Consider the following 72,089-nt stretch of genomic DNA (forward strand, 5'->3'; position numbering starts at 1 on the left):
GAACATGCTGGCACTGCCTTGCATCCACAAGCAACAAGCTGTATACCTGTTTTGGGTGCAATGTCAGTGTTGCCATGAACAGGCACAGGAATTCCATCCTCTATTTTCACACTGGAGGTGTTTTTTTTGTCAGCAGCTCTCCACAGAAGGACTCGCAGCCGTGCACGCTTGATGTGTTCCGCTGCATATTCTCTTGTTGGAGGAAGACTTTAGCAGGGTCTTTTTTTTTTGGTGAATAGCATGTATCAAGTTACTGAGGCTTTCAACAGTCTTTCCATAGTAGAGGCAAGAAAGGAAATCGATTCCTGCCTTCATGCTCATCAGCTTCTACAGTACATATGTACAATTATTCAAATCAAGATTCCTCTTGAGCATCAAATTGATTGCTGAGGTTTTCCCTTTGCCATATGGATATGACACACTGTCACAACCAAACAATGCATGAACAGCCAACAAATCATAACATTTGTCTAATTTTGCAGCCATAGCATTAATGTCAATTACTTTGGGCAATGGGCATCCATGGCCTACTGGTTAGGGAATCAGACTTGTGACTAAAGGGTGGCCAGTTCGATCTCCGACTGGTAGGAAAAATGTAAGTGGGGGGAGTGACTCCGCGCTCTCCCACATCCATGTGAGGTACCCACATCTGGATGAGGTGCCCTTGAGCCCTGCTCCCCGGGCGCTGGATCAAGGGCTGCCCACTGCTCCGGGTGTGTATGTATACTCCTAGTGTGCTCACTGCTCAAGGTTGTGTGTGTGTGTTTGAATGGGTGTACAGTACACTGTTTGTGTGGGTGTGTTGTACACTACCCCCGAATGGGTAAAATGCAGAGCACAAATTCCTTGTATCGGTGGGGTCAGCCCTATGTTCCCACATTTCTAGGGTTAGGGTTAGGGTTAGGCCTGAGGTGTGGGTTAGGGTTAGGGGACATAGGGCTGTGGGAACATAGGCATGCTCCCGTACTGGTATATGTAAGTATACTTGGGCAGCCGTGGCCTACTGATTAGGGCTTCGGGCTGCCGGTTTGATCCCCGACCAGTAGGAGAAATGTGGGGGGGAGTGGTTGAAGAGCACTGCTCTCCCATGCCCACAGCCACGGTTGAAGTGCCCTTGAGCAAGGCACCTGACCCCTCACTTCTCCCGAGGGCCACTGTAGTCAAGCCACAAGTCAACTCACTGCTCCGGGTTAGTGTGCGCTTCACCTCATATGTGCTCGTTGTGTGCTTCATCTCACTGTGTGTTCACTAGTTCACGGGTGGGATAAATGCAGAGACCAAATTCCTTGTATATGCAAGTATAGACCCTTTCAGGAGAGTTCCATTATCATTTTATTTTATTGTTGAAAGGGTCTTGGGCTATAAACCTGATTTACATTTGTTGTTGTATTTCCAAATTCGTGTCATTCCTTGCAATACTGGAAGAAATCATTTTCTTGATTCTGTCCTCTCCTCCTGTAATCAACTTTGCCGTTTTCTCTGTAATTAAGGGGGCAAATTCAAGGACTTCATAGTTAATGTGCTGACTAACTGGCAAGTACCTCATAACTCAGACTAGTTTGTATAAATCCTGGATTGTGTTGTCTGTTTTTAAAGCATTAAAAAAAATGTTAGAATGAAAAATATTGTTGTCTGTAATTCTGGGGGGGAAATCCAAGGACAGTTATAATTAATGTGCTAACTACCTGGGAAGTACCTCACAACATTGCTGTCTGAAATTCAGCGACTGATTCAAGGGAAATTAAAGCTAACGTGCTAGCTAACCAGCAAGTTGATGAACTAGGGTACATCAGACTTGCTATAATTCATATTAAAATTAATTACTATTAAATGATTGTATTCCTGTATGTATTAAGCTACATGGCAGTTCCATAATGTGTTTAATTTAATACCAAACATGACACGAGGTATAAGCTATTATGCAGCAAAAAGAAACCTAATTTGACCTTAAAGGTCACTTTGCACTTTGTTCTCTGGAGGGACCTAAACTATGTGTAATGTCGGGTATAATAGTTGTCGTTGCTTTTACCATGTAAAAATACTATTTTGATCCTGTGAGGGAAATTTGGTCTCTGCATTTATCCCAATCCGTGAATTAGTCACACACACTCAGCACACAGTGAGGTGAAGCACACACTAATCCCGGCGCAGTGAGCTGCCTGCAACAACAGCGGCGCTCGGGGAGCAGTGAGGGGTTAGGTGCCTTGCTCAAGGGCACTTCAGCCATGCCTACTGGTCGGGGTTCGAACCGGCAACCCTCCGGTTACAAGTCCGAAGCCCTAACCAGTAGGCCACGGCTGTCCCAGGGGTACAACACGGGTGTCAGCTGGCAGCTAGGTTGCCTTGACCATGGAAGTAAACATAACCATTGACACCTTCACAAACATGAATTCAGCACACATTTTGCATTGTGTCTTTAGCTAAAGAATTAAACTGGAATTACCATAATCAGCAGTGGCAACTTACAACAATCAAAACAGTGTGACCATTAGCCTATAGCATACCTGCATTAGGCCTACTCATCACTGTCATTGAAGTCCACTCTGCCATGTTTTTGGTTCACGATAAAAAAACACATCGATGTGGCAGAGATGGAGACTTGACCGCTGTCGGGTGACTGTGTTACAGCTTCACTGCCAGGGAAAAAAGCGCTCGCTTGGAGTAGGCGTACTGGTGGCTGGAATAGCCAGACAAGTTTCTCGATAAGTGGTTGTAATAGTCGACTAGTCAACTAGTTGGTGAAGCTACTGCGCGGCGGTCATAATGATGAAATGCTCACATGCTGACACATTTACACAAACAAGCCAATTAGGTTCCACCTTACTGACGGTCACAAATTCTGTTGTCCATGTGGATTTGCTGATTGGAAACTGCCAATCCCCAGATAATTTACAGTTGTGTCCACCAGTAATATTGCAGCTAATTGGCTTATTTGTGAAAATGTGTGGAAGTGTTGTTGGACTATTAAAGAAGGTGAATATCATTCAGCTGGCCAGGACTATGCTGAATACAGGAGAGCAGCATTCTTTTAAAGATGACACAGAATGTTATTATAGAAGGCACACAACTTTGGTCTGATGTACAATACACCTGTACAATATAACTGTATGCACTAACACAAAATGTTCACAATACGTACAGTAGTTAAAAACTAAGTTGTATGAAAAAGTGTGTGTATGTGTGTGTGTACATATGTGTGTGTGTTACTGATATTTGTGTGGTCCAATAACAGGCTCATGGCTGCTCAGTGTTAGTTAGTTCTGCCCCATACATGATCCTGATAACAATTAGTGAGGCCTGTGTATGGCACTGGAACATGAATAACAGCATATCGATGAACATGTTCACTTTAGCGTAAATTGTTGACTAGGTAAAGTTACACGTCTACACATTTTTACTGGACAATTTCAAAGGAGGAGCTATTCATTTACTTACACATTATCAAACCTTCAGCCCTTTAAACATATTTTATACAGTGACATCCATACAACATATTATCAAAACCTGACAATTTAAAAAAGTCAGTGTGTCTGATGCTGGTGTATTCTCTCGATTCTCAGAGTCTCCTCTAACTGATTCATCTCCTCATGCTGATCAGTTCTGCTCCACACAGAGACACTATCAGCTCTAACTGGGCTGCTCTGCTCCTACTGAGACCTTCACAGGTAAGATCCTCAGAGGAGACACCCTACAGCCATTCAAGTATGGAAACACTCTCTCAGTGAACGTGTGTGTGAAAGTGTGTAGGTGTACGTTATTATCAGGGTCAGAGAATGACAGCTCTCCTCTGTCCCAGTCCAGCTGCACTCTGATCCTCTGGAGTTTCTGCTCCACTGTGAGGGGAGTAGATGCAAGAGGTGGAGCACATGCTCCATATCCAGCACCATTATAATACACATAACACAGTCCACTCATGGAGGTGTAGTCTCCCTTCCTCTGGAGAGACTCTGTCATCACACCCACATTCCACTGTGTGTTCTCTCCAACCTCCACATCCCAGCAGTGAGTCCCTGAGTTAAAGCCCTCAGAGCCCAGGACACTGGCATACCTATCAACTCTCTCTGGGTTATCAGGAAGCTGCTGTCTCTCATCACCAAATTTCACACTGGTCAGATCCTCAGACAGAATGAGACATGGGTGTGCAGTGTTGGGATCCAGAGTCACAGAAGCTGCAGAGAGGAACGAGAATGGTCTGAGTGAAACGAGAACACAACACACACACACACACACACACAGTGACTAAAAAAAAGTAAGTAAGTGTGTGTGTGTGTGTGTGAGCGCGAGAGAGTATACGTGAAGTGAAGTGACTAAGGGCCTGTCCACACGGAGACGCTTTTTAGGTTAAACGCAGAGGTTTTGCTTCGTCTTGGCCGAGCGTCCAAACGAATCCTGTAAACGCACTGCCCGAAACCGCAGTTTTCTGAAACCTGGTCCCAGAGTGGAGAAATCTGAAACCGTAGCCCGTTTGAGTTCGTTTAGACAGCTAAAACCGCGACATCCTGCTTGCGTGATCGATGATGTCATTGCTACACCTCAGCTGCCCTGGACTTGCACTTATAGTATTGCCTAACAATACTAGTATTCATACATGACATTACCTACGATTACACTCCGTTAAGATAAATATCACAACTGATGCTGCTGCCAAGCGCCGATAGCTTATGACTTGGTGGACTGAACACTGTTTTTCCCGTGTTTTTATGCATTCTAGCTACTGTCAGTGACGCGAGAGAACTTAAGTTATTAGGAAAGTGCGGTGTAAGTTTAGGCTACATTAATTTGTGCGTAGTGCCAGTGTCATTCATTTATTTTACATGTCTTACAACATATATACATGCATTCACAGTCGAAAGAAATCAGATATAAGCATACAAAGGCGGCTTAGAACTCACGTTAAGCCGATGGTAGCACACTGAATCGCGAATGCACGATTTGATGCAGGCAAAAGTATTGACTGTTACTAAAGGTTTTATAGCAATATTATAAATGTGGCGACAGAATAGCCTAGAACTTGGGTAAGCCTTGCGTTTAGTAGCCTAATTGCGGTGATAGCCAAAACTAATGTGAATCACGGACTATCCTACAACCAAAGAAAGTAAAGGTGATTAGTAGGCCTACCTGCGTTAGCCAAATAAAGGACGGGACTGCACCCTTCACAAACCGTAAAATAAAGTTTATTAGTTTTACAGTTGGCTACAGTTGACAGTTCACCATCAGTCCACACAAACAATTCTGGTTTCCTTGCACTAGCCATTTTGCCGTAGCCTATTCTGTCTGTTTTTAAAGCGCACGTTTTGCAAGTTTTGGTGAATTTCTGTAAAGACACAGTGCCACCTATAGGCCTGGGGTTTGAAGTAACGTGTTGAGTCGTGTTGAGATGGATCCGTTTGGATGCAAATATTCTTGATACGGTTCCAGGGAAGACGGAGGAAAAAAAGATCGGTTTGGTACGTGTGGACTAGGCCTAAGTTTTATGCAATATCCTGCACGGTGGTGAAATACTCAAACAGTCGAGGAAAAGAGAGGAGCTGACCGGCTGTGTGTGTGTGCGGTCAGTCCAGCCTGAAGCTAATTACTCTGACGTTTAAATGATAAACCCACATTGGCATCCGTGTGAATGCCACTGCCCTTAACAACGCTTAACCCTTAACCACTGACCTGCTTTGAGTATGGGCATGTAGCTTTAGTTAAAGCCGGTCCATGTGTGTGTTTGTGTTTTGCAGTGTGTCTCTGTTTGTCTTTGAGAGTGTATACGATTATGATTGTGAGTGTACATGTACGAGTATGATTGTGACTAACTATTTGTGAGTGTGTGTGAGTTGAGTGTGTGTGAGTGGAGAGTGTGTGTGTGTGTGTGTGTACGAGAATGATTGTGAGTGTACGTGTATGATTGTGAGTGTAACTGTATGTGAATTTGTGTGAGTTGATTGTGTGTGAGTCGATTGTGTGTGTCTGTGTGTGTATGTGTGTGTGTGAGTGGAGTGTGAGTGTGTGAGAGTGAAGAGTGTGTGTGTGTGTGAGTGGAGTGTGTGTGTGTGTGTACGAGAATGATTGTGAGTGTACATGTACGAGTATGATTGTGACTGTAACTATATGTGAGTGTGTGTGTGTGTGTGTGTACGAGAATGATGGGAGCAAAACGGGACAGTTCCGGTCTGCATGAGTGGGAATGTCACCTTATGTCACTAAATAAACTTTCTCTCTTAACAAGCAGTAAAAGGAAATAAACATAATTGTGTTTACAGTATTATTGCCTATTAGGGCAGTTCCAGCATTATAGATGTGACAATTGGACTCATATTGGTAAACAAAATGCCTTAGAGTGGGGGCAAAATTAGTATCAGTGAATTCATTTGCATAACTTTTAATGTAACCTCTCTCCTCTGAATACTGAGAAATCCTCAAATTTCATATAATCAATTTCATCCTAAGAATACAAGGCATTTTATCAGCGTTATGGATGTGACATGAAATGGACACACTTTTGTGAGAGATTACAGGTTTTCTACAAACTCTTTGAATTTTGAAGGAAACTGCCGAAACTATGATATATGTAGCATGAAGGAGACTTGAATGAACACAAAAAGTGTGTTTTTGAAACTATGCGTCATTTTCGTAATGCATTATGTAGGAAAAACTGGCGTTATGGATGTGTGCCCATTAAGATCCACAGGAAGAATCAGGACAAGTCATTTAAAATATAAAAATGACATTTATTTTTTCCTTTTACCATCATCAATTTTGGTAAATAACTATCCCTACCTCAACCGTTGCACCCAAGATAACAAAATATTTATGGTATGTTAGTCTCAAGAACCCGCATCAACCTAACCCATACCCACTCATTTGTGATTTGCACACATAAAGTACATGCACGCGCACGCACACACACACACACACTCGCACACATAGACAGGCAAGCACACACATATACACATACAGACAGGCAAGCACACACCCACCCACATGCACAAACACCCACCCACATGAATGCAGACACATAAACACACACATGCACAAACACCCACCCACATGAATGCAGACACATAAACACACACACACAGGCACACATACGCACATGCACACACACAGACACACACTCTTATAAACAAAAGCAAACTCACAGCACACACTCATTTACATGCACATGAGTTGCAGGAGTAGGAGATGGAGACAAATTGACAAGCGTGATTTATTTTTGCGAAGAGAATATGCAGTTCACTAGTTCACATTCCTGAATTTGCATAAAGACATAAAAGCATAATACATAAAAGCATAATAGAAAAGCATGTTTGGCGAGGTCTCTGGCCATGGTCCTGAAGGGCTTCGCGGAATCGTGCCGGAGTCGACTGCGCAGGCAGGAGTCGGGCAGGATTCCGCCATACACCCCCTTATCCTTTAACTATGGAAGACGGGAGGCGTAAGGGGAGGTGGTGGGTTGCGAGCGGAGTAACACCGATGCTGCAACTTCGGCAGGTAGACTGCGAATAAATAACCTGACTGATTGAAGAAGGAGGCGTGGCAAATTCCGTCACGCTCCTCCCGAACTTCCGTTTGTAAAACGCCATTTCACTAGTTCACATTCCTGAATTTGCATAAAGACATAAAAGCATAATACATAAAAGCATAATAGAAAAGCATGTTTGGCGAGGTCTCTGGCCATGGTCCTGAAGGGCTTCGCGGGATCGTGCCGTGCATTTGAAGATGAAGGACCCTATGGCAAGAACCACGCTGAGCAAATTCAATGGAAGGGCGCGAGGTGCGTTTTCCTCAGATCAGAGATTTGATCTGATATATGAGTGATAGGCGTCGGTGGACCACCGGCCGAGAGTTTTGAGGGCTTGATCGGACAGACCGTTATTTGCCGCAGTGGTGGCTGCACCAATCTTAAAAAATGATAGGTAACGGTCTGCTGGGATTCCGACTTGCGTTAGAACAGCTTTGAGCTGCATTTGAAACCAGAAGCAAGTGACGGAGCGTCCGTTGTCTGTAGCAAATGGGGGATCTAATGGGGATGCGATAGAGGAACGACTTGAATTAAGACAGCCAGGGGCGCCTGTTGTCTATGGCAGATGGAGATCTAATGATGCAAATGCCAATCTATGAGCTGACATTCAAAACAGCAAACTTGATTGGCAAGATCCCTAACCAGGGTGAAGGAGTGCTTAGCGGATTGGTCAGACCACCAGCCGCGGTGGTGGCTGTACCAATCCTGAAGTAATGGGAAGCTTGAGAGCTAACTTAACAGGCATGCACTTGCACACATAACATGCACTTAACATGACATGCAGGGCAATGAGCTAGCAGTTGCAGAGCTCGGAGTCAGTGCAGGGGAGTACAGCTTGCAGTTGCAGAGCTCGGGGTCAGTGCAGGGGAGTACAGCTTGCAGTAGCAGAGCTCGGGATCAGTGCAGGGGAGTACAGCTTGCAGTAGCAGAGCTCGGGACCAGTGCAGTGGGAATAGAGGACTGATGTAGTTGCTGATGCTCATGGCATGTGATTCGAAGATTTGTGAGTGATTCATAAAGTTAACATTCCAAATTACGATCTACAATTCTGCTGTTTGGCAAGATCCCTAGCCAGGGTCATGGAGTGTTTTGCAGGGATCTTTCAGGAGTGTACTGCGCTGGCAGGAATCAAGCAGGATCCATGTCATGTGATCCCCCCAAAAAATGCAACCCAATTGAAAAGACCCTGGCTAGGACCATGTAGGCTATAGATAAGGTGATCTGAAAGGTATCTAAGGCGCCTAGAGTATTTGAGCAAGTGCTCGGGTAGACCGTTATTTGCCTGAATGAAACCTAAACGGTCTGTGCCAATACCAATATGCGTTGGTAGATATCAGAGTTGCCCTTAAAACCAATGAGGGTTACATGTGCAAAAATGTCAAATATATGCTATAAGGGGAACTTAGACATTACATAGCATACACATGGTCTGAATATAATGATTGTTACTGAAAGGTGATAAATGGGTGTTACAGGTTTCTACTTTGCTGCATTAAGTTTGTAGAGACCACTGAGCTACCTAGCATTATGGTAGCCGATCTAGAGAATAAATATGAACCTGTAGCAAACAGCAATAGAGGCAGTTTGCATTCAAGAGCATGAGAAGAAATTTAGAGAATGAGAGCAAGCGGCTAGGCTGGAGTAGGTTAGGCATTGACATGAAGATTAGTACAAGTGAAGAGCCATCTTAAAGCTAAAACTGATTAATGGATGTTAAGAAATCCCATGCTTGGCAGAGTCTATGGCTCAGCCAAATTGCTCTGGGGGGGATCGTGCAGGAGTCACTGTGCAGGCAGGAGTCAGCAGGATCCGTGTATACAGCCCAAAGATGAGGGCAACTAAGGCACTTTCAAAAATGAAGCAAAAGGGTTTGTAAAGAGCAAAACATCAAGAGCGGAAAGAGAAGATTGACCTGGGTGTGATCTGAAAAACATTGTTAGAAGGATGCAGTGACCAGTGTTTCCCACAGAATTGAATTCCAATTGTGGTGGTTGGTTTGCAGAATTAACATGAATGGAACAGTTTTTATCAAATTAGCACAGCGTGGTTATGATGCTAACCAGATTTAAGCACAATTTAATACAACCTGGAAAATCATTGTGTGGTGGTCAATGTTGATATTGTGGTAGGCCGCTACAAATAAGTCAATGTATGGGAAACACTGGGTGACACCATGGGTGGTGGCACCAATCCAGGGAAAGAGGGGTGAGGGAGAACCAGGGACGCGGTCCCTGGCTGGGGAAGAGACACGGGCACGAACGTGGTTCACGCCGGTGGGAGATGATGGGGAAAGGGGAAAGGTAGCGATGCGGTCGCTACAGGGGAGGGGGAGGAGGTTGCACAGCACCCTGGGTCTGCAAAGAGAAGAGGCTTGATTAGCTGGAATAGAGAAAAGAGACCGCAGTAGTGGAAGGCAAGGTAGAGGGCTGCACGTGGGCACCCATAACTTGCTGGGTTGACAAAGCATGTTGCATGGACAAAGGGAGAGACGCCGGAGGAACGGAGCTCCACACTACGCGCAGGTGCTTGGCTGATTGGCTAGCAGGAGGGAAAGAGAAAAGGATTGAGCTTAACACTCTGACTGAGGACAAGTTTCAGGAGAAAATCGGGAAAGTGTTGGCCTTGATTTGAAATTGTTTAAGAATGTATGTTTCATTTTAGCCAACACCCATCAAGCAATTCAAAATGAGCGAATTACATTTAGCCAAAGTACAATGGAGACGATAGTAGTCTAGTAGTTGTAGGCTGTTGCTTACAACATGCTTTGATGATACAGGCCTAACACCCCAGGATAGTGCATATAATTACATAGAGTTGTGATAATTGAATTTGAGTAATCCAGGGATAGCAATAGCGCCAATTTAGCAATATGAGGTGCTATGGAAACCAGGAAGTAATTAAAATACTGTAGCTAACGGCAAGAGAAGTGGTGAGCAGCACATTATTAGAGAGGATTCCAAGGAACAGCAGAGCTACACGCTGGTGTACCTGTGCTCCCATGGTCAGCTAGGGAAGGCTTTAATATGATGGCACTCAACACAGAGGAAGGCGAAAAAAACTCCCAAACACTTTAAAGGAGAAAAAATTCCTTCCTTGCACTCTTAGCAATGAGCGACAGAGCAACAGCTCCTGTGTATCAGCTGCCTTACGGCCAAAGCCGGCATTGAGGTGGGGGTAAAAGCAGCAAAACTGACCTCAACTCCGCATCTCACACACATTGGGACGATATTTGCGCATGTCTGGATCAGAATGATACCAGATTGTTGCGGCACAAAATCTGGCCGAATGACAATTCAGCTTGGTGTTCATTAAAGGTTAGCATCATGAACACCGCAGCGCAATGCGTCCAATACTAATGCATATTCAACTGTTCTTATCACGAATCAAACGCCGAGATAAGACTCTTTAAACAGGCAAAGTGGTAGCAGTCAGCAACATGTAGATGCGTTAGCTGTAGAACGCAACGGAGTTGGTTAGCTGTTTGTTATGTAGGTCTACTACTTATCTTTAATGAGATAGAAACTCGTCACAGCAATTGAGACTTTAAATATATTATTGAAATCATGTAGCAGGAAATAGCCTACAAGCTAAGCTAGAACCCACTGCATAGCCCACAGTGACACACACACTGACTAGCAGGAGTAGGCTAGTCAGTAGCCTACTAAAATCAAAACAGTAGGCTAGGTCATTTTAGCTAATGTTATACAATTACCCTTGGCAAACGGCAGCAGTTTGTAGCCTAGTACCAACTTCATGTGTAGGCTAACCATTAGCCATCTGCAATGAGGGAAAGCTAGTTGCTTGCTAAAACAAACAAAGTGGCAAGAGATGTAACGTGTTAGAAGTTACAAGCTGGGACCCACGCAAATCACGGAATACAGGCACATTGGCTACCGAAACAAATTTGAGTGACAAACAACTTAGGATAGACAACACGTTGGTTAACACAATTCCAAGCAAACTTTACCAAAAAACCACGAAGGACTGGAAACCTGATTTATCAGAAATGTCACGTCTGTATAACATGGCCGCTTGCAATGTTCAAGTGTGATTCACGGGATATTTAGCCTACACTGACTTCAGTTCATCCTATGCCTCCAGACAAGCAGTAGTGGCTACTCCGTGAGCCTAACTATTAACACAGCCAATGTGACCGAAAAGTTGTTAGCTAAAAACGGGCAAATAGCAAAACAAGTGCCTTCATCTAGTAGGCTATCCGTGTTTGTGACATGTATATCAACATTCAGCAGGAACGAGTGGGCTTTACAAACAGCTCTAATACAAAGCAACAAGATAAGAACTACCTCCCTCCATAGTTTCCCACGCAACCTAGACCATGAAAGTCTGTAACAGATAATGGGCAGCAAGTTCTGCTTGAGACAAGCGAGCAAACCGGTAGTCACTGCGAGCGGAGTAACACCGATGCTGCAACTTCGGCAGGTAGACTGCAAATAAATAACCTGACTGATTGAAGAAGGAGGCGTGGCAAATTCCGTCACGCTCCTCCCGAACTTCCGTTTGTAAAACGCCATGACTGAGAGGCGGTCATATTTTGTACCGCTATGTGGTACATCTAGTTTATTGCTGCCCTTACTCATGTTACTCTGTGGGTATTAGCTACAGAGAACCTGACACTTATGCTGTCATATCGTGTCACATTTAAAATTAAACTGTGTTAAGCAGACGTGAACGGCAGGCTGAACAGATCTGCAACAGAAGGAGGTTGCTATGTTAACTCCAGCTGCAAAGTCAGCCATCTTCACCAGCTAACACGATAATCCAGTTACTGTACAACAACAGTATGACAGTTACAGGAAGATAATCGCTCAGATTTTCGTTATTAGGCCACTTGAAAATAGGCTATGGCTAGGCTAATCACTGGAGGTATTTTAATATTATTGTAACAAACTGCAAGGTTGTCTCAAAATGGTCTTTATTGGTTACGCACCAAAACACATGAACACATAATTCCGGGCCAGACCTGACCCTTATGCTCCAGCACTAAGCATCTATATGAGGCTGTATCTAAAACACACACCACTCAACCCTAATTATGAACACTGTAACTAGCTGCAAACATAAACACAACATACAGGACATACAACGTTGTCAACCCACATGGTTTAGACAGTTTAGAACATTACACATACTGCACAGCATCATGGGAGCACAGTCATAACAGCTAGGCTCAGATCATTACACAGCCCCCCGAGACTTAGTCCATGTCCCCTTGACTCAAGTCTTACCCTACGTCAGTCCATGAGCCTGGCTGGGACACGACGCTGGCGTTGTGGGCGCCCCGCTGTCGCGGCGGTGACTTCCGGTGAAGGCTGCACGGTGATCGGTGTTAGAGCCACAGCTCCATTGTCACTAAGTTCCACAGAGTCAGTGTCAAAGTCTCCACGACCCTCAGCTGAGGCCAGGGGTCGATACGGGGCCAGTCGATCACGGTGGAGAGCCACAACTCTCCGACGCTTAATCAGTCTTACACGATAGACCACATCAGACAGCTTCTCTAAGACATCGCACGGCCCGACCCACTGGCTAGTGAGTTTCGGGAAATGCCTTTCTTTCTCCGGCAGTACACCCACACTTTATCGCCGGTCTGAACTCCTGGCAGCATAGCGCCATCATCGTAAGCTTCGCTTTTGATCGTATTCCAGCTTCACTCATAGCCTGCCGGGCCAACTCGTGGTACTCCCTTCAGTCTCTCGCGTAGCTGCTTGTAATATTCCAGCCCTGGCTTACCTCCAATCTCCGCTTCCGGAGGCTAACCGAACACCAAGTCCACCGGGCGTCGCGTAGCTCTCGCCAACATCAGAGCTGCCGGTGTGCATTTCATTGACTCTTGCACTGCTGTCAAGCGATATGCCCAGAGCACAAGTGTAAGTCCCAGTCCTTTTGTCGGGCGGGTCGTCGGCCAATATGGCCAGCTGCACTGCTAGCGTCCGGTTAAACCGCTCCACCAGCCCGCCGCTTTGTGGATGCAGAGGTGTTGTTCTCGTTTCCCGATGCCCATGTGCTGGCAAACCTCAGCAAACACCTCTGCCTCGAAATTCGCCCTTGGTCGCTGTGGAGCTCTTCTGGTGCCCCTCAACCGCAGAACATCTCAGTGACCAGTCTGTCCGCTCGTCGGTGGGGCGCCTGATCTGGCACCGCATAATGCCCCAGCCACTTAGTGAAACAGTCCATGGCCATGAGCACGAAGTGATTTCCCCCGCTCTGTGACTGGCAGTGGGCCCATGACATCGACGGCTACCCGCTCCCATGGGAGCCCCGACTGCATATTGCTGCAGCGGAGCGCGGCCGAAGGGGGGCCCTTCTTCGCTGTGCAGGCGTCACAGCAGAGAACATGCAGTTCAACATCCAGCCTGCATCCCGCCAATAGAAGTGGCCTCTCAGCCGACGTAAGAGTCTTTGCAATACCCGAAATGAGCCGCCTCACTGCCCCATGCACATGTTCCAGTACACAGGCTCAGAATCCAGCAGGAACCAGAAACTGGAAAATGTCAGATTGTCTATCGGGAGCTCGCCAGTGTCTATACAACAGTCCTTGACGTGCTACTATTCCCCGCCACTGTGAATAAATCGCTGGTCTCTGGATCGAAAAGCTGATATCGCCAGTCCATGGCGTCGCTGACCGCTTCAATCCATGACCACACTCGCCGCCGGTGTGGCGCTCTTCCCGGACATGTCTTTCCGGATCTCCTCGACATCGCCCACCGGGCGACTGCGCCGTCCGTGGGCCCCAGCTGCCGCCCCTGCAGTACTGCGCTGTGGTGTTGGGCTGCGGCGGCGCGTTGTCTCCCGGTCTCGGATCACTGTAGCTGGTAGCGGAAGCCGGCGAGACGACCTCGGGGTGCTGGCGAAGTCTCTCGCTGGCGTGAAGCTGGCGAAAGTGGTGGCTCTCTTGATGGCGCTGGGCGCTGGCGCTTGACAGGGCGTCCGCTGCTGCCGCGGAAGGCGACCTACCGAATCTTCATGTCGTGAAGTCCTGAGCGCCTCCAACCAGCTTGCCAGCTGGCCCTCTGGTTCTTTGAAGTTCAGCAGCCAGGTGAGCGACGCGTGGGTCCGTTCTCAGCAGGAACCGCTTGCTGTAGAGGTAGGTTCGAAATGGCGCACTGCCACCACCACAGCCAACAGTTCTCTGCGGGTCACGCGAGTAATTCTTCTCCCGCCGGTCCAGTGAGCGGCTGAAGTATCGACGACCACTTGCTCCCCTGCTCGCCTGCTTGTGAGGACGGGCGCCGACGCCCCACGCCGCTGGCGCCGGGGTGTCCAGGATAAACGGCAGTCGAGGGTCAGGGAAAGCGAGCACTGGGGCCTCACATAGCGCCCTCCGCCGAGCCGCCGGAATGCCGCTGCCGCGACTCCCGCGGTCCACTCAAGAGTTGGCCTTTGTGTGTCCAATCGATGCAGCGGGCTGGCATGACTGTAGCAAAGTCCCAATGAAGCGCCGGTAATATGACACCAGGCCCAGGAAGCTCCGCAGCTCAGCACCGCCGCTATGGAACAGGCCAACGCCTCACCGCCTCCACCTTAGCTGGGTCGGTGGCTACCCGCAGCCCCACCATACGGCCCAGGAACCCGGTTTGCCTCCGAACAGGTGGCACTTTTTTCGGTGCAGTTTGAGCCCAGCACCTCGTATGGCGCGAACACCTTCTCCAGATGTCCTATGGCACCGTGAAGTCCGCTGCATGACACAGGATGTCGGCCCAGGTAAACCACGCAGCATGTTCGTGGAATGCCCGCCAGGACACGCCTCCATCAGCCGCCGAGTTCGCTGGGCCAAGCATAGGCCTAACGGAAGTACCCGAACTGCCACAGCCCCTTGCCCGATGGTGAACGCTGTCTTGACGGCTTCGAAGCCCGCCAGCTCATGCCAGTAGCCACTGCGCCAAGTCCAGCGAAGCTAAACCAGCAGGGAGCCGGCAATGCTGTCCAGCGCATCGCCAATCGCGGGGAGCGGGTAGGAGTCTTTCCAGTGTTACTTGGTTGAGGTGCCTGTAGTCAACACAGAACCGCCAAACGAGCCATCCTTTTCTTCCGGACAAGTACAGCTGGGCGCAGCCCAGGGACTACTGCTTGGCTCTATTACCCTGCCGCTGCCATCTCCTTCCATCTATCCACCGGGCATTTCAGGTCTTCTAATACTTGTAGCGCTTCCCCCTCAGGGCCAACGCCACCTGTATGCCCGTTCTCTCCGCCCGACCAGCCATTCAGCTCGGCTGCCAGATCGGACCTGCACCAGGTATGTCGCCAGCGGTCTCACCATTGTAGCGGGGCAACTTGGCGTTGGGCGCCCTTCTGCGCCCGCCGCTGCCCGCCGGGACGTTTCCTTTCCCCGTGTGGAGCTGGTTCCAGTGGCGGGATGCTGCCATCAGCCCGGTTCGTCTCCTCCTGTGGCCTGGGCGGGCTTCGGCCACGGTCACGCTGCAGGCTGGCTCCATCTGCTGGGCCCAGCAGGTGGCCATGGGTGAGCGCGCTGTCGAAGAGTCGCCTTGGCAGGAAACTCATCATCGCCCGGACATCTGTTGCAGCTTTCTCCTCCCGTCCAGTAGAGGTCGACATCCCACTTCTGACACCAATGTAACAAACTGCAAGGTTGTCTCAAAATGGTCTTTATTGGTTACGCACCAAAACACACGAACACATAATTCCGGGCCAGACCTGACCCTTATGCTCCAGCACTAAGCATCTATATGAGGCTGTATCTAAAACACACACCACTTAACCCTAATTATGAACACTGTAACTAGCTGCAAACATAAACACAACAGACAGGACATACAACGTTGTCAACCCACATGGTTTAGACAGTTTAGAACATTACACATACTGCACAGCATCATGGGAGCACAGTCATAACAGCTAGGCTCAGATCATTACATTATGTTTGTTTTGCTAATGGTTAGGCAAGGCCTCCCTGAGGTTTTGATCATCCTAATAATCTTGGAAATGTCAATTGTAAACACTAAGTTGAAATGCGTTGAAACTGACATGCCACCAGAACAGACGTTTTATCGGCTTTGAGGTATAATAAAGTCCCCAGTCTTGTAAATTCACATTATGTAACATCCATAACGTCACATCCATAACGCACCATTAAAGGTTTTAAAAGTAAGAAAGGGGCACAATTTGGTCATAACACTTTACATTGATATAAATCAGCTTTGCACAGACACTATGAACATTGTTGCATCAACACTGTATGTGTAGCATAAACTTTTCCTATAAAACGTTATGGATGTGACATGGCCATGGAACTTGCTGACTTAAAAACAAAAGCCTTACAAATGTAAGGAGTTGTGCTCTTAAAGGCAAGCTGAGCATAGATATTGCTCTACCATTCCCTTGTCAATCTGGAATTTGTCGAATGACACAATTTGTTTGAACCTTGGGTCCATTTATCCACTTTTTAAATATGTATTTTTATGATACATATTTATGAAGTAAAGAGTGTCATTCTCCATCAAATTCAATCAGATCAGTTACAAACAATAAAATATAGACCTAAATGAAGATTTTAACAACAGTTCTATTTGCGTTTGCACAACTTTTTTTTCCATGGTAAGGATGACCTTTGCATGGAATTGCCCATTATCATGTACGATACCAATTAATCATTCTTTAGGACCTGGAATTAATCATTTAATTAGTCTGTGAGGCCATCATTAAAAATATTTTCGTTTGCCGTAACCCGACCGACCCTGTCAATTTAGAACCGACCCAAATATTTATTTTTTTCCCCTTTTAATCCGACCGACTTGCCGACAATGGCCTATACGCTTCGTTTCATTCACACAAACATCTCGACAATGCTTTTACTTGGCTCGAAGTTCTGGAAGAATTGTGCCCAGATCTTTTTCCCATCCCTTCTCCCCTCTAATCTAACGGTGACCGTGTCGAAGAAATGAAATTGGTTGTGGTCTATTCAGCCATTTCTCAAAATATGGGTCCGCAACGTGGAGACTGCTGGTCTGCAGAGACGTGGAGTGAAATTAGGCCCGGTGCTTCGTCTGATAATTTGCTGCGCAATTGATCATGAAACCACGGACCGACAAAAAAGAAAACAAAAGTTTCTGCTATCGATGTCATTACGGTCGCTCTCATTGAGGTTGAATGGAGACGAAATTCGCCCTGGTTGGGCGAAATGAAAGAGAATCGCCGAGGCAGGCGAAACAAAGTTGGCCAAAGTTTAACTTTGGTTTTGGACCATTCGAAAACCAATCAGGTCCGCGTCTTTGTGTTTGGAGGCGGGAGTTACAAATAAGTTTGACCAAGATGGCGGAGACTGATTAAAATGTTTCTACACGAACATTGGCACTTGTATCAACACGAATTGTGGTTTATATGCCACACGAACTTAGTCAGAGCACATACACCACTAAATATATGTTACACCACTAATATATATGTTAGTTTAAACACTCAACAACTCTGCTTCAACCTGTTGGAAGGCTATTTAACAACACTTAATAGAACGACATTGACTTTTGGAACTTCCATAGAAACAGAACAGAGACTATAATACACTGTATTTCATTGAGTATTGTATGTCAAATTTGAATATAACGTGGCCAAAAGCTACTGTATTATAGCCTTCTTTCTGTTAAAGACCATCAGATCAGTGATTTACGCCTATCTGCTCCACCTTAAGCTGGTATTGTGTTTCCTGAATCCTTACATTCAGGCATTCAAATTAAACTTGTAAAACTAAAACAAACTAACTAAAACAACAACAAACTAAAACATGTAATTTTTTTTCTCCATTTGCCTACGAGTGTACGATGCTTGCATGAGGGAAACATCCCAAAACAATAGCACCCATATAATTGTTGCTGTTTTGAGAAGTATTTCTTTTCTTATGCAAGCATCATGCAACCATACAAAAGCAATGAAACTAATTATATCTTACATTAGTAAAGCAGTCCTCTGATGTGCATGTCACAAAACATTTAAGTTTCTAATGATATATCATGTGATTGGCCTCCTCTTCCTGGTTCTCAAAAATGGTTGACATCAAAACAAGCACATTTTATGGAAGGAGGAGAGATAAGTCAAATAGTGTCTTCTTATTAAGCATGCATTATGATGGCAATATATGGTCTTGTTAATGAAAATGTCAGGAATCATATGATTCATTTTTAAAAGAAGTTGTGTATGTGTGCGTGCACACGTTTATGTTTATGTGTGTGTGTGTGTGTGTGTGTGTGCGTGCTTGTGTGTTTGTCTGCGTATGTGTGTTTGTGCATGTGCATGCATGCGTACATATGTCTACTGTGTGAGTATGTGTCATCCGTATGATTACTGTGAATGTATGTGTGTGCGTGTGTATCTGTTTATGCACATGTGTGCACATGGACTGGGTTAACATGACCCCTGGAGGCAAACATACAGAAAAAATTGGTCATCCTAGGCCCTACGGTTCTCAAGATATTCACAGAAAACTGTGTCTGCCCTACCCTCCTTTTGGGGGGTCCAGTCCAGCGGGGGGGCTACAGATCAAAATGAAAAACGACGATTCCATGCTATCCATGTGGGGTTACATGCCCACCAAGTTTTGTGTACCCCGGTCTTTCAGTGTCCCTGGAATCCTTGTTGGTGTACGGTCACTAAATGTACACATAAATCATTTTATTGTAAGGCCCCCCATGAACGAAAGTTCACAAAACTTGGCATGCATTCGGAGGGTGTCATAATGATCCTACACTTTCAATTTCGTGCAGTTTTGACCATGTCAGCCAGAGATATTGTGATGAAAACACCTAATTTTTTGCTTTTTAATTTTTAACTAGGTGGCGCTATACATGAAATAAGTGGTAATGAGATGGGTTGACATGCCCCCTTAAGACCAACATACAAAAAAAAAAGTGGACCTCCTAGGCCCTACGGTTCTCGAGATATTCACAGAAAACTGTCTCCGGCCACCTACAGGCCAGTTGGTGTATAGTAACATAAATTAATTTATTGTGTGGCCCCCCATGAACGGAATTCCACGAAACTTGGTGTGCATTCAGAGGGTGTCATAATGATCCTACACTTCCAATTTCGTGCAGTTTTGACTATGTTAGGTCACAGATACCTGCGATTACAACACCTCATTTTTACTTTTTTGTGTTTAACTAGGTGGCACTATACATGAAATGAGTCGTTATGGAATGGGTTGACATGGCCCCTTGAGATCAACATACAAAAAAAAATGGTCCTCCTAAACCCCACGGTTCTGAGATATTCACAGAAAACTGTGTCTGCCCTGCCCTCCTTTTAGGGGTCCAGTCCAGCGGGGGCTACAGATCAAAAACGAAAAACGATGGTTCCATGCTATCCATGTGGGGTTACATGACCACTAAATTTCGTGTACCCGGTCTTTCAGTGTCCCAGGAATCCTTGACGGAAATTTGGACATGCGAAAAAAAAAAAAAACCTTCGCTGCGCGGCGGTCATAATAATAGCCTATAATAATTTTGCCACCTTTGTAACATTTTAGTTTTAGTTTACCGTGGTGTATGACTTTAAACAGCAAGTGTGCTTGGTATGATGATCAGCTCCTCTAATGCAGGGTAGGACTACGTTTTGACAAGCATACAAATTCACCTTGTTCTTGCCCCATCTGAAATGACTCCTCTACTTTTGCTGCCTCCATCCTTTCTGTATTTGTTGTGTAAAAAAACGTTGTATATGATGGCACTGAAGTCTTAAGTTAGTGAATTGGCTAACAGTGTTAATTGGTAACCAAATAGCCTACACATTGCGCTACGCTGCATGGGCTACTTGCATTCTCTCCCTGCTGATTTGGTTTCAGTAGCCAAGTGCGTAATATTGCAAAAGTTGAAAAAATATGCTTATTGTAGCCTACAGAAAATAAATAGCCTATCATACTGTCAGTGAATTGCCTACAGTGCAGTGAAGAGTTTGGAGAGTAAAGTTATAGGGCAACTTGAAGTTTTATGAAAATAATTTACGAACCAGAACATAAAGACCATAAAGCTTCTATTTCTTGCAGCTGTTAAAACACCCGCTAGATAGTTTAAATACCCACCAACATTCGTTTTTGCAGTACAGATTATTTCTGAAAGTTATTTGTCTACTAGGCCTAGCCTACTGGCTGATTTATCAAGCGAGTGCTTTCTCGTTAGTCCTCCATAAAAACTACAGGTGTTTTTCGGTGAGAGCCATTGAATAAGCGATGCCAAGCAATTTCTGTAACACTTTTTGAGACATTCAGCTAATATCTCCTCATTTAATGTAAGTTCCTTCGGACAATAGGCCTACGTTTTACTCTATGTGCAGTTGTCCTCCATCTCAGTTGCATCAGTTTTCTAATTTTGAAGGTTCTTTTCCATTGAAACTAGCCATTTATGATGGATTACACACTCGACATTCTGAAATGCACGATCAAGGCCAAATTAGGTTATCACGCAGCCACTGTGTCAGCAGCATGAGTGCTGACGGTGACGGTGCGTTTCTGATGTCAGATTATTATGTAGGCTAGCCTACTAGACTGTTCTCACGTTGCAGTACTTTACTTATATGAAGTAGCATTAATCAATATGAGGGGCAAAGGGGGATAAATGTTGTCCCCACGAGGATAAAATAATTTAGCAGAGGTAGGGATAGGAAAACCAGAGGGGGGAATCCTCACCATCCCCCCCTACAAATCACACCCTGACTATATTACTAAAATATAGGCAAAACCTTATCAAACGTGCAACATTTAACCAGGGATGCATTTTCACCTGGGGGTGCTGAGGGAGGGTAAAAAAAACTGTTACCGAGTAGATGCGATTCCTTTATTTTGGTGCAGGCCTACATCCTGACTGCACAAACAAACCTGGCTGAGCTGAGCATTCTTGATTCATAGCATAATGTTACCGTGGCATTGTGTGTTGCCCCATTCACTTTTTCCTTGGTCATGTTTAATTAGCTTTGTGCCACAGTTAAATCCATCAAGTAGATAACAGAATCAGTAGGGTACCAGTTTTGTTTCATTGTACCAGCCTATACTGTATGTCAAAAGCAAGCTTGGATGAAGCTGGGAAGGATTAAACACATGGTTTCCACACCGTGGTAATCAACCGTGATAAATCATGATATTTGAAATGAATAATGGTAATTGTTATCGTCAACATTTTTATTACGGTTTACCATTATACCGGTAATCGTTACATCCCTAGATGACCCTATACAGCTATGCGCTAACAAGTGACTAGCAGTTGAGGGAATTTGCTTAAACTTAATATACTGTTGCAAGTTCACAGTATAAACTATCCACTTCAACTAATATCAGTAATGTTCTCCATTGAAACTAAACCACGCACACAGTTTGTGTGTTTGTGTTTCACTCACTGTACTGAACAATGTCCTGCATCTTCTCCCAGACTCTGAACTTCAGGTTGCCCAGGTGCTTTGCCACATTGATTAGAGCTCCTGAAACCCTCTCTGGATCCTGCAGTGTGCACTGGGCTCTGGAATAACATTCAGTAGTCAATGGTGCTGTGGGTTTGGGTTCAGAACCACAGAGAAGAGAGAGACAGGAGGCAGATCACTCACCTTTCCACTGTGCTCCTGTAATTCTGGAAAATAAGAAAGGATAAAAGTATTAAAGAGGCCATATTATGCAAAACTCACTTTTCTGTGCTTTTGTATGTCCATTTGGGTCTCTGATTCTGCTTCTACAAACACTCCAGGTGCGAAAGAAAAGCTTGCGTTGAGTTTTTGTGCATTAGTTGAGAGAGGTTGATGTCAGAAACTATGCGCTTCTGTGAGCTAGTCAGAAATCTCCCTTATTGAGACGTCACAATTTTGTGGGAAAAATTTGAGTATTACTACCCCCAGAGCCATATAGGGCGCTGACTACCTACCCCCATCTGAAAATTCCCACCCACTAGGTTATTGCAATTTCAGTCATTTTCAGCCATGAATTGTTTGATCTTCGAGGGTCTCCGAGGGGGGTCCCAGAACTCCATAACGAAAAATAGCTGGAGGGTTTCCTTTGCCTGGTTTTCTCATGCAATGACTCTTAACACCCTTACAGACAGTGGATGATTCTTACCAACAAGAATGTGATGTCATCAGTTCCCATCTCCTCCTCTATGGCTCTGATTGTGTCTGAAAGAGATGAGATATCTCTGTTCATCTTCTCAAACTCCTCCTTCATCATCTGACTCTTCTGCTCCTCTTCCTCCCTCAGTGCTGCGATCCTGGCTGCCTCTTCATCTCGCAGAAACTGGTGAAGCTTCTCAATCTCCTCCTTGATCTGCCTCTCAGTGTGTAGGGCCTGAGTCTGGATAAAAACAATTCATGTTTAATTATTTACAAATGGCCTTTGTGCAGAGTGATGACCAGTGAGGTTGAATACAATCCAAGCAGCAGTAAGAAGAGATACAGAATAACAATACTGAATTTCAGTCAAACTGACATACAGTGGCATCAAAAGTGCAGAGCAGAAGTAGAAGTGTACTGGAACATGATGGAAGCTCATGAAGTCCCTGACAGGGCAAACATGACACTGATCTGAAGTGAAGTGGAAATAAAAAGCGAAAGTCAATTTCGGATCGAAACAGATTTCGGATCGCTGGGATGGCCCATTCAATGGAACTCTGAGAAGCCAGACGCATCATTTAGGATTATTTCCAAATCTGCAATGCACGGATAAAAGTAGCAGGCGGTCTACACCAGATGCCTTCCATTCATGAAGTGTAAAATAGATTTAGTAGTCTGATTTCATTCTTGTGTGCACATTGCTCTCTCTGGTGTTGCCATTGTGTAATTGTTTTCAGGACAAGCTCCACAAATGGAACGTCACTGTGCGCCCGGTGTAGCTGAGCTGTTAGATATGCTGTACAGTATTTGGGTGACATATTTGACAGTGCTGCTATAAAAAATGCTATCTATGGTTTTCCAACCTGGAGAATGAAGCCAGGGTTTCCCGCAGCACTTTGCAGTCAAGGCGGCCGCCTTGGCAAAACACACCTGCCGCCTTAACTACGTCGTCAAAAAAAAAAGGAGTCCACCGTGTTACTCTGTCCTGTTTTCTCCCTCATTCCAAACCGTGACCAACGCCACTCTCCCTTCTCCGCAGAACGCATAAAAAAATAAGAAGAAACGTGCCATGAATCGAAAAATAATCAGTTTTTATAGTCTTTACATGTGTGACATGCCTCCAAATCAGAGCTAGTGAACGGAGCTGAGCGGTGCAAATATCCCACTCCTCACTCTCAAGAATCAATCAAATCGCAAACAGCCACAGCTCCGTTTAATTGTCAGGTGTGATGAAATGCGTTCATATTCCACCTATGTCATAAACGTTGCAGGCCTATGGAAAGGTTTTGTGGTAGGATTGTCCAATGGTCAAGTTGTTGCTTCAATTTGTGTTTTTTAATTTATCACGGCCTTTTGATGCTGGGTTCATCAGTTTTTCGCAAGTTTAAAATGTTTAGCCGACTGCGTTGTTTGTCATTTTCGTTCTATAAGTTCCACTTTTCATGTCATGAATGTAACATGCCTATGATAAGACTTTGCAACTGTCCAATATGGTCAATATATTGTCTCAATTGTGTTTCATGTGACGCGCAGAAGCTACATTCAGCAAATGAAAGTGATGAAGTGACGATGAAGTGAAGTGATGAAGTGACTTTCATTCAGCAATGAAAGTGAACAAATGATAGCCTATTAGAAAGGCAAACAAACGTTAAAGTTGCTTTTGATATAGTAGCCTATAACTGATGCTCTGAATACTGAATCAGCTGTCTCTGAAAGTTTCTATAGCCTAATTGATGCATTTAACCGGAATTTGGATTTAAGTTTTCACCGCAAAACAGATGTGCGCTGTTTTCATATGGTGGAGCACCTAATAGCTATTAACACTTCTCCTCCCCTGTGTTTGCGTGATCGCCTACTCCCACTTTTTGATCCTTTTTGTGTGAGTGGCTGTGTCCACCCCTGTGTGTGTAGCGTGTGTCCGTGTTAGGTATTCATGGTCTGTGTCTGTCTATGGCCCTGCTCCTGTACAGATTGCTAAGCTAATAAAAGCGGCTGTGAACCAAGCTTTGGCGAAGTCCAATTTGTTACAGTGGTGTCAGAAGACTTCAATGGAGGCCTCTTCTGGGGAAGGTCACCTGACGCAAACAGCCCTTTTTAGGGCTACTAAGAAGTCAAGCAGCGCCCGCTGGAGAAGGCTGAGGAGGCGGAAAGTGGTCGTCCAGGCCTGGCTCCGATCCGCTCAAGAAACCCCCAGCGAGCTCTGCAGCGAAGACGACGTCGACCGGCACGAGGATCTGCGCGACTGGCGCTACGCTTGGAGGTCGGCAGAGCAAGAGATCGACGACGACGGCGGCGACGTTGACGAGGGGCCGGTCTTCGCGCCGGAGGAAGAGCGGGATCTCGCACTGGTGGCGGAGGAAGACAACAGCGAGCTAGCCGGGCGGCCAGTGTTCTAGTTCGAGGAGGGTCCGGAGCCGCTGGCCCCGCTGGGGGAGCTCCTGCGCATGGTGGCGGCCAACCTTAGGCCCTCCTCAACACGGAGGCTACTGGTCACTCCGAGGCGGGGGCCCTTTGTTGCCCGTAGCCTCGGGGGACGTGCCTGGTTTGTCCCCGACTGGGACCAGGATCGGCGAGCCGACTTTTGGGTGGGACAGAGGGTGGGCGCCCTCTAAAATTACTCTTTTTACCTTTGGGCACGTATGGGGGGCGCCATGCTGAAGGACACTTGTTCTTGTTGGCCAGTTGGCCGGCGTCCTAGTAAAAAAAATAAATAAATAAAAAATGGTTCAATGTTCAGAGTCGGATAGCATGGCCGTGGCCTCGACGCGTCTGTGGCGGAGTGGAGCGGCCGGGAGCAGCAGGGGACAGCTCTGCGACAAGGCAGTGGAAGAGGGACGCCGACATCGGTAGCTGTGCGTGAGCGCACAGCGTGGTCCGGCTGCGACGGAGCTGGAGTCTGCTGTCCCGGCTGGCAAGACGACGGAGCGGGGCGTTGAAGGTGCGTGTCAACCGACCGGAGTGTTTCGGTGCTCAGGGCCGGGGAGTCGACGGCAGTGGAGGCGACACTCGGCGGACGCGTGACCTGTGAGTGGTCGCTGAGGAGGAGCTGGGGACGAGCGGCGAGAGCCAGGTGATCGCCGTGGGGATGCCCATGTCGGGACGCTGGCGGTTGTGGTTCCCCAAGGAAGGTACGCTCCTGTGGTGGGTGCGCCTCGCGGTGTACGGGACAGAAAGCCTCGGACTGATTTCGGAATGCTCGTGCCGACGTTAGGCTACAGCTGTTGTTGATTGCCCAGGACGGCAATAACTGAGTCGGGGGAGCTGTGTAACGTCGGCACGCTGGACTATGTGCTTCAGACTCTGTGACAATGCATTCTGGGATACGGGGGAGAACTCTGGGGGTTGTTTGTGTGTGATTATGCTTTATTTACTGTTTTAATGTCCGTGTTTTAGTGTAACGTGTTGCCCTTTTAGTTCTCTTCGTGTGTGATCCTTTTTGTGTGAGTAGCCGTGTCCACCCCTGTGTGTGTAGCGTGTGTGTGTGTTTGACCTCCCTTGCGTGTTCGGTATTTGTGGTCTGTGTCTGTCTATGGCCCTGCTCCTGTACAGATTGCTATGCTAATAAAAGTGGCTGTGAACCAAGCTCTGGCGAAGTCCAATTTGTTACAATATGTTCCATGGTAGCATGTTCAAATGTATCATGAAAATTGTTCTTATATCTTTAGTTGGATATTGGATGTGAGAAGGAAAAAATGGGTGTTCCATAACAGTGCATGAATAAAGTCTAGAGACTAGCAAAAAAAAATGGACATATAAGAGAATAATGTAGCCAAAGTAATATAGAAGACTATATCAGTGCAAGAATAGGTTGAAGTAATAGGGTTACAGCCATTGGTCAAGTATTAGGTATTAAAGGAGAATTCCGGTGTGATATTGACCTAAAGTGTGTTGAAACAAGATACAGTGAACGTATGTCTCATAGCTCATCTCCTCAGGTACCTGGTGTGCCTGCAACGATCAAGGAGATCCTCAGCTGGAAAGGTTCAGGCGCTGAGGAGATTCCAAAAGGAAGTCTCCTGAAACAATATCTTCCAAAAGGAGTTATGAATGTTGTCAAGGGCTCAGAGTTTTCATGTATGGGGATTTGCCAAAATCCTGACATAGCATCCAGCTTTGAAAATACTACTGCTCCATTTTGCTTTGCAACTGTGTCATCCACAGCAGGCAGTATGTGCCGCTCATGGCGCAGGCCTCATTGAGCCTGGTCAGATCCACGCAAATCCTGATGTTTCCATTAGGCTTTGGGACAAACACTATCCCTGCACACCATCCAGTCGGTTCATGCATCTGCCGGATGATGCCCATGTTTTCCATCCTCTGGAGCTCTGATTTCACTTAATCCATAAGGGGCAACTCTACACGTCTAGGAGCTGACAGGGCGTATGGCATTGCACCATCGGCTAACTCAATCTTATAGCTACCTTGTAGCTTCCCTGAGGCTGAGAAAACTTTTGGGAACATGATTTTACATTTGTTTCCCATTGCTTGTACTGCTGCAGCAGTGGTAGACCCTGAATAGCAGGGAGACCTAACAGTGGCATTACTAGATCTTTTACTACAAATGTTTCCTGCTCTGTTTTCTTTTTGCCCTTTTTAAAACATGCTTTGAATGTACCCAGTACAGTCAGTGGTTGATTGTTGGGACCGCTTATCATTTTTTGTGCATTCTGTAAATCACCATCTCTGGCTCTTTAATATATGGAGTCTGGTATGGCAGTGACCGCGCACCTGTGTCCAACTTGAAGTTAATCAGTTCTCCATTCATCGTCCTGTTTCCAGATGTCTTGTTACTGACTTTGAATTGCCACCATGAGTGCGCAGTCTGCCATCTCACGCTTTTCTTCAATTGTCTCCACTCTCTGACCCACACTGCCGCAAAGTGGCCTTTCTTTTTACATTTCACACTCCGCTTCTCTAGTTTCCATGACTGTTTCCACAGTTTTCCTTCCATCTTGTATTTCCCTGGTTTTCTTGCAGCTATTGCATCAGGGGCGTTTCTAGACTTTAAGGACAACCTGGGCTTAGCCCGGCTGGACCGGATGTAAATTTAAAGATTAGCTGAGGATTTTTTTTTATATACTGTATATATATAGTACATAAAAGGTGTTATTATAGTAGACAACAGACTACATTAGACTGCCCAAATTATTTATTATTGAATTACTAAGTACATATACTGTACGTTTAAGTGTGAGGTTGCATGTAATGTATCATTAAGCAAATGTTCTGCACCTCCTTCTGTTGATCTCCCTTCTCTCTCCATCACCTGACTACTCTTTTGTTGTTTGATCTAAGCCAGACATCTACCTAACACAGTAAAATGATTGATGTTAAAATGGGATTGCACACACACAGAGAGAGAGAGAGAGAGAACACATCATAATCACCTCTTGCTATTGTTTTCTGTTGTCCTTATCACTAGCTTTTCTCTTCATCACTCTCTGTGGTCTCATCAGTTGCTTATGGTTCATCAATTACTGGTGTTTCTCTGTCTTTCTCACACTATCTCCTTGCACTAGTCTTTGGCATCACTTGCTGTTTTTTTCTCATCAGCAGTTCCACTTGTCCTTCTAATAACTTGCTGTTTTTCTATCTTTCATCACTTCCTGTTGTCTCTGTCATCGTGTGAGTTGATTGCCCCATCACTTACTGCCGTGTCAGTTCTGTCTCAGTCTGTTTACAGCATCTGTCTGTTCTTATCACTTACTCTTCTTTCATCACTTACTGCTGTCAATCTCATAACTTGCTGTTGTCCTTCCTCACTTACACTTCTCTCTTTTCTTTCTCTGAATAATGGTTGCCAAAGTCCATGCCTGATGCTGACATAGGCCTATCTGCTCCTGCTGCTGGCTCCTCCTCCTCTGTTTGTAGCCCATCTTTGCTGTTACCCTCTACAAAATCATGGAATCAGATCAGTGTGTGGCAAACCAACAAAAACATACTACATTGCAGGATGCAAAGAACTTTTGAGATTGCAATTTTCAGCTCTAATTACAAATGCTTTGCTTATGCATAGGGCATTTGCATGCATTTCAGTGGACATTTAAACACATTCCCATGAAACATGTTCATTCATGTTCATTCCCATGAAACTTGGGTTTTTTAATGCTGTTTTATGTTTATGTCACCAGCTTTGTAATCACTTTGATGGTTAAATACCTCATTACAGGATGAATGAAAGCTGTCTCAGCCCCCTCTAGATTTTTAATGGTTTATAGTTTGTCACTGTTAAAACATCTCCCTTACAAAAAATCCTACATTGCAGGCCTACTGTGTATCAAAACTGCATTTTTTTTTTTGCTATAGTGTTAGAGAGTGTAACATCCTCGTCTGCTCCTCAGAACGTCAGTACAAATGTTCCCTTCTGGCTGAATTTAGCTATTTAAAGCTGAGTGTAATACATCTCTCTCTCTCAAAACAAGCACTGAAATGTGTCGTACCAATTAACCTGACCAGATGCCTTGCAGTTGCCTAATGCTTGCTTAGCCTACTAGCAGGGCTCAAAATTGCGCCAGACAAACTGGTAAATTTTGAAGTTGGCTAGTAGATTTCAGACAGAAAATACGGATTACATCAGTGTTTCCCCTACAATGTATTCATCAGCGGCGCAGCGCTGCTCCTGGAATTCAAAGCCCACTGCAAAAAAAGTTGCCTAATTAAAAAAAAAAAAAAAAAAAACACGCAAGTGAACTTCAGGAACAGCTGCCGTTCGTTCAGGTTTGATGTCAACAAATAATAGTAGGCTAACGTTGAAGGCGCAGTGAGGGATTCCACAGGAGATCATGCTTGTTTGTGTTTATGTTTAAGTTTATTAGCAGATGCAATTTTGTGCAAAAAAACGTAGCCTACATTATGTTAACCAAGGAACCAAATTAAACACGCCAGCGAGGTCGCTCGCCCCTACCTTCAGTAGCCTATTCCCAGATAAATTCCACGCATTGTTTCGTTTTTGTTTGTGATACAGGCAATGCTTTCAAGCCCTGTGTTGCTAAAATACCTAGGCTGTGAAACTAAGGTCTAGCTAGCCTATTGGTGGAAGGGAGGAATAAAAAACATCTTTTGCCTTTTGTCTTAATGCCTTAATTAAAAAAAAATAGGACATCAATTATTTTTAATGTATCATGTGTCGTAAATAATTTTAAATAGTAATAGTTTGTACAGTGGCCTACAGTGTACAGTTGTACAGTGGCTAATTACTAATAATGTAAATGACAATGTTGAAAGAAAAACATGAATAATCCTGTTCAAGAACTGCAATAATCATGCTTTTGTAAATGCTTGTGTTGATGGTTATGTCATAATTTGTAACAATCAATCTGTCAATTTCTTTCACAAAATCCACCAAAAGTCACCATTTAAGGAGTCATTTTTTCCAACATTTTCTTTTTTTGGGGGGGGTCTGACACACTAGGGAAAACACTGCCTATTGAATGGCTGGTGAATCTCTCCACTTCATTTGTCAGTGACTAGTAGATATTCACATTTCAAAAAGTTAATTTTGACTCCTGCTTAGTGTTTACTAAAGATAGCTTGCTAGCCAGCTAGCGATAGGATAGGTAAACAACACTAATAGCTGGCCTTTATGGAGTCGGTCGGACAGGACTAAGCTTATATTTCAGTTTGCAAACATGAATTCTTACCCTTTGCTTTTCGTTTGAAAAAGCCACACAGTTTCAATTGTTTTTTGCTGGCCATGTCACGTCTGCTTTCTCAACGTACTGCAACCTATGACGCTGAACCACCCAGTGACTAGTTGACAGCAGTAGCCTAACCAGACCAGACCCGCGAAGCGACCCTCTGCCGCTCTCCATAGAACGCCATATTGACAATGCTCCGTTAGCTTATGGACAATATCATATATATAGTATACCATATAGTATCAGGGTAAATACAGAAATTCTTAAGTTGAATTTAACACCTTTTAATACCTTTTTTAATACCTTCACAATATTTTTTAATACCAACACGACTTCGAAATTCAGTGTTGGGGGTAACTAATTATAAAGTAATGGATTACTGTCATTTTGTTACTTAACTTTCTGAGTAAGAAAGTGTAGCAATGCTTACAATTCAAATCATGTATCTATTATTACAGTTACTGGATACTTTGTTCCTTTTTTTGCTTCAATAAAAACACTGGCCTATACACAATTATTTGTTATTTAATCCTAACCCAAGATAAAAAGTTATTTCATTTTTATGTGTAGGAAGAGCACACACCACTCCAGCACTACACTCTTTCTTTCATTATCATTCTATCTCAATCAAGACAAAATGACAAATGAAAATCAGAAAAGATTTACTGGACTTTCTTCCAAATAGGCCCACGACCATACGCAGTACACACACACACACACACATACACAGACACACACACCCTTGGTGTCTCATATACTTTGCCAGTCAAGGTATCACATTCAAAAATAGGTGGTCACGTTTTACAAAAATACTAATTATTGACTGGGTGCTGCTGGAGAATCTGGGCCCCATGTGATAAAATATTTCTGGGCCTGCATGCTCCCTGTGACGGAAATTTTGAAAAATCACCCCTTAAATGATGACTTCCATTTTGTGGAAACTAATTGATAAATTGATTTAAAATATATTATACTAGTGCAGTGCCCGTACAAACATGCTATTCCTGTAGCCCAATTACATGCCTGCAGGTAGGCCTGCTTTAAAAATAGGATGACAGGGAACAACATAATTTCAGGTAAGCATTCAATGATGAATAGGCCTACAGATAATATAATAATATAATAAATGTGAAGTGAGCAGAATTTAAGCATGGTTACATGTGACATTTTTTACAAATCAAAATGACATAATCCTAACATCTGTTTTGAGTCAAGGCTATAGCCTATGCTTAGCCTATTGAATAACTTGACGATAGAGAAAACAAACCATTTTGTGGAATGATGCATCATATGGAATTTGCAACGGTGTGACTCAAAAACAGTCTCTGGTGGCCTATAAGTGACATCACACTCTGTCTGCCACTCGTTGCTTGTCGCTGGTTATGCTTTGCATGTGTGGCATTCTGAGACGTTCTTTAATTCGGGATCATTATCGCTTTTTTCAATTTAGGACCTTGCAATTGGAATTGTCGTTTGTTTATTCAAAGTCTAAAGACAGTCCAAAGTAGCCTGGGCCCAGTTTCCTGATAATGACGGAGACACGGTCTTACGAGGGTTTTCTACGATTCATCTTACGATCGTTCGTTTGGTTTTTCCGACTGTTTCCCGAACATGCTCGTAGCGTGAACGCGCATGCACTGCTCTTAAGATGCTCTTAAGGTGAGCTGTCCACGTTAATAGTTCTGAAATATCCTCTGATTTGACGGTGATGTCAGGTGACTGCACGTCACAACTATAGGCCTACCATTTAAACTTCGGAGCTACACATTAATTCACATCAATACGAAAATAGAAACACTTTGACATCTGCATGTAAGCATCCCAAGTATAGTTATATACCACACAGAGACATAAATAATTGTAATTATTTTAAGATTAGATTGTTGCACCATGCAATAATTTTTCGAGGTGTCACATAAGAAAACGTTTGAAGATAAGAAAGAAGTCGAGTAAGAAAGAGAGGAAATGTGTAGGCTTAGATTTTTATGCAGTAGGCCACATAAACCACATGTTGCTTTCTCTGCTTTTTACCTCATAGGCCTAATAAAATATTCACTTAGCAAAGATAATGTCAAACTATTCTGGCAACGTCTCGTTTCATAACTTGATTGCATTTTTTGTCCGCTTTTCATCACATTATTATGACCATTAAATGTAGGCTATTTTGCACGCTAAAATCTGATTCATCACAGGTAAACACAATAAAGAATGGGAACGTAAATTGGATTATGTATTCTAAGTTGTAATTCCTCTGTATGTCCTGTTAGTGACCTCAGTGAGAAGTACTGTTAAGACGGCTCTTAGCCGGGTAACGAGTATTCTGGAGCACTCGTAGATCTACGAAGTGTTTTCAATGATGCTCTTAAGCTACGATGGTTTCGGGAAACAGTCGGCAAATCTTAAGACGTTCGTAAGAGGGACTTTACGACGCTCTTAGGCTTAAGATGCTTTCGGGGAAGTGGGCCCAGGGCTATTTGAAGTGTCCGTTTATTGCACATCATTTTTTATGTCATTTTGAAGAGCCACTGCATAGCCTACCTGTGTGTGTTGGCGTGTTGTTGCAAAATCCGCAGAGTTATCTTGCACTCGCTTAAGTTTTTACCCGTGTAACCTACACTGATGCAGTTCTGCCAAAGCCCTGCTTCTATCCTCACTGGTAGCTTACAGTAGCCTACAGTGCTGTGTGGGAGGGGGAGTGGCTAGCGGCAAAAGCCAATGTGCTTCTTTTACCGATATATTTAACGATATCTTTTGCATGTTATTCAAACAACGTCAAATTTGGCACTGCACTTACTCATGCCCGTAGCAAGACACCTGCCAAGTTTGAAATCCGTCTGACAAACGGTCAGCGAGATATGCGTGCCACAAACACACAGACATCCGGACACACAGACGCTTCTTGCTTTATAGATTATAATATATCGATAGCATATTACAATACAGCCTATAAAAAGGTTGTTATATTTAACTAATTTTAAGCAAGTCTATTGGGACTTTGATCTCATCACATAATACATCAAGGGAGTAAGCCTATAGCTCCTGAGCAAAGCTTTGAATAATGTAAAGGTCACACCTGTTAAAATAACCTTAACATTACATTTACTGAGGGTAGACAATTTTAAATCTTATAGCCTAAACCTTATCTTATAGCCTGAACAAAGCAACACTGTCAGGCCTATGTTTTACCTCTATTCTGTAGTCAAGGCTCATTGCAAATAACCCCTTATAACATGTACATCTGTTTACATGTTATATTCTTGTTTTTTCCCCTTTCATTTAATTATATATTTGTTTGAATGAAAAGGCCTTCTGCCTTTATGGGCTTTTAATTTGAAAAGGGGCTATTGTGATACTGTATGTAGGCCTAGTTTAGGCTATGTCTGCTGCTCTTACAGCCTGTGTCATTGAAAACGCGATGGCGCAAATGATTACTTTTTTGGATGACAATGACAACTGGTAGCGTAGACATACTGATAGCTTTGATTAAGCCTCAATGACGCATATTTATGTGGAGAGACAGTAGCCCTACGTGGCCGATGAGCCACTGAGCCAGGCAGACTCTTCCACCTCTGACTACGTCTGCACATTCTTGTTTACTGGCTAGTAGACTCCATATGTGACCTGACGGCATTCACTCCCATTCAGGTGACATTTATTGTCTTTTTTCAAGACGTGGCAATAAGCCTCTTGGTTGTTGGCAACTAGCCTAAGCCAGTCTTTGAATCTCAAGTCCTCTAACCAAATGTCCGAAAATTTAAATTTTCCCATGACAATAGTAGCGAACTTTTGGCGACAAGTTTGGCAGCAAGCTAGCCGTATATCCAGTGAGTTTGAGGGGGCGCTAAAGGTTTTTACCGCGAACGCACACTGACATATCGCTCAGGTCCTGCTCGCACATAGCCTGTAATTACCGGTAATATAATATAAATAAATTCACACGAATTTTAGGCGAATGTAATACCTCATCAGAAGACGTTTGTAATACAGATGACGTTTGTAGAAAATGTAATACCTCATCAGAATGACGTTTATTACCTTTTAATACTTTAAATGGCCTTAAATTTGGCTAATTTCATTTACTACCTTTTACAACCCTGCGGACACCCTGAGTATACCATATACTGTATATAGTAAGGGTGTCCCTGCTCCAGCTCTCCATTAGTCTGGGGGTCCCTAGCGTGAAAAACGTTGAAGACCCCTGTGCTATTAAATTTGGCTCTCTCATATAGCACATTGTGTTTGCAAATGAAATGCTCACCCAGGGCTGTGCACATGTCAGCGTATTTTTTTCCATCCCACTGTTTCCGCTACATTTATTTCAGCATGGCAGCCCGCCACGGTTTAATTAATACCGCAACAATATCAGAATCAGGGCAGAAGTACAGTTGCAGTTGCTTTTTAAATAATCCTGCCAACGTATCCTCCCCTGCTGGTTGCCGCTCACATTGGAATTTAACAATAAGTAGCCTAAAATTAGTCAGAGGTTATTATGGCCCGTCCAGTTTCACTTCACATAGTATATATATTGTATTGATTTAGCCTATTTAAAACATTAACTTTCTTCTCAGTGTTTCCTCTTCATTTAGCGTGTCACTGCTTCAGAATTAGGGGAGACGCAAAATACTGTCCGGAAGGATAGTTGGCTAAATGCCCGCTGGCTGCTGAAAATTGCAGTTTAACAATAAAAAGCAATGCTAATCCGAGATACCTGTCTAGTTTTATTCCATAAATACTGTATATTGTTTTATAGACGTTAGTGCCATGCACTATCAAGAGCTTCCATGTGCTATGCATGTTTGTCAACATCGCAAAAACTACAATTTTCGCACAACTTGGTGGAAAGGTGTAGCACAGGCTAAGGAAAACCCATTCATTTCTGAAATTGATCGTATTGAAAGTATTTCCCATATCATAGCCTCTTAGCTCGCTCGCAACAGCAAAAATTAAACTGGAGAGTGGATGGCTCCGCGAAGACACCACTGTTACATTCAATTGCGATTTGACGCAGTAAAAAAGCAATGACTGGTAGTAACGAAGCCGCAACTGTTAAAAAAAATTCTAGCGGAAACACTGCATCTTTTTGTCATTCAATGTCAACGTGTTCAAAAATGTTGTTGCTTTTCTCCCCCATGAAGTACAGTAGTGAGTTTATTTGGTACTCCTCACTCTTTTCTGTTAGTCCAGAAGCTACCCTAAATTGCTCGAAGCGTCATCGACACTATCAATGTATAAAAACCTACACACTACAAATGATGACAGGGACATCTGACATGATTTCCATTTGTAACATGTCTGGACTCACCTTGATGTGTTTTGCTGTTTGATCACAGGTCACTTTAGCATCCTCAAAGGTCTTCAGTTTCTTCTGTAGGGGCTGCAGTTTGATCTTGAGCTCCTCCTGGAATTAATAACAGACTTCACTGCAGACTGCAGCATCTCTACATTCAACAGTGATGTTCATTCATCTCCAAGTGGATTACAGGTGATGGGTGTTGATTATCCCCATAATCAAAAGACAGAAATGATCGAATTATTAATGAATAAGGTTAAGGTGCTGTTCATTGTTCATGTTTATACTAGGGCTGTCAATCGATTACATTTTTTTTTTTTTCAAATTAATTACATACTCGCATATATATTTTTTTGCTGTGAAAGTATTTTAAATATTTAAATTCAAATGAATCATTGAATAATCAGCATTAGTGACATTAAAGTTCAAAAACTCTTATTATTATTTTCACTGTTCAAATAATGGCCATAATAATCTATGATATGACCTAATATGCTGAGGAAATAAATTCAAAAGTACTTCGGGAAGAAGTTTTTTTTCACATACAAGGCATTTCAGGCCACAGATATAACCTAGGGGACATAATGAAAATAAATTAACACTCCCCTCAATTTCAACACTATTTCTTTGCATTGATGTGCGACTTTAGAGTTGACGAACTCCGGTGATATGCAAATTCCTTGCTGCAGACATTGCAGAGGACTTTATTTTAATCAACACTTTATATTTATCACCATCAGGCCGTTTTTTAAAAGTAAATGTTCCAATCAACGATCTAGGCAGCACAATTTATTCTCTCTCCTTCATTTTACAGTCTAATGGTTACTGACTAGAATGGCTCGGGGTCAAAGGTCATACGGAATCGATTAATCTGCGCTATTTTTTTTATCAGTTATTTTTTCTCAAATTAATCAAAATTAATCAGTTATTTTGACAACCCTAGTTTATACTAATCATAAAAAACACTCTACCTTACAGTCAAGTGCTGCTTCACCAACAGGGTGAAATTTGTGTCCAGTGTGTTTTTTGGAGTCTCGACACACCAAACACACAGGCTGTTTATCCTCCAGACAGAAGAGTTTGAGTTTCTCACTGTGCAGACTGCAGAGCACCTCAGACCCTGCTGAAGCCCTTTGACCTCTCTCCTTTAAGAAGGTCTCACACAGGTTCTTTATCGTTAGACTGATTGGAGGATTTTCCATTGATGTTTTGCTCCTGCAGACTGGACATTCTCTGGAGCCTTTGGTGTCCCAAAACTGCTGAAGACAGACTTCACAGATACTATGACGGCATGAGAGGACAACAGGGTCCTTGAAGATCTCACAGCACACAGGACAGGTAAAGTCATCTTCCGAAAAAGATTTAGATGCCATTGTTACCAGCAGACTCTTGTTTGCAATAGCAACTTTCACAGTTTGCCTTCACTTTCAAATTCACAGTTTGAAGATCATGAAAGTTTCTGAGAAAGGAAACACAACATACAATTCACAAGGCTCTCATCTTCATGTACATGCACTTGTTAGTTTGTTAGAATATAAAACCATTTAGTACACAATCTACGTAATAATGCTAGCCGCGGCCATATTGTTGATATAGCCAATGCATAGATCTTTAACAGATCTGTCAACTCACTTTTCTATTTATTTTTGTACAAAATTTAACGTGATTGTATGTTGTGTAATATATGGCTGTTCTAACAACAGCAATAAGAGCCCTGGAGTTTGTTTTATGCAATACCTACTGTCAGAAAACAGAAACGGAAGGAGAAATGTAAGCAGTTCGCCGACCCTGACTCAAGTGACTTGAATGTCTTTAGCTCCTGCGATATGTATGCTGATGTATGAACGACATAGTTAGGCTATAAATAGCAGAGTAAGTTACTGGTGACAAGAATGACGGATATTTACTTAATGCTATTGGGTCTAATACAGAGGTGGACAAACTACGACCCGGCACACACTTTAATCCGGCTTGCCGAGCATTTAATTAGGTTTTCATAGGCTGCTTGCGATTTTTTTCCTGCGATAGATGACGTTTTGGTTAGCTTTACTGCAAACTGCTTTTCACTCTTCTTAGGGGCCGTTTATACGAGAACGATTGCGAAGGAAGATGACAAAATATTTTATCATAAGTGCCTTTCATTTACACGGCGACCCCGCCATCTGGGCTTAAAGACGCAAAAATCTGAAGACTCCTTCCAGAGTGTAGAGTTTTGAAGACGACCCGGGTTGCGTCTCCGCCTAAACGGCTAAACCAAAGACCATTGATTACCTCTCTGGCTAAACTGTCAAATTAGAATGTCTGCGCGTGACGTACCGGGGTTCTATCACACCACCACCCAGCGGTCTAGAATGCATATCCAATCGAATATCACATACTCTTGCGTCTTCATATAAACAAAGATTTCCCCCTGAGAATGCTTGTCTAAACAAGAATAAAAAAATGAAGACGCGACCAGGGCTTGAAAACGAAATTATTTTTTAAACGTTCCGTTCCGAACGGTTCAGGTAGGCCTATGTTTAACGTTTTCGTTCTTGCATGCGTTCCGCCACCAACATATCGGTCCTGAACCGGTTCGGAACGCAAAATATCATTCGTTCTTAAAGTTCCAGCAGTGTTTGGCGGGCCTATTAACTCTATTTTTGTGGACTTTACCTTAGAATAGACGTAGGCTACTCATTATGTCCCCTTAAATTAGCCTATACCGTAGCTATGCCCAAAAATAATAAATCACAGGCGGCATCCAAAAACATTCAGATGGGCTATCCATCCCATAGCCTACAGACTTACTGTAGGCCTAACCCATGCCTATAAATAATTTCTTATCAAAAATATTTCTGGATACGTGCTAAACTCCTTACCTGGTTGTAGCCTAAGTTTTATCCATATGGAGATCTTCAAAGGCTTGCGCTATAATTCCAACCCTGTTTATAAACGAACCTGTCTGTTGCTGACAAGGCCTATCTCAAATTTCCCGTTTAACTCTTCTACATAGAATAGGCTATAATTACGCAAACATTTTAAATCCCGACTTTAAGGCGTGGACAGGCAAAATAGGCTATTACACATAGGCTACAAACAATTTCCAAATCAGTTTCAGTAGCCTACGCTACGAGCTGGCCTAAGATCCAAAGTGGCAGACGGATAGGTTACATTACAACAGCAAGACAAAATATACACATTTGGACCAAAGGTCCATTTATTCGTTTTTTTTTTTTTCAAACTGCAGAAATCAAATTATTAGGCTGTTATATAGAGAACGAAAAAAAAAACGTTATTAACCGTATGTGGATTTCAGAATAACGTTTCTGTTCCGGAACAGTTGAAGACCATTTTGTTTTCGTTTCCGTTCCTCGTAAAATTCTGTTCGTTTTCGGTTTTCGTTATCGTTCTTTGAACCGGTTCGGAGCCCTGGACGCGACGCCACTTCTGCGTCTTCTCTTTTCATCGTCACCGTATAAACGTAGCCTTAGAGAACGTTTAAAATGTCAACGTCAAAACAGCATGTTACATAAGGATGATATTTTTTGTGTCCTCTTTCTATCTCCATTGCAGCTAATTCTATGCTACTCAAATAAATTGTGAGCGCGTCTGAGCACGCATGAGGGAGAGAGAGCGGCAGGTTCCAACTGGCTTATCATTGTTGATAATTAATAAAAGGAAATCATGAAGGCAACAGTAGTTCCCAATAGTTCCCATTTATAAACTGTGAGAAGGCACAGCAATAAGCACAGCATTAGCCATAGGCTATATTTGAATGGAGCTGGCAAAAGATCATTATGAGAACGAGTAATGATCTTAAAGTTACAGTGCACCATTTATAAATTAATTAGGTAAACAGCATCAAATTAGCAGTATTTCTTATGAAGTTCATATTTTAAAGCAAAACTACTGTGTCATTACTTATTTATTTATTTTGGGGTGGGGGTGGTGGCCCTTGAGCCAAAAAGTTTGCCCACCCCTGGTCTAATAGATATGGGTCCACACTAGGGCTGTCACTGTACGTTCGAAAATCAATTGCACAATCGATTGGACCAACCAACACAAGTTTCGAAAACTAAAATAGGGAATCGATTTTAATGTACACTAATGTACACTTCATTTTAAACTAATTAAACAAATAAAAAAATAGATGCAACAAAACCCACAAACAAGCAGAAAAAGAAAATAAAGAATTCCGAAAGTGCATAAGGCATTGCGAACGCTAAAAAGAAAATTCTCACCAATTGTATGCACCGGAAACAGCTGTTTCAATCGGCTGCTGTGCTGCTGGTGGAGGACAACGCGATCAACCGGTGCAACATGAGAGAGACAAGTGATAAGCCCTAATAACTTGAGGAGTTCGATATGGAAGCACTTCGGGTTTTGGGTAGATCAAACTATGGAAAAGGACAAAGTGGTATGCAAACTATGCAGTCGTGAGTTCCTACGTAGGCGAAATTTGTTGGACATTTTTAATCGTAAACAGCCAAGTTGAAGCCTGCAGTAATGTTTTTTACTGGTGTTATGGCAGTCCACTCTGCTTATTGTTTTTCGAGAATGTTGCACTCCTGTTTGTCATTGTGCACGAAACTTCACACCAATAAATCATCAGATATATTGCTGACTAGTGCGTCTTCAAGCGCCCTCTTCGTCCTAATGCCTGTAGTTGTCCATGGATTGGCCTATAGGCCTATTTGGCGTTGAAAATGGAAACGTCTTTAGACATAGAAAATCGATTTTACAATCGATTCAATGAACACTTATGTCTTAAAAATCGAACGGGATTTTTTCACAAAAGTGACATCCCTAGTTCACACCGATCAAGCTTAACTTCTGTTGATATCGACAAGATAAAGCCATTAGGCTACTGGCAGGGATGCAAACACATGTGGTGAAAAAAGAGAGTAATACGAAAAACACAAAAAAAGGCCAAGAAATCTATATATATGGGTATATAAAACCATTCTCATGGTTAAGGTCTTGTTGTTGCACATTTACTAATGCAAAATTGCAAACTATTACAGTGATTTCATTGCATTACTCAGCATGGTTGCACGATGCTAGATTAGTGTGGTTCTATATGCAGTTGTCATCTAAATGCAGTGTTTTGTAGGACATTCAAAGCATTTCACGTTCATCACTCATTTGTGGCGTACGCCTGTCTTGAGTGATCGCTGTCCCTATAAATGTATGGGATTTTAAATGACGTTTTAACTCCGTGCTGTTTTGTTGATGGACATCACCGTTTTTGATTCTGTTTTCCTACCGTTTTAATAAACGACACACGCAATTGAGTTAAAGTAAGGAATTGTTTTCACTAGTTTTCTTGCAATTCCCACATAACATTAGATAGGCTACTAGGCCTAGGTTACATTAAAAACATGTTTTGTCGGTTACCGTCTATGACTAGTTCGAACTTTGTTACTGATAGGCGGAATTATTTTATTATTGTAGGCTATGGTTCTGGTTGATCACAGTCAGACCACAGCTGGACGAAAGCTTACACACTAATCAAGTCCACAGTTGCCTGTTAAAACTTCCAGCTGAAGTAACTACTGCGGAGGTAAGATAGGAGGCAACTCTCTCAGTTCGCACTAACGGAGTGAGTGTCCGATAGGCTACCGCTCCTTTGCTACATGATCAAATATTATCAGATGAGTGACAGAAGTACCGGACATTAACCAGCAGGCCCATATGAGAAACGCTGCTCTGGTTCCTCTGGTATCCTGCAGTAGATGACATGATGAGATGAAGTCACCCAAACTGCTGTGAAAAACGAGGGAGGTGCCGAGCGTGCTATATGTATCCCTGTACTGGGCTCTGCTCAGTTCAACTCAAATCCCAATAGAACACGTACTTGTTCAAAGTTCAGTGCAAAACAGTCTGCCTCAGTTCCCGAGAGAGAGAGAGAGAGAGAGAATTTTGTGACCATTGGGATGGAGGCTGTGTGCGTGCAATTGAGCGACCACAAGCAGTTTGGCTGCAACATTAGTTAGTGGCTGTCAGGTAACCTAACTGCTTAGGCTTACATTAAAAATGCTAGCGGTTGAAAGGTGGAAAGTCTGTGTGATCTATAATTAAAAATCAGTGTTGATACAAGCATCAGTGTTCCTTGAATTGCTTAATTAGCTAATGTTTGCAGCATTACAAAGCCAAAGTTGCTTTGTGGAATGCCAGTACCATTTTAAATATTGTAGTGTTTAGCTAGCCTATTTGGTGACTATGGGGTGTTCGAAACGGGTAAAGTTGCTGCCTTTTAAGATATCTAACTGGGGAGCAAGGCAGCAAGTGCGGTTCGAAACCGAAAAAAAAACAAATTCTGCTGCCTTTTAAGATATCTTAGAATTCCCAAATAACGGTCATTTTGAAGGCAGCATCGATGCACACTTCATGCTGCCTCCTACCCATAATCCCTTGCGGCAACGTCTGAAACAGCTGTGAAAGGTAAACAAACATGGCGGATGACATTGGTAATGGCTGCTGAATCTGTTTAAAATGTCATTTGTGTGATCTTATTTTGCTTAGATTTGCAGATTACAGATTAGAAATAAACAATTTACTATCTGATTATGCCATTGTTGTAACCATTAATAGCGTCTGGTCTGATATATCTGCCGGCCGTAAAACTAATTTATACCGTTAGCCTGCTAGCTTACGTAAGGTAATTTAGTTTAACGTCAGGCCTTTGCTAACGTCATACCGTAGTGTTAACCAAAGATTCTAGAGTGCTACGCTCATTTTTAAAAGATGCATTTAATCCAAAGTCATGTCTAGTGAGACAGCTCTCTATGTAGGGAGGGAGGCAGTAGGCAGCTGTCTCCCGTTTGGAACACACCCACTGTATTTGTTCTGCCTCTGGCAAATTAATTACAGTTATAGACCCTTTCAAGAGAGTTCCATTATCAGCATCATAGTTGGCCCCACAAGACTTCCTTTTTAACATTCCATATGTTATCTTAATGCAGAGGAAGTAGATTGGGGCCCAAATAGAACGTTCAAGCATTGTTTTTGTTTACCTTGTTGAAAGGGTCTATAGGCAGTTTAATGCCATCTAGTGGTTCATTCTAATGTGCATTTGTTATCTGTACTGTTTTGTTTGATTTATGGCATAGCAACCAGGACAACCATCTTGATAAGCATCAGCACATTTTTGAGTTATTTGCTGAATTATCATCTGTCCACATCCTATATGTTTAAGCCCTCGAAAAGCATTGTCGGTAAGTTTAATAATTGCTTACTTCAAGCAGATTGTACATTTAGAAACATTATTTGGTAGTTTCTGTTAAATCTATATCTGTCAGGATCTGGAGGAAACTTTTGCTTCTCATTTGTATCCCTTCTGTTGCTAAGGAGGCAAAATGGTGATTCTCTTTTACAGATCATTTAAGTATTACTTTTGTCACAGTTATTTCTTCTAATTTTGCCTTAGAAGAAATAAAACAAGCAAAAGATGAGACACATAGCAATGAGACAAGTAGGAGTCACATAAGAGATATTAGTTTGAGAAGCAGGAGAAATATGGGAGATCTCTTATATGTTTGAGTATAGTCTCACTTACAACTTGTTTCTCCTTAGGAGAAATAATAGAGCAGATGGAGTCACATAAGAGATATTAGTTGGAGAAGCAGGAGAAATACGGGAGATCTCTTATATGTTTGAGTGTAGTCTCACTTACAACTTGTTTCTCCTTAGGAGAAATAATAGAGCAAATGAGGAGACATTGCAATGAGAAACTGTTGAGAAGTAGGAGTTACAATTGAGATATCAGTTTGAGGGTCAAAAAATAGGGCACTCCATAGCATTTCAAACTTTTATTTTATAAAACAAAGCAAAACAGTTGTACTTTAAAAATGGACTTTAAGCAATGGGAGCTTACACAGTTGCACTTTAAAATGGACTTCAAGCAATGGAACCATGTTAATGCCTTGATATGTTCTTTTTTATAATGTGTATTCTTTTTTTTATATGTGAGTGTGTATGTGAGTATTGTTTTTAAAATTTGCACAAACAAATTGCATTGTATTATTTTTAAAACTGCACAATGACAATTTAAGTCTATATATAAATCATACAACATGGAGAAATAAACTAATAAACAATAACATAAACAAACTGAACTTGTGCCAAAGTGTGCCATACTGTGTACAATGGTGGATGAAAGTGTGGGCTGGTCAATCTGCATCTTTTATCCTGGTGGTGGAACCAACCAAAGGGAGGAGGGAGAGAAGAGCAGAAAATAGAACATTGTTAGTTTGTGAGCCACTCAAAAATACATTTGTCTGACCGTCTGCTTTCATAACTGTGGGAATTTTGATACAGCACAATCATCAGACACTAATCACTTAAACACAGAATGGGGGATGTGATAGCTACCACTCACATTTGCTATATGTTGCCCCATTGAAAAATAGATTTTATTGATATATTTGTCAAGCTTAAACAAGTTTGTTGAATTCCCTCACCTCATAGTGAGTGAGCTTACCGCTAGGCAAAACCTTGTTTTGGTTGGACTAAGCCTATTCAGTGTAAAAAAAAACAATAGGCATCTGAAAATTGTTTAGTTCAGAGTCCTGATGTCAAAAAAGTAATTTGGGCATTCTTTTTTGTCATCGGGGAGCTGGAACGCATAACAACTAAATGCAGCGTCGCCTTGTTTAGTTCTGATAGTGGGTTTCAACAGGAACATTTCTCCTGTGATCTGTGAGGTTTAAGTGATGAGTATTGCTGGAACATGTCACACAGTCTCATTGAAGAGCAAATCTGGTGTAAACTGATCCAAAGCCTTGTTGTTCGAGCTCACCAGGCACTGTCTAAAGGACAAAGAACAATAACATGTGTCATAACCTAGACAAGTTATGAACAAGGAAGTAAAGCTGACTCAATATGGCAAAAAAGCCTTCGGTATCTTCTTTCCATTACAGGGTTTCCCCAGGTTTGACCACCCCAAATAAGACTTTTTTTAAGACCTTTTTAAGACCACTTACATGAAAATTAAGACCTATATCACACCCATTATGCGGATGTTGATTCATTGCTGCGGTGCGAAAAACCCAAAGTATTGTTTTGATATCCTAAGAAATTAGACTAGTGTAGTTGCCACGATACCAAAATTATTGTTTTGATACCGATACCATATCAAGAATTGCGATTTCGATACTTCTTCGATAATTCTTAAAAATGTATTTGATTTGGGGGCCCAGACCACCTTGACATCATCAGTAATATTGAATATAGTGTTATCATTCACACCAGTGGGCATCCTAGATTCTGCTTGACTCTTTCCACACACACGAAAAATTATGGCTTATTTCATATGTTTCTATTTCATATACCTTCAATTCATATAAAGTGTACAGTTAATGTATAGTATTTTTTAATCTGCATAATTACTATTAATCTGCTTAATTGCTAAACATATTTAGTCATTTGAATACTTAATATTTATTTTAAACTATTACACCTAGGCAAATTTTAATGTGGTGTGTAGGCCTAGGTGTAATTGAGTGTTTGTCACTTTAAGAAATACGGGAGTAATTACTGTAGCCTTCAGTCTCACGGTTTTAGGCTAGTGAATAATAGTTGCACATAATGCATAAGGATATGTGGATGCAATTCATTGTTGTCTGTCATTAGATAAAATAAATGTAAATAAAAACTATCAAGTTCATAGAAGGGATCATGTTCAATAATGATTTTAGCACTAATTACGAATGACATACATGACCTGAGCTAGCAGAATTAGTTAGCAAGGAGCTCTCTCAGATGTAAAAAGTTTGCAAAGGTTGCTGCCTATTTCTAAATGACATTAAACCCAATAGTAGACCTACGTACATCTCATAGCCTAGGTAGGTTAGCAACACAAAGTTGAGAGGTGAGAGGTATCAAAAGGTGCAAGTGAGCAAATTTGATATTAGCCTATTATTATGTGTTACCACAGAATCACTTAAGCTAAACTAGCAGCCATGTCTCGCTGTTTATGGCAACGACAGCTAGCATATGTGTGTGAGGAGAAAAGACGACAGCCACAGGCTTGGGAGGAGGCACTAGAAGCATGCCTTGTGCACACAAACAAGAACACGGTCATTCTTAAAAAGTATTGATACTAATAAAAGTAGGTATTGTGACAACTGCTAATAGCTATTGCGACACTTTTGTAGTATCGGTGCACCGTGCAACACTAAATTAGACGATCTCTGACGTTAATCAACCCCATGTTGAATTTTGTTGTTTTTTCTAGCCTAGAAATCTAGACGCTATCCTAGCGGCGGCAAATTAATTTGCTCAGCCTGTCCGCCTAGTATCAAACCATAGGGATTTCTATTGGCTGGCGCCGACGCCATCCAATCACAGCCTATTTTGTTAGAGAGTCTTAAAAGGCTGGCTTAACAGGATGGCGACAGTCCTGCGACAGTGAACAACAAGGAAGGTGGCTATGGCAAACAAAGAGCGGTTGTTTGAATCGGCGTTGGCGTCAACTTTGGAGGAGTTGGACTTGTGCTTTTCTTTGAAAGTTGAGCAACACAATGCACTTAAGTCATTCCTTTCGAAGAAGGATGTATTTACCGTTTTGCCGACCCGGATATGGATATGGTCGTAGCTGGCCTATTGCATGCCTAGGCAGTTTGAAAGACAATTCTCTGCCCGCCCTTGGATTAAGCGAGGTGAATGGCTCGATTCCAGACTATACATTTCAATGATATAGGATGGCCCGCCAGGCTAGTTTTTTCCCCCATTTCACCTTGCTTGCAGGCTAGTTTAATTAAAATTGAAGACCTTCGTTTAAAAAATTAAGACTTTGGCAACGGAATTTAAGACTTTTCAGACCTTAATTAAGGAACATGACATTTGAGACCGTTTAAAGACTTTTAAGACCCCGCGGCTACCCTGCATTATGTCAGGAATACCAAAAGTACTTCTACACGGCTCTGGGCTATACTTCCCTGTCCATAACTCAGAATTGGCTGTGCCACATTTTCTTTTTTTTTTTCCTATGAACAGCACACAGTGATTTCCAACAAGAGCTATGGATCAATTCATGCCGATTTGTCCTTTAAGTGATTTGTAAACAAGGAGTGCTTTAGGGTCAATCCGGTAAATCAAAGACAATGACTCAATATTACATCTAAATTAGCCCAAAACATTTAGCTCTGATCACTCAAGAGACACTGACAATTGTCAAGAACAAAAACAAAATACAGAAAATACAGTATACACCAGGGGTATTCAATTAATCTTCAGCAAGGTCGTTACGAAAATGTCCTCAAAAGCAAAGGTCCGGACATCATAATGTTTAGGCTATGTATATATACAGGGCGGAGCCAGAGGGGTGGCTCCGGGTGGCACAGGCCACCCTTGAGATTCGATTGGCCACCCCAAATCCTAGTCTACGATTGGCCATTAACATGGTGTAAGGCGGGACCTTTCTTGATGCACTTGCAGCAGTGTGAAGTGTCAGGCGTCCAGAAATGTAAGTGGCAAACACACTTGCCTTTATTGGCCCTCGCGGCACAATTGAACTGGGCGGAACGAAAGGTTTCCCGATCAGGAAATACTCCTTAATACGCCAACTTTGTGTAGGCTTAACATAGGTAGCCTAAATATCGTGCCCTATGGCGATGACAGCTTTAAAAAAAAAAAACATTTATTTCACTTGTCTCGCTGGATTGAAGGCAGAATGTGGGCTGTTGCGCCAAATAGATGAATGAGGGTCGGAGATTCCGTTAACAAAACCTAAAAGTTTTGCCAACATTTTCTCCATTATTATCGTAAAATATGTCTCCATGCAGGTCAGGGCTGGTTCTAACCTAGGCTAGGCTACTATATTTGGGTGGGCTGGTAGAAATTTTGGGTGGGCAACATAGCAAAGCTGTCAAATTGGATCAAAACTAACATAAACACAAAACAAACACAAAACAATCAGTACTACCTAGCTTGAGTTGCTGCAGCCAGGGATAGGCAGTATGTCTGATACATGTATGTAAAATACAAAATAGTATGTTGTCATTTTTATTTTATTTAGTTGAAAAAAAAATGGCATCATATTTTGTATCAAAATACTTTATAGGTTTGTAGTTTAAAAATAGTGCCAAAATATTTTGGTAAAACCAATAACCTACTTTTGGTGATGTGATTATAAAAGTGCAAAACAATGAATGCAGCACTGGTGCTGACTTGTAATTTGCCCAGAGTTGTTGTGATCAGAATATTGAGATTCAGGGAGATAAGTTTCTTGAGAACTTTAGTCATCCAATTCAAACACATGGAACCGGTTATGTGGTTGCCCTGCAAGAAGTTGCACCATGTGCAACGTACACAATGTTTGCACACATCCACAATACACTCCTTCATACCAACCTCAAGTTTCTTGAGAACTTCAAAGTTCACAACAAACTGATGATTAATCATCTAATCGGAAGACATGGAACCGGTTATGGTTGCCCTGCAACAAGTTACCCCACGTGAAAATGTAATTAATAATTTGCCCAGACTTGTTGTGATCATAATATTGAGATTCAGGAAGATGAAATTACATTATACAAATACAAAGACATTTTATGTGAGAGTAAGGTATTTGTGTTTTTTTGTCCTTCAATTTATGAGTATGGTGTTTGCATCTGGTTTCCCTAATGTATTTGTGCTAATTTCACATCTTGAGCCTGTTTCTGTTTATCTGGATGTTTTGCCTCATGCCACCCTTGAATCAGTGCCTCACTAGTGCCACCCTTGTTAAAAATGTCTAGAATCGCCACTGTGTATATATAATATTAGGATGGATGGATGGAGCCTAGTTGTAGATAGATAGATAGATAGATAGATACTTTATTGATCCCCAAGGGGAAATTCAAGAAGATTGTAGGCCTAGGCCTAATGTTTAATGTGAAATAAAATAAGTAGCCTAAAAGGCAACATTCGAAATGAGGAGAAATAAGGCAAGATAAGAGTGATTGGGGAGAAAAACTGAGTAGCCTTGGCTATTTTAAAGATCTTAACGTGAACTTAAAATAAAATTTGAGCTGAGACAAGGCTGGTTCCTTAAACCCATTAATCAGCAAGTTTAATTTAATTTTTTTAGTTTTTTTTTTATGTTGACCCGAAATCCTGGAAACCCAGGAACATCACGTTGTTGGGCAGCGAATGCATGTCGGCTTCACTATTGTTGGTGAGTTAATCATTTTGGCCATGTCATTTTTTTTAACTTTTGATGTATGTTCAGCCCATCTGTAAAATATCTTCATAAAACCTAGTGGAAATTTCGCCTCTATCATTTCTATGCATCTGGTTTCCCTAATGTATTTGTGCTAATTTCACATCTTGAGCCTGTTTCTGTTTATCTGGATGTTTTGCCTCATGCCACCCTTGAATCAGTGCCTCACTAGTGCCACCCTCGTTAAAAATGTCTAGAATCGCCACTGTGTATATATAATATTAGGATGGATGGATGGAGCCTAGTTGTAGATAGATAGATAGATAGATAGATAGATAGATACTTTATTGATCCCCAAGGGGAAATTCAAGAAGATTGTAGGCCTAGGCCTAATGTTTAATGTGAAATAAAATAAGTAGCCTAAAAGGCAACATTCGAAATGAGGAGAAATAAGGCAAGATAAGAGTGATTGGGGAGAAAAAACTGAGTAGCCTTGGCTATTTTAAAGATCTTAACGTGAACTTAAAATAAAATTTGAGCTGAGACAAGGCTGGTTCCTTGAACCCATTAATCAACAAGTTTAATTTAATTTTTTTTTAGTTTTTATGTTGACCGAAATCCTGGAAACCCAGGAACATCACGTTGTTGGGCAGCGAATGCATGTCGGCTTAACTAGATTGTGGTGGATCAATCATATTGCCTTCTTAAATCGTAAAAATATTCTGTGGTCTCAGTTCACTGTTGAATGGGCCTAGCCTACCCTATGCTTGCTCAATATGCTTTGTCTAGTAGAGGTGCTTCAAATTGGCTTTTAAAAATGGGGCTGTCTCAGAATAGAAGAGGTCCAGGGCAATTCTGCTTAAAACTGTCACATCCATATTTAGCCTAGTTGGCGTTACAGGCGTGACAGTTTTGGCGTGGTATTGCCCCTGTATCATTATATAAAGCTCTGTTCTCGCTGTCTAGCTTCCTCCTCTTTGAGCAATCGATGATTTGAAAATAACTTACTTATCGTTAACTTAGATATCCATCTGATTGTTTCTCGTCCCGTCTCCTCTCTCGTTTCAGGCTATCAGTCTCTTCCCCATAGTAGGCTACTTTACTCACTGACTTCTGACTTTATCAGAATTCACAGATTTCACTGGCTGAGTAGCAGCAAGCGAAATGATGGTTCCTGAAGCTCCGGAAGTAAATGCTGTTATCCTAACCAACGAAACATTTAGCACAACTTTGAAATCTTACGTGAAAATCTAAATTAGGCCATTTGGTGATCCCTGGTATACACCATACAACAAATATTGTTGGTGAATTAATCATTTTGGCCATGTCATTTTTTTTACTTTTGATGTATGTTCAGCCCATCTGTAAAATATCTTCATAAAACCTAGTGGAAATTTCGCCTCTATCATTTCTATGACAATGTGATTTTGTAGCTTTAAAGAGCTACACAGTTTGATGTTAACTTTATAAAGGTTGAATAATTTTAGCGCAATAGAGGCCTACCCTTTATAAAAAGCCCACCAATAATGCTCACCACAATTGGAAATAATTTAAAATAAGAGAAAATTACCCCAGCTTCATGGATGTTTTGGAACCTCCAGCCCTCGTAACAAAAGCCTTCTTGACCTTTGCGGATTCCACAGCTGTCCATCCGCAGAGCGTTCCACAGTGCATAATGTAGGCTGCAAATAAAAAGCAAAATCAATCTATCAGTGTGGTAATAATAGCTCTGAAACTGACAGTTCCAGTCATTGATTTTGATTAGCTGAAACGTGTCCCTTTCTGTTGTAATTCCCAAGTTACACAAAGTTACACATCCTTGTGTACACATCCCTACGCAAAAAATGGTAACAAATGAAGTTGTTACAAGCTGTGGCCAATGTTCCACTTACCATTGTGTCTACATGAACTATTTATTGGTGTAGGGGTGTCTTTATAAAACCATCAACTGTGCATAAGTTAAGACAACCAGAGGAATACAATAAATCATCTGTTGGAAATTGATCTTAATGCCTCAATTAAAAAATGAGGGAAAAATCCAACCTTTAAACACACCAATATTCTTTGTGAATGAACCAGGTATCGTAAATTAATAAATGTTATTCCTTAAAATACAGGGGGCATAAGTAAGGAACCCCCTATGTTAAAATCCCATAGAGGCAGGCAGATTTTTATTTTTAAAAGCCAGTAATTGAATGGACTCAGGATACTATGCATCCTGATAAAGTTCCCTTGGCCTTTGTAATTAAAAGATAGATAGATAGCCCATCACATACCCTTCACCATACTTAGATATATCATGGTTTTATTTCAGTTAGGCTAATAGCTGGTTTGATTTGCATGCTACAGATTCTATTAATTGCAAAAGAATTGTTGACTGGCAAGTTATTCATGACTGCAGATGCTGACTTGCCTTTTTCTCGATCCCTCGACCGCAGCAACGCTACTTCCTAGTTTACCTGGGTTACAAGAATGCCCTTTCACTCCTGTTACAATATGCTGTAATTTATAGCAGGTTAAACAAAAGTGAGAACATATTGTGGGGCAAAATATACTTACCATTTTGGTACGCTGTTTGTTCAGCAATTTGATCTGATGGTCTAGCGTAGTCTTCCAATTTTTTAAGAAGCTGCCGGCCTCTTTTCAGTGGTATTGAGCTGGAACCAGTTTAAACCAGTGGCAATAACGTTAGCTCCGTCATCTTGACTGACATCCCAAAGACATTTAAAAATTCCGTGCATTTTGGCTACAGCATGGCTTAACACCACTCAAAACATACAAACTAAAGCTGTATAAGGCAAAGTAAGCTAGCACTAGCAACGTTAAATTGTCTAACGTTAGCTTTATATACAAGCGGCACAGCCAGTGATGTAACTTACAAGTAGCTAACATTAACTAGCTAGCTAACTTGTGTGTAGCTAACTTGTAACTTGTGTATGTGCTGCTTCGTCAGGTTGTTCAATGATATATTGAGTCTAAAAATATGCAAGAACGTTAGCAAATTACCAAAATGTTAATGTACCTTCTCTGAGTTTTCGTGGTGGCAAGTTCTGCACAATCCTTCATACCCACACACCGTTTCACTGGGCGCCAAATCTAGACTGCATTTTCTGGAGTCTTCCGCACGCGAGTTTATATCGTCCGACCATCATAGACCTCTGGAGTCTAACTTGATTTCTCTAACTTGCTAACAAGTCGCAAGTTAGCTCTGGGGTAGCAAAAATCAAATTGTGCCGCCTTCACGTACCATTGATTATAATATCTACTCAAAGGTTGAAGACAAAAGTGCGTTCAGGAAAACGTCTGCGTCTCCGATTTCGTCGTCTCCCTGCGCGATAATTTAACAGGTGATCTCTTTACATGGGCATAGATGGTAGCCTTTTTGTAGGCGAACTTCAGAGGTCTGTCAGAGCATCGTCATGTGTGGTGGTCACATCACGGTTAGGCCTACTGTTTGCAAATGTGAACTTGAAAATAGGTGCAATTAAAACAAATAAGCCAATGAAAATCATTTGAGAATTGTTGTACAACAGCTAGAGCTCTTACAAATCAGACTAATTTATAAAACAAATAGGTCTGGATGAGCATTACATTAGTTCACTCGAGCTCTCTGATGGATAAGCCTGAGTAAAATATGAGATATATAAATTGAGCAAGTCTGAGTTTTGTATAAGCCTTTGCTGAGATCTCTTTTGTAAATAAAAAAAAAGGACTAAACTAAGATGACTAGAATGAGAACGGTTCAAGCTTGTGAAGAGATCTCTTTTACAGAACTGATGGAATCTGAGATTTACCAAAAAGATCTGAAATGAGAATTGCATGAGTTTACAGAGAGAGCTCTCTGGTGGATCAGCCTGAGTAAAATATGAGATGTATAAATTAGACAACACTGAGCATTATTTAAAATATTGATGAGATCTCATTTGTATATTAAAGGGAGTCTACACTGAGATAACTTAACTCTTGCTCCAGAGACAAACCTGAGAAGCGGGAGACAAAAGCAATAATCTCATTTTTATATCACTGTGATCTCATTATTGTCTAGGAGAAACAATTGAGAAAGAGAGGAGCTCTCATTTTAACATTTTCTTTCCTCTGGGCACACAGCACACCTGTTGGTATAGCTGAGAGACTAGCTTAGCCTACTTGCTTAGGCTACTTAGCCTATAGCTAAGTGACTCGGTGCCGCGAGGGCAGCAATATTGGTGCGATACAAAGTAGACCTAAAGACATTTTTCTAAACACAGCAGTGTCATGGTAAGAAGAGTTGTGCGTACAGTTGTCCTCAATTAAATTTGTATTGAGTCTTCACCCCTGCCTCATACCAAAAAGTATTAACCAAAAACCTGTAATTATGACGTGTCAATAAAAGTTTTGAAGTATTTGTGTTCATAATGTATAATGTCTCACTGTGATAATGGGTGTATTTAGAGTGAGAGGTAGCCTAGTCGGTCTTTCGAGATTTGAGTTCAGCATTGTTCAGGTGATAATGATTGCCCCTGGGAGAGGTAGGCTACATTCCCTTTATTATTTTAATCACTATTGATAACACATTATATACGGAACAGGCGAGAATGCATCTCGATCAGCAAGTGTTACTGGGTTTCGCCTGAGCGTTGTAGCGTTGCGTTATACCTTTATGGCTCTCGCGATTTGATTTCAGCATTGTTCAGTAATAGGTGCTAGGCTACGCTCATTTTTAAAAGATGCATTTAGGGCTAGTCCACACGTACGAAACCGATCTTTTTTTCCTCCGTCTTCCCTGAAACCGCATCAAGAATATTTGCGTCCAAACGGATCCATCTCAACACGACTCAACACGTTACTTCATACCCCAGGCCTATAGGTGGCACTGTTTCTTTACAGAAATTGACCAACGTTTGTGCTTTACAAACAGACAGAATAGGCTATGACAAAATGGCTAGTGCAAGGAAACCAGAATTGTTTGTGTGGACTGATAGTGAACTGTCAACTGTAGTCAACTGTAAAACTAATAAACTTTATTTTACGGTTTGTGAAGGATGCAGTCCCGGGCTTAATTTGGCTAATTGGCTAATTTATAATATTGCTATAAAACCTTCGTTAGTAACAGTCAATACGTTTGCCTGCATCAAATCAAATCGCGCATTTGCATTCAGTGTGCTACCATCGGCTTAACGTGAGTTCTAAACGTCTTAGTATGCTTATATCTGATTTCACTTGACTGTGAATGCATGTATATATGTTGTAAGACATGTAGGCCTAAAATAAATGAATGACACTGGCACTACGCACAAATTAATGTAGCCTAAACTTACACCGCACTTTCTTAATAACTTAAGTTCTCTCGCGTCACTGACAGTAGCTAGAATGCATTAAAAAACACCGGGAAAAAAACAGTGTTCAGTCCACCAAGTCATAAGCTATCGGCGCTGCGCAGCACCAGTTGTGATATTTATCTTACGGAGTGTAATCGTAGGTAATGTCATGTATGAAAACTAGTATTGTTAGGCAATACTATAAGTGCAAGTCCAGGGCAGCTGAGGTGTGGCGATGACAGCATCGATACGCAAGCAGTATGTGCGGTTTCGCTGTCTAAACGTATTCAAACGGGCTACGGTTTCAGATTTCTCCACTCTGGGACCAGGTTTCAGAAAAGTGCGGTTTCGGGCAGTGCGTTTACAGGATTCGTTTGGACGCTCGGCCAAGACGAAGCAAAACCTCTGCGTTTAACCTAAAAAGCGTCTCCGTGTGGACGGGCCCTTAATCCAAAGTCATGTCAGCTCTCTATGCAGGAGTAGGGCTGTCACTTTTTATTCAAACATGACGTGAAATATCCGTAGTCGAACTATAAATAAGCTATTCGGTTTTTAGTGCTGTGTAGCGCATTTCTACAGTCGATGATTCGTTTTATTTTATTGTTTGCCATCTCATTCAGTGCTCTATGATCCAGGGCTCATGACCAAATCAAGCCAATATAATAGCAAAGATTCTAGAGCACTACGCTCCGCTCTAGAATCTTTGATAATAGCCAGTAGCCACAATGAGCCCATGCAGCCACCCTGTTTCGACAATGAAAGATAACGCACAGAACGGCCAGCCTGAGCGGACAATTACGTCCCCAACTCATCTAAAATGTGGTGTCTTGAAATACTTTGGGTTCTACACCATAGATGGTAAAGTAACCGTTAAATATAATGTTAAAGAATGTATCTGTGGATTGTGGCTTTACATCGGTCGAAGTTGACTCCATGTCGTAGTGTCTCACTTAACTCAAAGCCAGGCAAGCTGAGGACAGGCAGTCTGCTCCATCATCGTTATGGTAACCAAACAAGTCTTCTTCTGTCTAGGTTTGTTTCTAGGTTTAAGTGTTGTTCTTCTATGTGGTCCACCTACTGGAGGGGAGTGTTTACAGCAGTTCCTTTTCACACATGTGCAGTCTACGCGGTACTTTGACGCGCGGTCTTAAATTTCGGTCGACTCAAAGACGCGACGCATGCCTTAAAAATGACGCAATTCTCGTCACGCACTCACCAGTGCCGCGTGCGCGGGACGACGCGGGAGCGTACCATAGGCTTAAGGCTTCAGCCTGTGGCAAGCTCAAGGGGATGACAAGCGACTGGTAGCTTGAGAACAACATGTTGAGACCCATTAGGACAACGACTTTTCATTGGCAACAGTATTAAAACAACCAACAATAACAAATATTAAGAAGAGCTCTTTAATTTCATTGAGTTTAATCGAAACAATGTATTTTAGTGCTCGTGGACTGAGGCTACTGGTAGGCAATTATTATCCTGGTCATAATTTGAGGATTTACAGGTAGGCCTATATGTGATATTCCTCCGAATCGTGTGATGCGTCCGAACAGTGGAAACTGGTTGAATGTCATCGTGCTATATATCTATCATCGTTCGCCAAACATTCTAATTCAAAATGGTAAATCTTACAAAAAAGTATACAATAATCTAAACTTCATTCACTCTCTGTGTATAGATCAAGACAGACTTGTGGAACAGGCTGCACGGCAACAGTCTGACAGCCTGCTTGAAAATATACACAAATGATCCGCACTTGTAAAAGAGTGCAATTGACCGTTCGCAAAACACCGCCCATCGAACGCAGATGAGCCAATGGCAGTCCAGTAGCTCCGTGCAGGCAGACATGGCCCGTCAACTTCACCTTACGGCTCCATAGAAATGTATTGGGAGCCTTGATATTTGTCCAGTTTTATGGGATTTTATAGTGATATTGAGTTGAGTGAGTTGAAAAGGACAGTCAAATGACATATGTGGAATTAACACAACACCGATACACAGAAAAATGCCTTTCAATCTTGATTACGTTTTCTGTAATTATGTTAAATTAGATTAAATTCTCTCCTCCAATAACTAGGGGGCGTGGCTTTTGCGAACGGTCAATTACCAAAGGGCCCTTGGATTGTTCTTTTAAAAACCAAAGAGAATAGCCTGTAGCGATGCTAGATGTCAGCTCTGCCATAAGCAGTGACTGTGATCACCTTTGCACATTTTGAAAATGTTGTTTTGCACTTTCTTTTGCACTTCAGTGTTGCATAGTTTGTGTAGTGTTTGTTAAAATTGCACGCATTAACCCTTTATGGGGGAAATGACCATATGTAGTCACTTCCGCACACATTGAAAATGTCCTCCCCCTGCCTCCATTTGGAGTTGTAGAGTCATGTGGTTTTCTCTCAGCCAATCAGGGAAGATCAAGCTACTTTACAAATATTGACATCATAGCATCTGACCAATCAGCAATGGACTGCAGCACCTCAAACACAGCAATCTGGCAGAAATCAGATATTTTGGGTTTTTGAACTTGGCTTCTCCCACAGCTATCATAATATCATCATAACTAAACATGGTAAGTTGATGTAATTCACAATTTATTTGGTTGAATAGTTGTGTTAAAGATTGAGTTTGTTGTTATTTGCATAGCATTTTTAAAAATTACCCTCTGTGCTGCTTTCAGATTCTTCAGAGATTCAACCTGCTCACAGATGCATATCACCTGCATGGACTTGCATACAAGGTTTTGTTGACACTGTCAATAACCCAGGTGACCTGTGAATGTTCATTTTCAACACTGAAATACATAAACAGCAGACTGAGGAGTTGCCTGACCTCCAACAAACTTGAAGCCTTCATGTTGATGGCAACGGAAAAGGGCATACTTGTGGCCTTGGATACAGACACTGTCATTGACAAAGTTGCAGAGAAGAGTGAGTTAATAAAGAAACTACTTTTGTTTGTGAGATTTATGTTATCAATGTTATGAAATTATTTGTGGTGTAATGAATCTATTAGACAGAAAGTAATGTGATCATGACTAATCCCTCTGTTCATCTCTCTGAGGTGCTCTCACTTGTGTGATTAATAATCCAGTGTTGTTCAGAGGGCCATGCAGCTTTCCACTGTTATTTCCATTGTTTCCATTTTTTTATTTCCTTGTGAGTTTACACTATATTGAGCTCTCCTCAAATTTTCTAGAAAATATGGTTACCAACTGAATCTATAATTTATCATGACTTATCCTTCATAACTTATGCTAAAAGGTCCAGCGTGTTCAGAGGGCCATGCAGCCTGTTCTACTATGCTCATGTATACATAAGCTTAATTAACTATACCTCAACTTAGCACATTTCTCTCCATTTCTCACTCTTTTAAAAGGTTACCTTGTTAAGAGTAAATCTTTCTTGTTCATTGGTGTGGGCCAAGGCAACATTTTGACTGACTTTACTGGCAATACATACTTGTATAATTAAATGACATTAACTCATTGAGTGCCTTCCTTCCCATGCGTTGAGTTCTGTAGGATTCTCTAGTTGTTGCGTTGTGTTTTAGTTCTAATGGTTGCATTGAAGATGGTCAATAAAGCTTGATGGCGGGATCAGGATCGGCGATTAGATGATGATTTATTGTAGATGGTACAATAATGAATAACAGAACACAGTCTCGAACAGTAAAACTGTGCAGAGTCTAACAGTTGTGGTTGTTGTTAGAAGCGGCGGCTGAGCCTTCCAACAGAAGATGCTCCTTGGTCGCTTCCTCGATCCGTCTCAGAGTCAAAACCAAACATTTTGGTTATACCAAAACATACAAACGACAACCATGCAGGTGCCAACCAGTGTACAAAACCCGGCTCTGGCCGGATGGAGATGCCAGCCCGAATGGCCCATGTTATGTCTGATGTTCCTCGGATGTTCCCAAACATCGGCCTGTCTGACCTTCCTGCTGGTGCGGCCTAAGGCACAGTTATGTTATGTACAATAGTATGGACCTCTCCCCGTTGTATACTACACACAGAAGTAACATATGAACACATCAGAATACAGTAAGAATACCCCAGAATTCTACAGTCCCCCCTCTTGATCAATCAAAAAAGCACAGATTTTTTTTATAGATTAAACAATCGTAAACAGAGTCTGATGTGTCCTAACAAAAAATAGAAAAATAATAAAACCAAGTATTACTTTTCAGGCACTTTAAGGAAAAGAAAAGAAGTGCAGGCACCTTGAAAGAAAACGTAAAAACTGATTATGTTGCTGATGATTATCTCACATTCTAAGGTATGAGCTACACCAGGCGCGTAACTGAAGCGTTGAGGTTGCCGGGAGCCACAGACAACATCTGGGACAGAGACTTGAACTGAAGTGTTGCCGGCCGGTTTCCTGAACTTCCAAAATACTTTGTTTTCCTTTTCTTTTGACCCTTAGGGCTGAGCTACACCAGGCGCGTAACTGAAGCGTTCCGTTCGCGACGCGTAAAATCCATTTTAGATGAATGGTCTATTTTTTTCGAACGTACGCCCCACTGTCACGTCTGGTGTAGCTACTTCCATTGATTATAATGGAAGCTAATTGTTGCAGCAGACGCAACGCGAACGGAACGCTTCAGTTACGCGCCTGGTGTAGCTCAGCCCTAAGGGTCAAAAGAAAAGGAAAACAAAGTCTTTTGGAAGTTCAGGAAACCGGCCGGCAACACTTCAGTTCAAAGGCAAAGTCTCTGTCCCAGATGTTGTCTGTGGCTCCCGGCAACCTCATAGGCACATGTGGAGTGAAAAGAAAGAGCAGTATCAGTTGAAGGATAGTCATGAGTATATATATAATCATCTATTATAGGGGTGTAGCATCCTCCCAAAACTGGTCCCCCAGTGAGTCCCCGGTTAACCCGTTGCTGCGTGTTCAGCTCCCTTACGGGTGTCCCCAGAAACCCACCTGTAGAACCAGGACTACAGAATTACTCCCCCCTCTTGATCTAGCTTAATTGTAATCATTCTCAAATTTGCCCAATTGTAATTTCCCTGCCATCCAATCCGATACATAGTCTTGTATCTCAGCAAAGGCCTGCAACTTAGTTTTCCTACCAAGACCCATATCTGGATTGTGCTAATATCAATTAACATTAGATTTCAAATTGTACTATGTGTTTCATGCAGTGACGTGGTCCTTTTAAATATATTTTTTTTATATTTTTTTACGTGATGTGGTAGTGATATAGTGACAACTTTGGACTTTGAAAATTTGGTTAGTAATTTGTTCGCTTCTCAATTGTTCACAGGTTGTCCCTCTCTTTTTTTTTTTTTTTTTTTTTATTCCACACTCACACATACACTCTCTCTCTTAGTCCCCACAGAAGAAAAGGAAAGACAACCCCCTAGAACTCTCTCCTTCGGACACTTTTCATGCAATTTATTGTACCCGCAGCCTGAAGCTGCCACTATAAATTCAACACAGGTCAGAGATATCTAGCTCTGTCCCCCCCCCACAGCGGATCAACATGCGCACTCACACTTACTCTCCCTCAAGGGCAAGAAAATAAGGGCAAAAAAACCCCAGACTCTCTCGCTCTCAAACCAGACACCTTACCAGTTATTTTACTGTACCTGCAGCCCACAGCTGCCACTGTGAAATCAACAAGTGTCAGTTCTATCTAGCTTAGTGTCCTTTCTTTTCCCTTTCCCCTCCCTTCCAGATAAAACAACAATTAAATAAACCTGTTGACCTAGTCAACCAAAACATAGGTGGTGAGCCTATCCAACTTAACTTTCCAATAACTGCAAAACCAAGACACCCAAACTGTTGTTATTCCGTTTGCTAACACTGTAGCACTAAGTTTAGTCGTCACCAAACAAAGACCATTGAGAAAACATAAACACCGCAGCCTCCTATTTTCTCATTGGCACACACACAGCATTATCGCATGAAACTCTCACACATACAGCTTAACATGTATTAATATCACAGCAAAGAAAAGAAGTTCCCCAACTACTTGTCAGTTTAATCGATTACTACTTTTAATTCGTTCACAAATCTGTCATACCATTTTAAGTGAACACTTTTCCTCCTCTACATCCAATGACCTATAGACGTCACAGTCATTGATATAGGCATATCAGGGCTGTAGTCACCATAGACATTGAGGGGGACGTGTCCCCCCAATATTCAAATATGACCAAAATGTCCCCCCCAATATTCGGACATAGAAAAATAAAGAAAGAATAAAGTGCTATACTAGGCCTACAGGAAACCAACATGTATCTGAAATGTAATCAAACGTAAATAACGCACAAATTAGTGACCTATGGTTCCAGAGTAGCCTACACCCCTGAGTGGTTTGTCCTGGTGATTTTCCGTTTTAGTTAGTGGCGGCGCTATCAAAGCTTCCATTTACTGCACCCTACTGCGGTGAGGTAGGGCTGTCAACAATATCGCATAAAAGCTACGGTACAATTTTCATAAAACTTCTTGGAAAGGTGTAGCACAGGATAAGGAAATCCCATACATGTTTGGAGCCGATCAGACTGAAAGGGAACATTTTCCATATTGTAGCCTATTCTCGCAATGATAGCCAAAGTGAAACGCTTTATTTTAAATGATGAATTTGTGCAAGCCTGTGTCATTTCTTTCACGCCTTTCAACATAAATAATGCATTTATATTCTAGTAGTAATGCCAGACATTGCCCGTATAGGCCTCTTTAGAAATGATTGTTGCATCTTGCATATTATTTAGATGCGCACTCAATCACGGCATCCATGCAGGCAAAAATCGCGTGATCTGGCGACGTTTACAATGTAGTAGGCCTAGTGTTTCGGATAGCCTACAGTTAATGTGAATCTGCTGGACAATAACCAAAGAAAGGAATTTGCACCTCCATTCACCAATTAAAGGCTGTAGTAGGCCTAGTGTTTCTACATGTTGGCACAAAACGCCATTTCAGAAGCCAGTCTATAATGCATACAGGGGGTAACATGAGGTGAGTCAGACAGAAGAGGGGCCTGTCTTAGTAGCCTATTCCTGAATACTGTCCCTTTCAAACTACAGTTAAAATTGTGTGATTAGACTTCAGTCTACAGTCATAATAAAATCTAAATTAAAAAGACTAAATCTTATTAGGCTCCAAACCTATGAGTCTAAGCCTTAGTTTAAAAAAATCTTCAGGTGTAAGTAATAGGTCAAAGAACCACATTCTGTGTAATATAGAGGTTATCATAAGATACTGTAGTTTGTAATTTCTTAGTATACATTTTGAATAGCCTGGCGAGCCAGAGGCTACATTTTGAACACAAATGGAGTCACAGGTCCAGGGCCCACTTCCCTTTTGTATGTCTGGAACATGTGAAGAAATTGACCACGGAGGCACCTGCTTAGTAGCTTAAGAGGGTTTTCTATGATTCATCTTATTCATCTTATGATCGCTTCGTTTGGTTCTTCCGACTGTTCCCAGGAGGCTACATTTGAACATGCTCGGCCCACTTCCCCCATAACGACGGAGGGCGTGAGGGTTCTCTAATTCATCTTATGTGCACTGCTCTTAAGACGCTCTTAAGGGGAACTGTCCACCGAAGCAGTGCTGAATATATCGCGACTCTGTTCATAGGCGGAAGACACGTGTCTACGGAAGGAAGTGTCCTAAATAAAACAGTAATTTTCTTTCTGAAATTAATGCATAAGCATGCTAAATTAAAAAAATATTTTGGGATGAAATGTAGGTGATTTAATTAACCTTCGTTGTAATTGCTCACGTGAGATGACTTGTCTATATAATGGCCACAATCAACAAGGACGGTGTTGGAGAGAAGAAAAATGGATAGAAGACGAAAGCAGAGCTTCAGGCCCGATGAGGTGCGCCTCCTAATAGAGGAAATAGAGGCGCACAAAGGTGTTATATTTGACCGCTTCAAAGGTGCCCACACCAACCTGCAAAAGCAGAAGGTGTGGGCACAAATAGCGGAGAAGATGGCCGCTGTGTCGGGGACCAGGAGATCTGGAGCGGATCTCCGCAAAAAGTGGCAGGACTTTGCCAGTCTTGCAAAGAAAAAGGCAGCTGTAAATAGGCAACAAATAGCAGCAACAGGTGGAGGCAGCAGCTCTGCACCTCCCCTTACCCCCGAGGAGGAGATGGCCCTGGGTATCCTGGGGACAACTGCGTCATTGGGCATCCCTGGGGGGGTCGATGTGATGGGGGGCATAGATCCACAGCCAGGGACCTCGACGGAGCCACCACCCCCATCCCAGGAACCCAGGAGCCCCCTCACTCCTGCTGCTGCTCCTCCTGTTGCTGCTGCTCCTGCTGCTGCCCCTGCTGCTGCTGCTCCTGCTCCTGCTGCTGCTCCTCCTGTTGCTGCTGCTCCTGCTCCTGCTGCTGCTCCTCCTGTTGCTGCTGCTCCTCCTGTTGCTGCTGCTCCTGCTGCTGCTCCTGCTGCTCCTGCTCCTGCTGCTGCTCCTCCTGTTGCTGCTGCTCCTGCTCCTGCTCCTCCTGTTGCTGCTGCTCCTGCTGCTGCTCCTGCTGCTGCTCCTGCTGCTCCTGATGCTGCCCCTGCTGCTGCCCCTGCTGCTACCAGCTGCCAGTGCAGCCACGACCTGGTGCAGCTGGAGAGGGAGAAGCTGGGCCTGCTGAGGGAGCTGTGTGGCCTGACCAGAGAGGCATCCAAAAGGGATGCCGAGTACCAGCAGCAGGTCCTGTACATAAAGAAGGCCAAGTTGGACCTGCTGGCTCGACAGGTGGCACTGGAGGAGGAGAAGTTGGCTCGGCCCACTATCTCTGTGCCTATCATCCTCCCTGAGCAGCAAGGTGATACGTAATTATGTAATGTATTGGGAATGTGTGAATGACACATCAGACATGAGCAAACTGTTTGGAGTGATTGGTCTTTACTTTGTGAATGTAATTTCACATGCATCCTCTTCATCTCTTTCCAGGTGGTCCCAGTGAGCCCCACTATTAAATTGTGTCTTGCACCACACACTGTGCCTTCCATGTCATCATTCCATATTCCAGAATATTACCTAGTTGTTAAGAGCCTACAAGGTGTAAGGACATCAGTGTGGAATGTTATGAGCAAATCACATTGAAATGTCAATGCTTAAAGGGTGCTAAATGCTTGCCCATTTCCACTGTGTCACATGTGAACCATCAGTCCTCAAAGCATACATTACCAATATACAGTTCCAGTAATCATTTAATGATGTCTTCTTTGTTGCATGTGTCTGAGGGCATAAAGAACATGGCCAAACACTGCATGCAACACACAACCTTAACTACTTACATATCCATTATATTGCCTGGCATGTTCCAGTGGCCAGAGTAATTAGGCAAATGAGTCCTTTGCATACAATCATCATGAAGTGCCTTGATGTGAACCACACACAAGCCTAATGGCTCATCACAGTCACCTGTGCACTGGTGTGTGACCTGCTGTAGACATGAACCCTCACATATAGGCCAGTGTGTGTAATTACTCCTAATTGTTGTGTATCTGATGACATCCACATGATGCATCACAGCCTCAACACCAATCATCGTTAATCATCCACATGTTTTGCAGATTACTATATGGACCTATATATACTTAGAGTCAATGTAGGCTTGCAGAGCAAACCATGGCTGGAGACAGAGAGGCAGAGGCAGAGGCAGAGGCAGAGGCATCCCCGGAGTGGCCTTGTGTGACTTAACGCCGCACTTCGAGTAAATTACGATCCCCTCGAGGTGTACAATGATCGGGCGATCATTGAGAGGTACAGGCTGCCGAGGGAGGTCATCCAGCAGCTCCTTGAGGCCACCAGCGAGGACCTGAGGCGCGCAACCAGGAGGAACTTTGCGCTCACAGCGCAAACGCAACTCCTGGCCGCCCTCAGGTTCTATGCAACAGGGAGCTTCCTGCAGGTCGTCGGCGATGGCCATGGCCTATCCAGGACGTCTGTATCACGGGCTGTGCAGGCAGTGACGGACTGCCTGCTGCGACTGGTGCCTCTACACGTCGGCTTCCCCACCAGAGAGGAGATGCCGGCGATCCAGGGGCATTTCTTCCGGGAGCATCAGATTCCTCAGGTGGCCGGAGTGGTGGATGGCACGTTAGTGCCCATACTGACACCCCACGATGATGGTCACATCTATATCTGCAGGAAGGGGTACGCGGCCATCAATTGCCAGCTGGTGTGTGACCACCGGGGCATCATCCTCGACGTCGTGGCAGAGATGGCCGGGCAGCACGCACGACTCTTTTGTTTTCAGGGAGTCTGCTGTTGGTCGGGAGGCAACTGCGTCGAGGGGTGAGTGGCGACTTCTCGGCGACAGTGGGTACCCCCTCCGGCCATACCTCTTCACACCTGTGGCCAACCCTGAGGACGAGCATCAACGTGCCTATAATGAGGCCCATCGTCTGGCCAGAAGTGTGGTAGAACGCACCATCGGGCGGTGGAAGTTGCGCTTCCGGTGTGTCCACAAATCGGCCGGGGGACTCCTCTTCAGTCCGGCGAAGGCCTGCGCGGTGATCTGTGTCACTGCAATGTTGCACAACATTGCAGTGCGGGCAGGGCTTCAGCCGGATGGGCCAGACGAGGAGGAGGAGGCTGAGGCTGATGAGGGGGGCCGTGATCCGGACGACCAGCCTCAGCACTACATGGCTGGTTTTGAGGCCCGCCGTGATGTGATCCAGGACTTTTTTTAATGTTTTGGGTTGCTCCTTTCCCCACAGTCACAGTGTCACCAATCACCACCAGCACACTTCGCATCCTCCCTATGTTGCTTTTGCCACTGCCCTTCCAACTTCTCTCCTACACCGTCTGCACAAATCTCTCCCTTCATATTTGGTTCTCCGTCACATTCTCCTGTTGCCTGTTGTGTTTGTTTCCATTTTTTATTTTATTTTTTATTTTATTTTTTTATATATATATATAAATATTGGCCGATCGTAATATAGGACAATGTTTTTTTCCCTGCAACACACCATGTGACTTTAACAACATTGGTATGAATGATACCTGCACCAACCACCTAGGCCTACCTAAGAACATATATGAACTCACACAAGGGAAGTCAGTTTAGTTATGCAGCGGATTTTATTTGCTGACGTCTTCACGCACACGCCTCAGTGGAGTCACCAGTAGGAAGATCGGTGACGTGTCTATGTAATGTCACCGATCTTCCTACTGGTGACTCCACTGAGGCATATGCGTTAAGACGCTCTTAGCCAGTAACGAGTACTCTGGAGCACTCGTAGATCTACGAGTGTTTTCACGACGCTCTTAAGCTACGATGGTTTCGGGACACATTCGGCAAATCTTAAGACGTTCGTAAGAGGGACTTTACGACGCTCTTATGGTTAAAGATGCTTTCGGGGAAGTGGGCCCAGGGACGGACCAGTGAAGTTGCTTCTCCTCCACCCTTCTCTTTTCACAAAACTCACGGGGGCCTAATTGACTGACCTAACTAACGACTTGTTTGTGATTTTTAATAATATTTTTGCATGAAATGTATTAAAATTCTGTTTGGGGGTCCCTCAGACCCCACCACAGATTTGGTCCCCCCCCAATGTTGACATCATGACTATACGGCCTTGAGGCATATCAACACTCTTAATGACACAAACTTCAATAGGCCTACTCTCATTAATGTGCAGCTTTTAATTTCTAATTTATCTAAACAAATTAACTTTACTTTGGTTCTTTTTCCCGCATAAAGGAGTAAAGACTTTTTGCTTTCACCTGGTCAGAATGTCTTCACTGCATGCGGGGTGCGCAGTGCAGCAGTGTTTCCCCTCTTGGCCTGCTTCCAGCTGGGATTCAGTTGCGTCAATCAGGGTGCCAAAATGGACTCTTACATATGTTCAAGATCCAAAATCTGCCCCCGAAGTCTCTTTGAACCCGTTGGATGTTCTCGTCTTTCTTCTTCTCTTGCGGTCGGGTCACGATATCTAAATGTTGTCGTCTTCTCCTTTTGCGAGAAGGGTCGCGGCACATAAGTAACATTTGAACATATCAGAATACAGTAAGAATACCCCAGAATTCTACAGTGCCAAAAACGTAATATTACGTTTTTAGCTTTTTTTTTAATTACGAAACTAGATACTCTAACACACCTTATGTGATTTTGGGAACTCTGTGATGAATGGAAATGAAATATATGACGATCGAAAACTGATGAAAACGCAAGATCTGGACATTTTATCTGGACGTTTGATCTTAACTTCGGCTTTGATGGTTGCCGCTTTGTTTGAATCAGTCACTGATTAGCCTATCAGTGACATGCACACCAGGTCAAAATCAGGTCATTTTTTTCGTGGGTTTATCACTAGGTGGCAGGTCTCGTTAGATCTCTTCCCAGAAACTTTGCAGGCAACACTTCTCAGGTCATAAAAGACGCAATATCTCCATTTCTAGAAGAAAAAAAAACAGGGATTTTGATGAAAACTAACCACTGTTTAGCTTGGGATTTCTCAGGAACAGAGGCGTGTAGAAATACACGGTTTGCACCCACTGAGAGCTTAGTCTCACCTTTCAAATGAGCCATTGTATGTGTTCATAGCTATAACACAGAATATGCTGTGGCTGTACAAAAATCATCAACAATGGTCTAGATCAGAAAAAAAATATTTTTTCAGCCAAGTACCCCCTAACCAGCGCAAATTTGCATTTTTAGTTGAGAAAAAAAGACTTAAAACAACGCACTGTGCCATCAGTGTCTAATTTATTAAACTTTGGAACTAATAAACACATACACATACAACTTGTATTTTCCTGAAATATTTATTAATTAAATAATTGTTTTCTTTAAGTATTTTTGCATGGATTCTACTTTTTAAATATATGTATATTTTAACCCTAAGCCTAAGCTGTTTTTAGGATATTCACTACCTTTATTCATAAGGATTTATTCTGGTCATTGTAAGTGCCACACACACATATTATATATTGTTTTTTTTCCGGCAGAGTCTAGGCTATCCAGATCTGTCATTTCATGTATTAGTACTAGCATTGATTTTATTTTGATTTTTAAAGAATTAAAATATAAAAAGCGTATTATAAAAAATCTTTATTTATATTTATATCTATATTTTGACATGTATCTCACCACAGCGAGCTCATAGCTCTCTACATGCATTTCATGTGTGTGTAGGGCAGACTGTCCTGAATCTGGCAATATCATTGCCACGGTGGAGAGATTCTCTGGGGCTGAGCAATTTACAGACATATGTGGTGTGCGCCTTACAGAAATAAATGCCTTTTTTAATTTAGTGATTAAAAATGACCTTTCTGCGCTCCATATCTGTAACATGAACTCATCTGACCTGACTTGACCCGAGTTTACGTGTTAGTGTGTGCCTGTCTGCACTCATGATTCTCTACAACTTTTTACTGCAATGTCATGAGTAAGTAAGGCAAAAGTAAAGGCAAAAAAGGTGTTTCTTTGTCGAACAAATTGGGATGCAATGTGAGCCTTGAATTGAATGTCATGCAGGAATTTGCTAGGATCTCAAAACCGGATTATGAATATTCTTTGCCATAGAGAAACACACAATATTATAAACAGGATTATAAACACGCTTTGCCACAAAAACAGACAAAAACGTGAGGTAAGTCGAGCTATATGAAGTTATTATTTTGCTGTCACTTCGTCTGTTGTATAACCCAGAAGGATGTACTTGGTATCAAAAGATTGCTCTGTGTCTCCTCTTTCATCTGACATGCGTGGCATATCTATCCGATCACAGGTCCGCGAGTAATTCAAACGAGAGTAATGGGTGTGCAGTTGTTTTTTGTACATGACGTTATTATTTTGCAGTCACTTCGTCTGTTTTCATAAGCCAGAAGGATCGACATACTTGGTACCAATGGCTAGCCCTGCGTCTCCTCTTTCATCTGATATGCTTGCCATATCTATGCGTTCACGGGTTCGCGAGTAATTCAAACGAGAGTAATAGGTGTGCAGGTGAATGCAGAGACTGTAAATATGATGCAATTTGATTTAATTTCATGATTTTTTTTCCATCTTCATACTTTAACGTACAGACAAGTGCGTGGTCTCGTTGGAAAGTCCCACTTCTGCTCCGTCACAAAATAAAGGCTTCTTGCTGCTATGAATAGTTGCGCAGCAATGTAACAGAGAAGAAAGGGTGTTTTTTTGACGCACTTTGCGTCAATCGGCTTCTAAGGGTTAAAATCTCACGTACCCCCTGGAGTGCCTTCACGTACCCCCAGGGGTACGCGTACCTCCATTTGAGAACCACTGGTCTAGATTGCTGGCACTCTAGGACAAAGCTTCCGAAAACAGCTTGGCATTCAATGAGTTAAACTCATTTGAAATTATACTTTACAGTAAACTCTTCATCTTTGGCAATTACTTGCACTTGAGCATGGATATTGTGTACTCTATGGTCTCCAGGCCGTCAATCAAAAGTGAGTGAGTACACTGGTTCCTTTGTACTGGTGCTCTTTTCCAGGGCATATAGGCTACTACTCTCAGCTCTCTTTAGGAATTGTTATGGTTATTGTATTTAGCAGACACTTTTGTCCGAAGTGACAAAATATGAAACTTACAATAATTACCAGCAAACTGTTATAACATTTAAATACCATACAAATAATAAGTCTAAGGAATAATTATTTTAATCCTTAGACTTATGATATGTATGGTATCATATATGTATGGTAATTAATTATTATAATTAATTATTTCAAGTGTAAGATCAATAGATAAGTCTCGAGACCCCTCTTGAAGGATCCAATATCACATGAACGCAGAACACTAGGCAACTCGTATCATAGAATGCACACATATTTTAAAAGGACTGTCTGCAGGACATGTGTGTGCCCAATCACGGTGGGTGGGCCACCTAGGCCAAAAATGCCAGGGCTGATTTTTTGTCCCAGTCCAGCCCTGGCTATCACTGTTTTCTCACACATTTATTTATGAATAATAGGGGCGTCACGATTCTCCAAATCCTTGATTCAATTTCATTATCAATTTTATAGTCACGATTCGATTTGATTTTCGATCATTTTTTAAATATTACTATTAATGCATAGCCTGACGTAGCCATACTCAATTCTAGTCAGAATATGAGTCTGATACTGCTCCATTGGGACGTAGCCTAATTATGGGGTGTGTAGCCTATCGGGCGTGTTTCAACCGATACGGGGGAGAATGCCTCTGCACTCAATTGGATAGACCTAACTAATCAGAGCAACAAAATAACTTACTGTAAGACACGAACCATCCTTCTTATCCACAAATGCCTTAACATTGTTTTCTGGTCTTTTGGAAAAGTTATTGTGCCGTCAATATCTCCTACAAAACTCATTAGCAAAATCTAAGAGATACGTAGTAGGGTAGGCTATTAGGAAAAAACTGATAGCATATCACCTCTGTTTTTAAAAATAATTCAGTTGAACACTGATAGCCTATGCTACAAACATGTTATAAACAGCTGAGAAAGGCAAATCCCTCGAACAGATGGCCAATCAGAGATTTCAAACGAACGAGAGGGAACAACATGTCACAATGCAACACGCTGTTTTCCCTTGATGAAAGTGAAACCACAAGTTTTCCCACATCTCAACTTTGGCCAAAGTTTTCAGAAATAATCATTTTCAGTGATAAAACCTCATTGAAATAATATGCATATTTCCATATTTCAAACTTACCGGTCGAAGCGAGAAGGAAACGTGAAAGAGGCATGTCCCTTTATGCTCTGGGATCAGCCTCTGGTCAGTCACATGACTGTTGGAAAACGCCCCCCCCCCCCCCCCCCCCTATATTTCACAAACTAATCACTAGATGAAGTAAAATGTTGTTATTATTTCTATGCACTATGTTGACAATGGTGATGTACAAGTATAGTAGCTTGTAATCCATTTATAGATTAGGCCTATATTTTATTGCTCCACAATATATTTTGTTTACTTTAGTTGTTTACTTTTGATTTTGCAATTAATGCTGTCAAATTGCTTTTTTATTTTGCTATTAATGCTGTCAAATTGCTTTGACAGGGTGGGGGCATGTTACCCCACCGTTGGGGCAAAACGCACTGCCCTGACTGTACAACCACTCTGCCCCATCTTTTTTATGGACAATTGTTTTTGTTGGTAATTTTTTTTTTTACCCATTACCACCAGAACCAGTCAAGCTACAGTTATACTTGCTTTTGGCCACAGGGAAGAGTGCCACCTACTGGCCAGCCACCAACACCACTTCCAGCAGGAACCTAAGCCTGCTTAGCTTCAGTAATTCAGCAAAGTCAGGGTATCTGCTGGTCTGGCTGCTGGCTAAAAATAGAAGGGGAAAGGCATATATGATTCTGTCTCACTGAATTGCATTATGCACACTCAATTCTCACTGGTATCTGCTAGACAATTCTCACTGGTATCTGCTAGACAAGTACCAAAACATGACTAGTTTATAGATTTCACATGTAAAATACATTTTATACAACCCCACCCCCATCCTGCCTGTTCATAATTCTGATAAATTCTTGAATTGTGAAGGCAAACATATGCAAGAACATATGCAAGAAACATATGCAAGAAATTGGTCATCCTAGGCCCTACGGTTCTCAAGATATTCACAGAAAACTCTGTAGTCACTAAATGTACACATAAAATAATTTATTGTATGGCCCCCCATGAACGGAATTCCACGAAACTTGGCATGCATTCAGAGGGTGTTATAATGATCCTACACTTTCAATTTTGTGCCGTTCTCAATAAGGAAAATAAATCAAGAGCCTATGTTGAGTACAAATATGTATTCTGAAGGCCCTAGCAGAGCCCAGACAAAAACTCCAATAAAATTTTGATCAACTTTGAGGGACAGCTATGACCATGCAGGATCATCCAGACCAAACGTGACGATTTTGCTACATACTACTATTTATGTACCAGCATGCAAAATTTGAGCCTCTTACATGGTTTAGTTCTTGCGCTATGGGCTTGTGAACTTTGACAAAAAAAGAGGCCGAACAAAATCAACACCCCCCTCCCTCCGTAAAACTGGCTGTATCTTGGAAAGTATTGATCTTAAGAGTAATTTTACAGTCTCCTGGGTAACATAGGTACACCTGGTAATTTTTTCAGAATTTTTTGAGACCTAAGTGCGTGGGCCCTGGTTGAATTGACGTGGAATGACCCTTCTGATATTTTTCAATTGTTACTTCTCTGCCTCTCTTTTCTTCATGATTTAAATTCCCTGTGCTGTACACCTTGTACACCTCTGGCTAATATTTTTGCCCCTAACCAGCATTGGGTTTCTTCCCTTTTTTCTTTCATTTTTTTTTTAATCATGTTCCAAACTCTCTCCATTGGAGTAGTTAATTCACTATCTTTTTTTCCAGTGGTCTTGTTTACCTTATTGTTTTCCTAACTATTGCCTGAGATCTTTTATGGAACTTACTTCTGAAAATGATGTGTTCTTTTTAAGTTATTTCTAATGTCTTTTTTTAGTTAATGTCTTAGGCTTTTTTTGGAATTGATACTCCTGCTGCAACAATTATTCCACTGCCAATTTCATTACACAATTTCTCAATATCCTGATTTTTATCAATAGACAGTATCAATTCATCACTAACTTCTCTATACTTATTTCAATCTGCTTTTCCTAAAATCCATCTCTCTTCTCTTACTTCATGTTCATTTCTTAATTCCACTCCTATCTGAATTCTAATAGGATAGTGATCACTCCCTAGTGTGCTTTCCCTCAGTACCTCCCAATCACATTGCCACATCTATTCTGGTACCAGATCCATCAGTAATACACCCCTCTCTCCCCATAATGTACTATGTGCATTAAAATCCGCACACCAGATAATTCTCCCTGTCAAATCCTTCCAAATATCCTCCAGTTGACTTATCTCCATTTGTCTACATTGGTTATAAAAGTTTATAATGTAGCAATGTATTCCAAGTCATTCCTATTCATCATCTCTCTATACTGAAGTCCCCTTTGTATAAAAATTACAACTCCTCCTCCTTTACCTAGTCTTACCCCTTTATTACAAAATCCAACCTAGGCACTAGCCAGGTTTATTGTATACAAATAATATTAGGTTTTTCTTTTAAACTTTCATCATATTTCTTGAATTTTTGGCCGTTTGCAATTAAACTCCTAGCATTCCACTGAAGTATACAGTAATTTATTTAACCATTATGCAGCCCCACCCCATGTCTGTGATTGTTGTGCTTCATCATTAAGAATGTCTCTTACTCTTT

At 42.4% G+C, this 72,089-nt stretch overlaps 1 protein-coding gene across 1 annotated transcript; it reads right to left on the bottom strand.

The window, feature by feature from the left end:
* Positions 1–3,627: 3,627 nt before the first annotated feature.
* LOC125292161 (E3 ubiquitin-protein ligase TRIM35-like) lies at positions 3,628–36,892 on the bottom strand. Its single transcript, XM_048239349.1, has 6 exons — positions 36,451–36,892; positions 35,492–35,587; positions 22,563–22,793; positions 22,061–22,083; positions 21,857–21,975; positions 3,628–4,169 (listed from the first exon to the last, which is right to left on the bottom strand). Exons 1-6 carry the CDS (start codon positions 36,850–36,852, stop codon positions 3,628–3,630), a joined length of 1,413 nt encoding a protein of 470 aa, XP_048095306.1. The 5' UTR covers positions 36,853–36,892.
* Between the last annotated feature and the right edge of the window lie 35,197 nt (positions 36,893–72,089).

This window comes from Alosa alosa, chromosome 3, assembly GCF_017589495.1.
Source record: "Alosa alosa isolate M-15738 ecotype Scorff River chromosome 3, AALO_Geno_1.1, whole genome shotgun sequence".
In the NCBI taxonomy this organism is placed as follows: Eukaryota; Metazoa; Chordata; class Actinopteri; order Clupeiformes; family Clupeidae; genus Alosa; species Alosa alosa.

What these genes read in the sequence shown, in the direction of transcription:
- LOC125292161 (XM_048239349.1), bottom strand. Translation starts at nt 36,852, where the DNA reads ATGGCATCTAAATCTTTTTCGGAAGATGACTTTACCTGTCCTGTGTGC. An exon ending in AAGCAGCACTTGACTGTAAG is followed by an intron (nt 35,588 to 36,450) that starts GTAGAGTGTTTT and finishes TATTAATTCCAG; the next exon opens with GAGGAGCTCAAGATCAAACT. An exon ending in AAACAGCAAAACACATCAAG is followed by an intron (nt 22,794 to 35,491) that starts GTGAGTCCAGAC and finishes GTTTTTATCCAG; the next exon opens with ACTCAGGCCCTACACACTGA.